General features: G+C 39.4%; 2 protein-coding genes across 2 annotated transcripts; both read left to right on the top strand.

Moving 5' to 3' along the window:
• The first annotated feature begins 27832 nt into the window (after positions 1 to 27832).
• Positions 27833 to 28837, top strand: LOC138885748 (uncharacterized). Its single transcript, XM_070166728.1, has one exon. The coding sequence runs from the start codon at positions 27833 to 27835 to the stop codon at positions 28835 to 28837; it is 1005 nt and encodes a 334-aa protein (XP_070022829.1).
• A 34655-nt stretch (positions 28838 to 63492) lies between these two features.
• On the top strand, positions 63493 to 66083 carry LOC138885747 (uncharacterized). The gene is made up of 6 exons (XM_070166727.1): positions 63493 to 63711; positions 64032 to 64169; positions 64293 to 64405; positions 64482 to 64685; positions 65448 to 65896; positions 66013 to 66083. The coding sequence occupies exons 1-6, from the start codon at positions 63493 to 63495 to the stop codon at positions 66081 to 66083; spliced, it is 1194 nt and encodes a 397-aa protein (XP_070022828.1).
• The last annotated feature ends 6006 nt before the right edge of the window (positions 66084 to 72089 follow it).

Below are 72089 nucleotides of genomic sequence, written 5' to 3'. Positions count from 1 at the left end.
TAACCTTGTCCCAAAATATTAAACCATCGACAACTTTGAATGCCCTAGTCTTAAGTTCCTATCAACCATTTCCTAACAAGGCGAAATAGAAAAAAAAATCCCGCAATGCAGGGTCGAGGACAGCGTCTCGCGCTGAAACCAGAAACGTTAACTACCTAACTTTGCATTCATCTAGTTGCAGGCCTTTTTATCTGAATTGTATATCTTTTTTTATTGTCTTCCAACCCAAGGGTGTCCCCCTTTCTCTCCTTTTTTATTCGTTTGTTTTTCTTCTTTTTTTCTTTTGCGTTTTATTTTAAAAAAAAAAACTCAAATCTCTTTATCTTTACACTGCTTTATTCCTACACAATATAATATTAAACATAAAGTAATATAATTAAAACTCAAAAAATATTAAAAATATTAAAATAGGAAATAACAATGGTTAAATATATAAGTTTTGGCCAAATATCAATGGTGCAAAGGTTCAAGTTGTGAATAACCCCCCTAAAAAAATCAACTTGTGTCAGCACATGCTCTTTCCACATGATTTATCCATGCTGCACGGCACACTCCTCGCTCCCACGTTCTCTCTTCTATGGATGTAACCAAAATGAATAAACAAAAAAAATTATCACTCAATATATTCACATTTAGTTTCACACTTGCACAGCCATTTCAAGACTCACGGATATTTGCAAGCAGAGAAGCTCCAATCACAAGTCCTTCACTGGAGAAGCTTCAGTGAAAATACATTCTTATTAATATTGATTTCTTATCCTTAGTCGTTGTGTTTCTACAGGATATTGATGGCAACAAGATCTGTTCAACTTGTCTGCTTACTTATTTGCTCTCTGGCCATCATCAAAATTGCATCTGCAAAAGTAAATGAATCATTTAAACAAGAGAAAGGCATAGATCATGCATACTTTGTTGAGAAAACAATTGTTCAGAATGCTTTGTCAAAAGGAGCAGGTTAATTACACTACTTATTATATGCAGAAATTAATAACTTAAATTAGACAAATAAATGCATGTAGTAGCATAAGAGTTATATTAATCCTTTTCACTTGCAGTGTGCTTGGACGGATCACCTCCAGCATACCATCTTGACCGAGGATTTGGATATGGAGTCAGAAACTGGATTATTCTACTCTCAGTAAGTTTAACATAGCACAAGTTTGATTCTACCGTTTTATATATAGACATATGGCTGTTATTTTTTTCCCAAAAATTACTTATGACATGGATAGTACAAATAATTTATACTATCAGGATAATTTAAAATGTCATAATAGGTTGTTTGCTTTATTTTCAGGTTACTAAATACTCTTGCTATGAGAAGTTAACTTAAGTTATCCTTTAGGACCTAGTATTGCAAATTTTATAGAAGTTAAAACTCTTTTTCTTCACAACATTGAGAAAAGTTTTGATCTCTAATTATTATAAAGACATGATTTTTGAATCTTTTTAAATATTCGAAATATTTTACTTTGTTTAGAGGGAGGAGCGTGGTGCAGAAACATCACAGACTGCCTGAACTGTGGGGTCCAGCCCACATTTTAAGGAAGTTGTTTTCTTCCTTTCTTCTTCATTTTTCAACGTTGGCAGAAGCAGCCCACGTTTCTCATTTTTCTGTCAAAAATGACAGGCTGCAGAAGTTGAAAGGTCAAGGTTGGTAGGCATATTCTGCCTATAAAATGAGATCTTCGGCTCTCATTCTTTTATCACAATCTCAGAGGAAAATATATCTGAGAGCTAGAAAGAAAGAGTGAGGTTTCACAGACAGGGTATAAAAAAATAGTCTGTGAAGAAAATAGAGAGTGTGAGCAATATTGTAGTGAGGTGAAATATCAAAAGAAGGTTATTTCTTTTGAGTATTGTAGTATTTTACTCGAGCCTACAAAGTGTAAATTCCTTACTATAGTGATATCAGTTGCTCCTCTCGGGGTCGTGGTTTTCCCCTTATTCAGAAGGGTTTTCTACGTAAAAATCTTGGTGTCATTGTTACTCTTTTATTCTTGTTAATTACCGTATCTCGGTGCTACATTATTATTCCGCTTTTATTACCGTGAATATTATTTTGGTAGGGAGTTTATTCCCAACAACTGGTATCAGAGCACAGGTTCTGCTCGTTCACTGAAACACTATTCACTGTCGGTAGTACTATACTTGGTGAAAAATAAAAATGTTCGGAGTAAAGTACGAGGTAGAAAAATTCAACGGAGATAACGATTTCTCAACATGGCAAAGAAGGATGAGAGATCTGCTCATCCAACAAGGATTACACAAGGTTCTAGATGTTGATTCCAAAAAGCCTGATACTATGAAAGCTGAGGATTGGGCTGATTTGGATGAAAGAGCTGCTAGTGCAATCAGGTTGCACTTATCAGATGATGTGGTAAATAACATCATTGATGAAGACACTGTGCGTGAAATTTGGACAAGGTTGGAAAGCCTATACATGTCCAAAACGCTGACAAATAAATTGTACCTGAAGAAGCAGTTATACGCCCTACACATGAGTGAAGGTACGAATTTTTGTCACATTTAAATGTGTTTAACGGACTAATCACACAGATTGCCAACCTCGGAGTGAAAATCGAGGAAGAAGATAAAGCTATCTTGCTATTGAACTCGTTTCCATCTTCGTACGATAATTTGGCAACAACCATATTGCACGGTAAGACTACTATTGAGTTGAAAGATGTCACATCGGCTCTTCTACTCAATGAGAAGATGAGAAAGAAGCATGAAAATCAAGGACAGGCTCTCATCACAGAAGGTAGAGGCAGGAGTTATCAAAGGAGTTCGAACAACTATGGTAGATCCGGAGCTCGTGGGAAGTCAAAGAGCCGATCCAAATCAAGAGCCAGAAATTGCTACAACTGTGATCAACCAGGTCACTTCAAAAGAGATTGCCCAAATCCAAGGAAGGGCAAAGGTGAAACCAGTGGCCAGAAGAATAACGACAACACAGCCGCCATGGTGCAAAATAATGATAATGTTGTCCTTTTTATAAATGAGGAAGAGGAATGCATGCACCTGTTAGGTCCAGAGTCAGAATGGGTGGTTGACACAGCGGCATCTCACCATGCCACACCGGTAAGAGATCTTTTTTGCAGATATGTAGCAGGTGATTTCGGCACAGTGAAAATGGGTAACACAAGTTACTCAAAGATTGCGGGGATTGGTGACATTTGTATCAAGACAAATGTCGGATGCACATTGGTTCTAAAGGATGTGCGGCATGTACCTGATTTGCGGATGAACTTGATCTCGGGAATTGCTTTAGACCGAGATGGATACGAGAGTTATTTTGCAAATCAAAAGTGGAGACTCACTAAGGGATCATTGGTGATTGCAAAGGGAGTTGCTCGTGGCACGTTGTACAGGACAAATGCAGAAATATGCCAAGGTGAATTGAACGCGGCACAAGATGAGATTTCTGTAGATTTGTGGCACAAAAGAATGGGTCATATGAGCGAGAAGGGATTGCAGATTCTTGCCAAGAAATCACTCATTTCTTATGCCAAAGGTACAACGGTAAAACCTTGTGACTACTGTTTATTTGGTAAGCAGCATAGAGTCTCATTTCAGACATCGTCTGAAAGAAAATTGAATATACTTGATTTAGTATATTCTGATGTTTGCGGCCCAATGGAAATTGAATCAATGGGCGGTAACAAATATTTTGTTACTTTTATTGATGATGCTTCACGAAAATTATGGGTTTATATTTTGAAAACCAAAGATCAGGTGTTTCAAGTTTTCCAGAAGTTTCATGCTCTAGTAGAAAGGGAGACGGGTCGAAAGCTAAAGCGTCTCCGAAGTGACAATGGAGGTGAGTACACTTCAAGGGAATTTGAAGAGTATTGTTCAAGTCATGGGATCAGACATGAAAAGACAGTTCCTGGAACCCCACAGCACAATGGCGTAGCCGAGAGGATGAACCGCACCATTGTGGAGAAGGTGAGAAGCATGCTCAGAATGGCTAAACTGCCTAAGTCATTCTGGGGTGAAGCAGTTCAGACAGCCTGTTACCTGATCAATAGGAGTCCATCAGTTCCGTTGGCGTTTGAAATCCCAGAGAGAGTCTGGACCAACAAGGAGGTGTCCTACTCGCATCTGAAGGTGTTCGGTTGCAGAGCTTTTGCACATGTACCAAAAGAGCAGAGAACAAAGCTGGATGATAAATCTATTCCCTGCATATTTATCGGATATGGAGATGAAGAGTTCGGGTACAGACTGTGGGATCCTGTAAAGAAGAAGGTCATCAGAAGTAGAGATGTAGTCTTCCGAGAAAGTGAAGTTGGAACTGCTGCTGATATGTCAGAAAAGGCGAAGAATGGTATAATTCCTAACTTTGTTACTATTCCTTCTACTTCTAACAATCCCACAAGTGCAGAAAGTACGACCGACGAGGTTGCCGAGCAGGGGGAGCAACCTGGTGAGGTTATTGAGCAGGGGGAGCAACTTGATGAAGGTGTCGAGGAAGTGGAGCACCCCACTCAGGGAGAAGAACAACCTCAACCTCTGAGGAGATCAGAGAGGCCAAGGGTAGAGTCATGCAGGTACCCTTCCACAGAGTATGTCCTCATCAGTGATGAGGGGGAGCCAGAAAGTCTTAAGGAGGTGCTGTCCCATCCAGAAAAGAACCAGTGGATGAAAGCTATGCAAGAAGAGATGGAATCTCTACAGAAAAATGGCACATACAAGCTGGTTGAACTTCCAAAGGGTAAAAGACCACTCAAATGCAAATGGGTCTTTAAACTCAAGAAAGATGGAAATGGCAAGCTGGTCAGATACAAAGCTCGATTGGTGGTTAAAGGCTTCGAACAAAAGAAAGGTATTGATTTTGACGAAATTTTCTCACCTGTTGTCAAAATGACTTCTATTCGAACAATTTTGAGCTTAGCAGCTAGCCTAGATCTTGAAGTGGAGCAGTTGGATGTGAAAACTGCATTTCTTCATGGAGATTTGGAAGAGGAGATTTATATGGAGCAGCCAGAAGGATTTGAAGTAGCTGGAAAGAAACACATGGTGTGCAAATTGAATAAGAGTCTTTATGGATTGAAGCAGGCACCAAGGCAGTGGTACATGAAGTTTGACTCATTCATGAAAAGTCAAACATACCTAAAGACCTATTCTGATCCATGTGTATACTTCAAAAGATTTTCTGAGAATAACTTTATTATATTGTTGTTGTATGTGGATGACATGTTAATTGTAGGAAAAGACAAGGGGTTGATAGCAAAGTTGAAAGGAGATCTGTCCAAGTCATTTGATATGAAGGACTTGGGCCCAGCACAACAAATTCTAGGGATGAAGATAGTTCGAGAGAGAACAAGTAGAAAGTTGTGGCTATCTCAGGAGAAGTACATTGAACGTGTACTAGAACGCTTCAACATGAAGAATGCTAAGCCAGTCAGCACACCTCTTGCTGGTCATCTAAAGTTGAGTAAGAAGATGTGTCCTACAACAGTGGAGGAGAAAGGGAACATGGCTAAAGTTCCTTATTCTTCAGCAGTCGGAAGCTTGATGTATGCAATGGTATGTACTAGACCTGATATTGCTCACGCAGTTGGTGTTGTCAGCAGGTTTCTTGAAAATCCTGGAAAGGAACATTGGGAAGCAGTCAAGTGGATACTCAGGTACCTGAGAGGTACCACGGGAGATTGTTTGTGCTTTGGAGGATCTGATCCAATCTTGAAGGGCTATACAGATGCTGATATGGCAGGTGACATTGACAACAGAAAATCCAGTACTGGATATTTGTTTACATTTTCAGGGGGAGCTATATCATGGCAGTCGAGGTTGCAGAAGTGTGTTGCACTATCTACAACTGAAGCGGAGTATATTGCCGCTACAGAAACTGGCAAGGAGATGATACGACTCAAACGGTTCCTTCAAGAGCATGGATTGCATCAGAAGGAGTATGTCGTCTATTGTGACAGTCAAAGCGCAATAGACCTTAGCAAGAACTCTATGTACTATGCAAGGACCAAACACATAGATGTGAGATATCATTGGATTCGTGAGCAGGTGGAGAACGAATCTTTACAGGTCAAAAAGATTCATACAAGTGAGAATCCTTCCGATATGCTGACCAAAGTGGTACCAAGAGAAAAGTTTAAGTTATGCAAAGAACTTGTCCGCATACACTCAAACTAGAAACTGCGAAGTTACCTCCTTCGGGTGAATGGGACTGGAGGGGGAGATCTGTGGGGTCCAGCCCACATTTTAAGGAAGTTGTTTTCTTCCTTTCTTCTTCATTTTTCAAAGTTGGCAAAAGCAGGCAGCCCACGTTTCTCATTTTTCTGTCAAAAATGATAGGCTGCAGAAGTTGAAAGGTCAAGGTTGGTAGGCATATTTTGCCTATAAAATGAGAGCTTCGGCTCTCATTCTTTTATCACAATCTCAGAGGAAAATATATCTGAGAGCTAGAAAGAAAGAGTGAGGTTTCACAGACAGGGTATAAGAAAATAGTCTGTGAAGAAAATAGAGAGTGTGAGCAATATTGTAGTGAGGTGAAATATCAAGAGGGTTATTTCTTTTGAGTATTGTAGTATTTTACTCGGGCCTACAAAGTGTAAATTCTTTACTATAGTGATATCAGTTGCTCCTCTCGGGGTCGTGGTTTTTCCCTTATTTAGAAGGGTTTTCCACGTAAAAATCTTGGGGTCATTGTTACTTTTTTATTCTTGTTAATTACCGTATCTCGGTGCTACATTATTATTCCGCTTTTATTACCGTGAATATTATTTTGGTAGGGGGTTTATTCCCAACGTGAACCGTTCCAAGACCGATTTGGGTTCTTCAAAACTTATGACGCCATTTATATTTCTAGGCATTTTCAGCAAGAGCAAAAGTGAAAATCCAGGTTCTCTTGAATTAGGATACCCAACATCTTGTTTTGAATTATAAACAAAAAATTATTTCTTGACACAACTTGATGAAATGAAAATAATAAAAAGTTTGACTGACAAAGTTGGCTTATTAGATGTTTCAGTGGTGCAAATTGCTCTGTCCAATTTTTTGATCATACAGTTATTTATCGTAAAACATGCAGAATTTTACAATTGGAACAAAGTCTTTGTAAGATACTGTGATGGTGGAGGGTTCACTGGAGATATCGAAAGCATTGATCCCCTATATTCTCTTTTAAGTTTCTGTTTTAAAATCTATCTATGTTCATCTATATTAAAAGTGGAAAGCCATTAAGTTAAATTTTAAATTATCTAAATAACCTTCTTATCACCCATATATCCTATTTCATTTGTTTAATTTAAATGACACACTTTCTTTATTAGTCCGTTTAAAAAAATTGATACATTTGTATATTTGGGAATAATTTAACTTTAAATTTTTAATTTTATCTACTTTACCCTTAATAAGAATCTTTTATAGCCACAAAAATATCATGAACTCATAAAACTTTTGCCCCTTAAGTTTTTAAGACCACATATTTCAAAAGTTTTCTCTTTTTTTTTCTCAATCAAACTATATCATCTAAATTGAAATCGATGAAGTAGTTAATATTAAAAATATTAACGCCCAACTCCTAAGAGAAGACAACGCTTGAGACGCTACAACAGCCCCCAACGTAAATGACTTGACGACGGATTGAAATAGTGGCTTTTTTTCTTGCACTTTCACGTGTAATTCCTATTTTACAGTATGCTAAATTCCTGTTTTACTGAGTATGTTGTGTTCTCTCCGAGTCGGGGATGAATTATCAGCATTAATGGTTGAAGTACACTATAATGAGAAATTTATTACAGATTTTCCTTTTGGTGTCATTGTTTGACCAAAAAAGTGTTAAACTTTTTAGTTAAACTAGTGAATGATGAATTAAAGGGCGAGTCTTAGTTGAGCTTAATAAATTCTAGGCCAAATATAACAAGATACTCGAGAGATGCAGTGCTTAAGGGCATTAAATAACGGATTTAACTCAATGATTGACAATGAATATAATAGCATGAATATGTAATAAATGTGGATAATGGCAATATGTGTAATAAGAAATGATCCACCACCCAATTATTGTATGATTGAAACGTTCCTTTCCTCTGTCAACGACGTGAAAATGTGAGAAGTGAAGATGAATATGGAATCCTTGGATCTTGTGAACAAAGATTGAACAACGAGTGCTTGAATAAGTTAATCAGTGAACAAGACAACTTTTGTATATTCTCTTTTGTCAACCTTTACAATGTGCTCTTATCAAAAAGTGAAGATCCCTTTTTGTTCTCTATCTCTTCCTATTTATGAGGGATATTTCCCAAAAATCCTAAAAAGTACAACATAAAGAATATCCAAAGAAATATTCTTTATGTCTACCTCTCAACCTATGCTACTATTATTTCTTCATCCCGGCTACCCATTTGTGGCACCAGCCTTTTTGAGAACAACCTCGTTATACCATGGTCGACCTCGTCCTTTGTCATATTTATTTGTTACCGTCGAGTCACCAAATTTGGACCTATACAGCCACTAATCACTATTTGTATGGGAAGAAGTTATCATGCTTAAAAGTTCTTTCATATAAATTGTTTTTGCCATCGAATTCATCACAAGGCTAAGACAAGGGTTTGGATTACTAAGAAAGGGGAAGAAATGGACAAGTATAATATGCACATGTAGTTTAAAACAGTAGGAGTAATACATGACTATACTAATTATACTATATTATTAGTAGAGTCAAGTTGTCTCATCTAAATGGAAATACACAGAGTATTATTTTTAAAAAGAGAAAAATAGGCCAGTCCTCTTCTTGCGGTGTCTCCTCCAAATCACTCCCGAATCTTTCCGAAGTCAAACCAATCTACCCCGCAATTCACAAAACAACAGATATCCATACGGAAATATCAAATAGGGAAACGGAGTTCAAATACAAAAAATGATCGGTCGCATCGTTACATCTTCATTGTGCACGATATGGTTCTTAAGCTTGTGTTTCAAGGTGTCAAAACACATTTCACTATGCTTCAGGTATTTACACTTTAGTTACAAAGAAACATTTTTAGGTTCAAACACGACGATTAAAAATCTAACGCCTGCCCCAACGAATACAGACATCTTTGTTATAGTATTAGGTTTTAGCAAGTTGCATGTACTTGCACCTATAGGAGAGAAAATTAAGAATTATTATTGAGTAAGTGGATTGAAAGTTGTGGCTTTTCTCCGAGTCGTAAGTTCCTTGCTGTACGTAATTATTCACTACAATCACTTTGTAAGTTTTTGGTAGTATCGGACAGGCAAAGCAATTTTATCTGTGTTTGGCTTTCTCTCTCTCCTTTTTGTGGTTTTTTTTAGATGAAGGTATCTGGATATTAGAAATTTCATATAATTGATCTGTGGTAATTCGTAATTAGAGCCAAATTTTCAAAACGCACTCTTGGTAAGTGTTTACATTTTCTTTAATTTGACATCGAGTTTCTTAAAGAAAAAATACACTTTTCTCATTCTTTTAATCCAATTTTATATTGTTGGGCTATAGTTTTTAAATATTTTAATTTATGTGTATCTTTTTATGATTCAGTTGTTATGTTACTTGTTAAATTTTGGCATTCCTTTTGTTTTAATACTATTTATATAAGTGGATTCTCTAAAGTGATAATTTAAATATTTAATGAATGTGTTTACGCTTTCTCTTCTTCCATGAATTATTCCTCCATAGTGTTGGCTTATTTCGACTTGAATTGTTGACGTGGTTTGATAACCTTTATGAATCGATCATCTTATGTCGGACTAGAATGAAAATGAAATTGATTTTGAATAGTGCGCTTGTATTTGGAACATGTAGAAGAACTGTCAGGACAAAATAAATGTGTGAAATGTATTGCTACTTCTACAGTTTGAATTTGTGTCACTTTTATATGTAAAATATTTTCTCAAGGTGTGACGTTGCTTAGTACTTCTAATTTATTAAAGTGATATGCGCATTTTGGTGAAGAAAAGCACATTAATGGGAAAATAAAACTTAGAATATGTGAAGTTCAAAATAAAGCCAAAATAACAACTGAATAGATAAAAATATGTATTAAGAAATTACAAAATAGGTAAAATATTCAAATTTTTTTAGTGTTAGTACATAGACTATTGATTGTTTGTCGTATACTATATGACTCGAGATATACGTGAAACACGCGTGTCAAGAAGCTAGTTTACACATATTTATATTGAGTTTGAGACATTTCTTTATTGGTGAAAACAACATGGAACTCTACTCACTTCCTTTATTGTTTAGGCTACCAATCTTCATTTCAGAGGTGCAAGGATATTTGATGCAGTAATTGAGGATTTGTTAGCAAGAGGATTAAAGGATGCAAAGAATGTATGTAAATCTAAATTATAACTAAAATTTTATTTTCAGTATATTAGGTTTCATATTGAGATTATGCAATATTATTTAGTAATCGATTCATCTCACATACTAAGAGAGATTAATAATACAGGTCATTCTTTCCGGTGGTTCTGCTAATGGATATCCAACGGTGTTATACTGTCATCGCTTTCACAATTTATTGCATAAAGCACATAGAGTGAAATGTTTGGTTGATGCCGGTTACTTTATATATATATATAAGGATTTTAAATTTCCCATATAGCAAATGACCGTAAATGCTATATATCTAACGTTGAGCATCTTATTTTTAATAGGAAAAATCCATGTCTAGCAAATGTGTTTGAGTCACTCTTTAGAGATGTGGTTAATTTACATGTATATTAATCCTATCTCTTCTTATTTATTTTTGTTTTTACCAATACATATCTGTTGATTTAAGGTTAGATCTGATATTTAAACCTATTTACTTGAGTTGCAGGGATCTATCAAAGTGTTACCAAAATCATGCACTTCAAAAATGAAACCAGAATTGGTACGTCTTGCTTCCTAGCTTAATTCAATTGTTATTTTGCGTCCTCTTTTGCCCTTGGAATAATTATACAAATTACCAATACACTGCAGTGTTTCTTCCCAGAAAACATACAACAAGATATCAAGACGCCTTTTTTTTACCGTGATGTCAGCATTTGATAGTTATCAGATATGTTAGACAGTCATGCATTTGTTTCCAGTTAGTAGTTACTTTTTCCTCCACCATGTTTGGTTTGAAGGTCACTGCAATGATTTGAAAATGTGCACATACTAGGTGTAAGTTTAATCTTGAATTAAGCTGTTCTCGAATTACTCATAGGCCACCTAATTTAATAGAATATATGGTAAGTTATTTAAACTAGTTTGGATTTACATTATATGCTAATATTTTTTTACACTAGAGTACTTTTTGGAAAAATTGACCAAATACAATTTGTTTATTAGATACAGAAAGAAATACTTCTAAAAAATTGATCAAATCCAACCGCTTCTATCGAAAATTACTTAGGTGAAATACTATTTCTACTTCTCAAAATAAATAGTTTTTAGAAGTTTGACCCAATATGCTCTCAGTATATTTAAGCTGTAGTTTTTCCAGGTTATAATTTATCTCACTTGTAGAAGGTAACTAAGGCTTCTTTTAAAGTATCAATGGATATTAAACTCAACTATTTAGTTATGTGCTAGCCTTCCTTTTTCCATTTAAAGTTTCTAAATGAAATGTTTTTCAGGTGGACAGTATTATAGGCTCAAATATAGGCGAATGCATTCGAGCCCGAAACTGCACTGAAAGTCAGAACAATGACTTCAAAGGTCTGTACATGTACCTGGGTAAAATATACAGTTATAATTCTAGTTCTTTTGTTATTCAACGGACCTGCAGGGTCGAAGTTTCACTACTACTGAAACGTAAATATTCGTTTATGAGTTAGTGAATATGACAAACATTTTTCAACGGAAATTTTCATAAAACAACGGAAATTTAAATAGGAAGGGTAAGAGCATTCTTCACGTTTAATTTTATCAAGTAGAAATATATAAAGGGAGATGCAATTGAAACATATATACCCTAAAAATCATAATTTATTTAAGGAAAAAGACATAAGTTCCTCCTAAACTTGTCTTAAAAGCCATTTACATATCTAAAAGTACAAGGGGATGAATTGTAATCCTTTTTGACTTCTGTGTCCTTTAGTCAACTACTTTACCAATATAGTTGACTATGGTACTAATATTAACTATTAGTGTGTTGCAGAATGATAAATTGCAAAAAAGAATTAAAAAAATGTAAAAAAATTGAACGATAATATTTTATATTAGTTTGGATTCAATATGAATCGTAGTCCAGCCCTTGGGTTGGATGAGGTTCTCTATGATGGCTCCTTATCAAACTTTGTTACAAGAGGGTTTTGTGACTTCTTTGCACGTCACTATCTTGTTCTCTAAGATTTTGATACAATGCTTCCCCTCTCTTTCTATCTCTCTTTACACAGTAAATCAATGAAATTACAATGCTTGCTAAGAGTAGAACAAAGAGCTTGATATTAGTTAGATGAAAGTATATCTTGTCATGGAGTACTTCATCTTTTTAAATACACAGAAGGAGGCCGTTGGAGTTATAAATATTCAGCAGATAATTTCCTTAATCTACTGCTGACAGAGAGATGACAACCAAGAGATTTGGTCTTTGAAAGATATTCCAAAAATAAAGTTGAAGCCTTCCAAGATGCTGCTTAATTTTCACATATATGCTTCCTTTCTGGATTGCTTTGAATTAGGTCATTCTTAGTAAATAAACTCCATCAATTGCTTGATTTGTGCTGGCGGGATTTCTTATTGAATGATTGATTCTTCTTACCATGTAAGCCGCTATCTTTCAGCTCTTGATTGATTCTTCGGATTCTTCTTTCCTTGTTAAGTTGCTAACTTCCAGCTTTTGATTGACTCTCTTTCCTTATGATCCACTGTCTTACTTTTCCTCGTGCGACAGACATTCTTTTTTTTCCTTTTTCTTTTTGCACAAGTGAATTGTCCTTCATCAATATGATCCTGCAATTTTACAAGTGATGTCATTATTAAAACAAGGCTAACAATCTCCCTCCTTTTGATGATAATAATTTGAACATTAATTAAGGATGATCAACTTATGATACTTCCCTGACATGAGCGTGTGGATCTTTTCCCCTTGAGTATATGCTCCCCCTGAATTGATGTTCCTCCTGATATAATTCCTCACCCTCTTTTGCATCAACAAAAATAAAAGTACAGAAGAGATAATAATATATGCATATAAGTAGCTAACTTAACCATGGAAGCACCCGACTTAAGTAATTATCTAAGATCAGAAAAAACATAAGTCTAAGCACCATGTAGTCGACTAAGCTACTGAGTGTTCAGAACATCCACAAAACATACCAAAAAATATAAATTGTTAAAACAACCATACAAAATCAACAAAGGAAGTAAGTAAGGTGTATTAGATGGCGTCTTTCAGCCTGATGATAGTTTGCTGTCATGATGATTGAGATTCCATCAATCAATACAGTCATGCACTTCCCTAAATGCACCAACTGGCTCCTGTGCCATTCGTTCCAACTTGACTCGAATTTTTGAGGTATCAGATTTGGCTTCCTTTTATATTTCCCTGATGTCTTCCACCATTGTCTGGTAGCAGCAAGAAGTTCCTTGACAGTTTTAAATTTTTTATCTCTCCACCAATCTTGCGGAGAGTTCTGGATCAAATGAGTGAGAGGTTGAAGCTTTTGCCTTGGAGTGGGTTGTTATGGTCTTGCCTTCGGTCTCATGCTTCTTCACCTATATTCCTTCTGTAGATATGTACCCCATGTTAACAAAGTCTATAGAGTTATAACACTTAGGCACGAGAGGGAACGGAAGGTTTGAGAGAGATTTTGATGTGCTTCCAATAGACGGGTGATGATCATGTTGTATGGGAGACTAGTTGGGTCATCAGCACTTTCGAGCATAACGTAAATCACCTAGGACAAGAGTTTGACCCTATCTTTAGCGAGTAAGAAGTAGGCTAGGAATATATCTGGCTGAGACAGAGTAGAAAAGGAAGCTCTTTTAGGAAGAATAGTGGTAGCAACAATTCTGGTTTCAAAATTGATATTGTTTGGCCTAGTTGATTTGGGAGAGGGTCAGTGGATGCTTTAGCAATGTATTTCTTTGCTTGTTCAATCGAAACTTCAAGATCATCTAGCTAAGAGTTCTTAAACAGAGTGGCGTATCCGGAGCACTTGCAATTGAAGATGGAATCAAAACTAGAGAAATCAAGAACAATGTATTTACCAAGAACCAGGGATTCAATTTTATCAAGTTTTGGGATCGAATATTGGTATAGAACATTCGAACAAAAGTTTAAAAACTCTGGGAGGGGCTTGAGTAAGTATGTTTTTCCATATTTAAAATTCGAAAAAATCGTTTACCTTGCAATTTTTGCTTTCCATGTCTTCAAGATCGATGATTTTTCCATGTACAATAGGTTTCTCCTTCAACGCAATGTTCTTGTCTCAATTCGGGGTGTCCCAGAAGTTGATGTCAGAATCATACGGGCCATCTAGGTCAAATTTAACCTTCTTTGGAGAGATGGACTCAAGGTCTTCCATTGGTCGTTTCAGGGCTTTTCTTTCTCGACTTCGAACATCGTCGGAGGGTTTAACCGTAGAGGAGACAAATTCCTTAGACTGGAGATAGTCAAGATCAAGAAGTTTGTGGTTTTGAGGGGTTGATTTTGCCTTATTTCGCGAGCTTTTGCACATATATGGGGCAGAGTTCTTGGAATTTTTGGCCATAATTTTTGAGGATTTTATGAGAGACAAAGGAATAGTCATGAGAGAAGTGAGTGTGACGGAGAAAAATAAGAGTAATTATAGATACTGACAGGAGAGCTAAATGAAGGTTAGAAGAGAGACTAATTAGAAGTGTCAATGAAAAGACACGTCCGAACAGACGTGTCTTGAAGATATGAAAGGGTGCGAAAAGGAGGGAAAGTAATTAATGAAGTGTTGAGGAAAATTTTTTAAGTCAGGAAAGGGAATATATGCAATCATAGAAATAATGCAATAGAATATATTATGCCCCAAATAAGTGAGAAATTAATGAGAATTAGAAATAATGCCGAGAGCACTTCTTAGTGTACCAAACCTTTCTTCAAGCAAGGGTTTGGTTAAAATATCTGCCAACTGATCCAACATTCCAATAAATAAAATTTTAATTTCTCCTTTTATCATATGATCTTCAATAAAATAATGCTTAATATCTATATATTTTGTCCAACACTGATGCACAAGATTTTTTGATAAACAGATAGCACTAGAATTATCACAAAAAATTTGATTTGGTTTAAAAAGAATATCATAATCATTAAGTTGATGTGACATCCATAGTAGTTGGGCGCAACATTGTACTATAGAATTATATATTTTGCTTCTATTGTAGATAATGCTACAGAACTCTAATTTCGCTATTCCAAGAAATTATAGATTTTTCAATGAGTTGGCTTGTTCCACTAGTATTTTTTCTGTCATCCTGGTCACCTCCAAGATCTGCATCTAGAAAACCTTCTAATTTGAAATTGTTTGAACGAGGATACCTTAATTCACATGATGTGGTTCCAACAAGATAACGAGTCTTTTGACTGCAATCAAATGAGATTCTTTAGGAACTGACTGGAACTCAGCACATTTGCATGCGCTAAACATGATATCTAGTCGAGCAGCGGCTAAGTAGAGTAAAGAACCAATCATTCCACGATACTTGGTTTCATCCATGGTTTTTCATCCTTTATCCTTATCTAAGGACCATGATAGACTCATTGGTATTTCGATTGATTTTGCATTTCCATTCCAAATTTCTTGATGAGTTTCTTGGTATATTTTGTTTGGAATATGAATATACCTTCCTCTAATTGATGAATTTGAAGTCCAAGGAAGAAAGCAAGTTCTCCCATCAAACTCAATTTGAATTTGTTTTGCATAAAGTTTGAGAAGTCCTTGCATAAATCAGGGTTAGCGCTTCCAAAAATAAGACCATCAACACAAATTTTAATAATAATGTTACTAAATGAGGATCGCTTGATATAATTACATGATATACCACATAACTCAGATACTCATAGTAATACCTTCTGACCAGAATAGCTGCTCATTACTATACATGATACCAGCAACATACCTCATATCATATAAAACCTTGTTCTAAACCTTCGTACACTGCTAATGATGAAAGAAACATGTAAAAACTCATCTCACCCGTCAGATGAACTAGTTTTGGAGCTCTCTCGCATGTCGAGAACCATAATCAAATTCTAAGCTGACTAGTGACCTTACTCTTCCAAACATACCTTAACCAAATATAATGGCACAAATTTCAAGTCCAAAAATCTCATTTCACCCAATGCAAGCTATTCGACTAACAGGCCACACCAATGATACCTGGAGCCACATACGATGCAATATGTGTGCCCTTAAGCAACGACTCAAATATAACAAATGATGGAAGGAGAACGAAATAAGAGAACTGTCCGACAAGTACAACAGGTACAACCCCAATGACACCATACTATGAATCCATCCCACAAGGGAGAAGCAAAACAAATGAAATAACCATAAAGAATCTCATCCTAACATCACCTCGTTGCTGCATACAGTCTGATCCACACTTAACGATCCACATAGAACACCAATCGAGCTATAATGTTTACAATCAACAACTAAATATGTATCAACAGTAAACACACGAAGCGTATGACCATAACCATAAAGAAATAGATAGCACCACATACAACAAACAGGAAAAATACGACAAAGTGCAATAAGCAACTCAACATCTTAAGAGCCAGCTCACTCAAACTTCGCCACAAGGCTCGAGCAACACCACATTATCTAAGTAAATATCAACAACCTCACAACCCATCGTAGCATAAGAGAGTAATACATGAAGCACAGTAGGACATGAATAATATCAACTCTAGTTGATGACATACCCATAACAATAGTTGTGCTGAGTAAATAAACCTAATCCGATGTAGAATACAAATTCTAATTAGGCCTCCAAATGGGCCCCTAAACCAATTCTGATCCTCCCGAAATAGGTAAATAACCTTCCAAATATCCACAGTAAACTATCCATAACACGTACCATCAGCTGTCTAACTCTGGTCATATCTTCGTAGTCCACAACCAAGGAATAGTCTACCTCTGAGAATTCCAGTCTCCAAATCCTAAGAATACAAAGATCTTCGTATCCGATTCTAACTCAACCACTCAGTTGGCTGACATATCCCTCATACACAATTATTTCACAAGAAACACTCCCATGAATCTTCCCCACCACGTAACAAAATCTGAATGTCAGCAATGAACAACCAAGCGATTATCGTAATACTAGTCAAGCATCCACAAGTAAAAATATAATTCGCCTTCTGAAATGCGAATCCTTCTTAGGTGATACGAAATAGTGGTAGCATTCTTCTAAACATCTGAAACCGTCCATGTTTTCTAGAACTCATAGCCTTACCTTCGAAATCGAATGGCAACCTTATACATGCAATATCAATCCCACATGGTGCACCGTATCTATTAAGCCATCATAAGAAAAGTACGAGAATTTCATTATCAACTCTGAATCACAAGCATGATAGACACTCCATCAACCATAAACCTTCCACTTGACCCCGTGAAGGAGAAAAATCACAATACACAACAAACTCTCCATGCTTGTAGAAGACATCTATCTCAAGTCATGGTCGAAGCTATTGAAAACTCTTCGAGACCCATTAGTACAAAACCAAACCATTGGAACTGAATCCCTCTAACTTCAACCGAGTCACGTAAATCGCCTAACCCAACATTATTACTAGAAAACACATGTAAAGCTTGCTTCACCGAAAGAATCAATTACTTCCATTATTATGTTGATCCAAACCACTACTAAGCTGACCTATTTCTTTGAGTTCCTCTCGACTTGCCTTCAAGTTAACACTTCTCCTTTTCAGTACACTACGATCCTTAGCCCAAAGCTCACCCCAAGGGATCCTGGCATGAAATCACGTCATCTTAAGACCCATAAATCCCTATTTCCCTCTAAGTCACCCAATAGTACCGCAACCGAGATACATACTATGGACAGACCTTCTATGAGTTTGAAGTAGTTTCTTTAACCTCTCTAATGCTAAAATGTAGAATTAATAATGATAAAGAAATACCGCAAGTCTTGACACCATGCAATGCCAATCTTAGAACGTAGCCACTTAAAAATTTTGGAAATCCTCAAATACCACTTATAAATCGTGAACTCATTAGAACCTTCTCGAGAGTCATCCACTCTGCTCAAGTCTTCTATGCACCGCCAATACGAACCGAATGACTTGTGATCCATTAGCACAACATCTAAAGAAGTAACCCCATGTATAAGAAACCGAGTAAATCCCTTCGCCTTTCACACTATATCCGCCACGAATAACAAACACGAATCATTCCAAGATACCCACATGCCCATGAAATATAATACCTCATGCATCTAGCATTTCCCTCCCCCCACTCCCCACATTAACCTCGAAGTCAGCTCCCTTCAAGTCTTAACTAATCCATAAGTATGCCTCAATTCATAACTAATATAACACATGGCCACACGATCTAATCATCGATAGCAGGCTCCCCCACTTTGCTCGAAGCCATAGAACACAACATCTGACAACCCAAAATACCCTTACTCCATATCTACCATGATCTTACACTATAATTCAACTAAATCCTTCATGAGCTCATATAGCCCTAATCATAAGATAACTCAAATCATTTGCTAAGCGCATGTCCAACATCGTGACAATCGTGCGAACTCCTTCAAGAAATCTTAACTCTAAGTGTAGCACATACACATCCCACTAGGTAGAAAGAAAAATCTTCACAGAAACATTGCCAGGATTACACATCCGTAGACCACCCCATAGAAGATAACTCACCTGCTTAGTCTCAAACTGGCACCTCTCTATGACCCTATCATAGTCACAACAACTATGTAGTTACTTTATCCTCCCAAGGCTGAACTCATCAATAAGACACAAGAATCTACTTCATTCCACAAATGAGTAACTAAAAGATCTCTAATAGACTCATAACTCAAGATTGTATAACACTTCAAGATAGAAATCGAGCATCCATAGTCCTTTCGCATCCTAAGTAAAATCTTCTCACACATCTAGACCACCTAAGCATAGTCCTCAGTCACATAACACTTATCATATAGCTATGCAACCACTCACTGAGCCATCAATCCCACTCTTAAGGATACTACCGGACATATAAGTCCAAAAACACATGTTTACATAACAAACCGCTGAGCCTAGGCTGCAGACTGAACCCGGCCTCAAGTCTCTAGTTTGGCCTATCTCCTTAACACAAAGAACACATCTCGCACCACATCTATGACATCACGAGACATCGATGCACAATTGATATTGGGTGCTCAACAAAACATACGAGTGGATGGAAAGAATTAAAGAAATATGCTTCAAGCTGAATCAATACCGCATGATAAGGAAAGAAAGATGGGAAGTTTTTCTTAGATTTCCTATAGCCTTTTGAAGATAAGTATGGACGTCATCGTACCGATCCGCAAGACTCTATTAGCCACTTGCTCATGACTTGTAGAAACTATGAACCTAAAGATTTGTTACCAACTTGTCACAATCCAAAATCCACCTAGTTGTGCTAGAACCTAACCCAACCCGCTAGGTAAGCCAAACAATAGTCAACACAACACTAATGAAAGTAATAAGAAATCAATACGTGAAATAACTAAATTTATATATAATAACCCAAGGATTGGTAGTACAAGTCATGAACTACTAAGATTTAGATTTACAAAGTTGGTATGAAAGTAATTACAATATCTTTTTGAAATGTACACAAACAGAGTAAGAATCTAAAACTACCAGGGATGGTTGGTAGCTATATCCCGAAAGCAGGTACATCTTCAATGCCAGCCCCATCATCCATAGCATTTCAGCTGCAAGCGTCATCATGCAAGGTGCAGAAGCATAGTGTGAGTACAACTGACCTATTGAAGTGACATGCTAAGGTGTATACATGTGCGAAGTGTGCTACCAAAGCTTCGATTACGCGACGACGCCACAAAATAGCAATTAACATGTTTGAATAGGAGATTTTCCTAAACATGATCTCTAACGTAATTCAAGTAGAACATAAAGGTTTACAAACACATGAAGCATGATATCATGAAGCTTAACACTCAATTCAAGGAATAACATAGCCTAACCACTACCTTGAGCATGGATAAAACTCGGTGCACGCACACATGCTTATCCCTTACATGTGCGTCAGCCTTGGCACGTAGCCATTATCAACAATTCAAGTAACTACTACCTCAAACCAAATTTAGGTAAGATATTTACCTTAAACAAGCTAAATCAATACTTTATAAATGCCTTCCCACGTGTATCGACCTCCGAATGGCCTGAATCTAGCCAAAAAATAACACAAAACTATCAGATAATACCATAGGAAACAACCCCAAATAATAAAGCTTTGTTCATTATATAAATATTCAAAGTCAACCAAAAAGTTAACCTAGTACCGTATCTTGTGACCCGACCAAACTCACAAATCTCGGTTACTCATTCTAATATGGGTCCAAATATACGAGTTTCCTCCTAATTCGACCTCAAATTGACCCCCAAATCTCCAATTTTCATTCTCCAAAACCATAGCAAAATCCTCCAAATTTCTCTTTCAAATCACATAATCTATGTATATAATATCAAAATCGAGCCCTATTGCCTTGTATGAAAACCTCTTCAAATATCGCCCCTCTCCAAGTCTAAGGCTCAAAATATGAAATAATGAGTCAGAATCCCAAAATTGCATCACTTATACTTCTGTCTAGTGGTACTCTTCACAAAAACTACCACTGCCTCGCGTTTGCGAAGTAAGAAAATCCAACTGCCCAAAATAACTCTTCACGTTCTTGGTCAACCCCTCGCAAATGCGATGTACACATTGCCTCCTCCTTTACAAATTCCAACTTTCCCAATTCCCATCTCTCTTAGAGAACGTGACCCGCAAGGTGCGAATGCGAAAAAGAAAAACTGTAGCTCAAATAACTCTTTGCGAATGCGATAGCCCTGTCTTGAACGTGATGAGGACCTGACACTAGTGAAATTTTCTACAATATAAGAATGCTCTGGGTGGTCCAAAAACCCATTCGAGCCCCCTGAACCCCCTGGAACACTGTCCAATCACACCAATGAGTCCTAATACCTTCCGCAAACCTATCCAAAGGCTCGGAACATTGAAATAAATATAAAAACCACGAATCGATGATCAAAATACAAGTTAAGCTTCTCTTGCGTTCATTAACTTCTAAACTTCGAACCAAGCGTTAAATTCAAGCCTAAACAATCGGAATTAATCCTAAACTTTGCACACGTGTTTCAAATGATAAAATGAATCTATTTCAACTTTCAGAAATAATATCCAAATTCGATGAAATCAAATTCAACCCACGGTGAAACTTACGAACTTTCCATGCCTTTAAATTGCTAACTTTTGATATTTATGGCAAAATCAACCTAGGATCCTTCAAATCCAAATCCAGACATACGCCTAAGTCCAAAATTACCATACGAACATATTGAAACCATCAATATATAAATCTAAGATCGTTTACATAAAAGTCAAACCTTGATCAACTCTTGCCATTGAAGCTTCCAATAATAAAACTAAATGTTCCAATTCACTCCAAAACCTTCCCGAAACTAAACCAACCATCCCCACAAGTCACATAACAACAATTACATATAAAGAAAGAATCAATAGGAGACCAGAGCTAAATATACAAAATGACCGATCAGATCGTTACATTATTTTTATATAATTTATTTTCTTCATTTACACAACAACAACAACGGCCCAGTATAATCCCATTAATGGGGTATAGGGAGGGTAATGTGTATGAAGACTTTACCCCTACCCCGAGGGGCAGGAAGGCTGTTCCAGGAGACCTTCGGCTCAAAAAGACGACAAGAGACGATATATTAGTACCATCAATAGAGTAATAATAAAATAACAGCAATATAGAAAATACGAAATAGATGGAAAGTACAATAATAACTAGTAGATAAAGCCATGCATTAGTAGATAACCACTAGCATCCTAAAACTAAATCCTAACTGTCTAGTCCTACTTGGGTGCGCTGTAAAAATATTCGCAACTTCCTCATAACCTACAACCTTAATGCTCGACCTCCACAATACCCTGTCAAGGGTCATATCCTCAGTAATCCTAAGTCGCGTCATGTCCTGCCTGATCACCTCTCCCCAATACTTATTGGGCCGCCCCTACCTCTCCTTGTGCCCACCACAGCCAGTCGATCACACCTCATCACTGGTGCATCAGTGCTTCTCCTCTAAATGTGCCCGAATCACATGAGTCTTGCTTCCCGCATCTTGTCCTCCATGGGGGCCACGCCTACCTTCTCTCGAATATCTTCATTCCTAATCCTATCCATCTTAGTATGCCCGCACATCCACCTTAATATCCTCATCTCTGCTACTTTCATCTTCTGGATGTGTGAGTTCTTAACCGGCTAACACTCAATCCCGTACAACATGGCAGACCTAACCACTGCTCTATAAAACTTACCTTTTCGCAATAGTGGCAGTTTCTTATCACACAAAACTCCTGACGTTAATCTCCACTTCATCCTCCCCACCCCTATACGATGTGTGACATCCTCATCGATCTCCCCAATCCCCTGAATAACCGACCCAAGGTACTTGAAACTACCCCTCTTGGGAGTGACTTGAGAGTTAAGCCTCATGTCCACTACCACTTCTGTCGGCTCGTCGCATAACTTGTGTGAGCACGTGATTTTTGCCCTATATATCAATTACTCCCATAACTCCAAAACAAAATAATTTCTTTCAGTGTTTGCAATTTTGTGGATTTTCGTGGCATTTTCTGTTAATTGTTTGCATTTTTGTTTGTGCATTTTAATTAGTGAAAAATACAAAAATTGCGTTGCATGTGCATTTAGGAGTTAATTTTTCATTTTAAGAATTATTTAGCAATTAAATTGTTTTATAAAAAGGGAAAATCACAAAAATAGTTTAATTTGCACCTTTGGATTTTTTACTTTGATTTTGAGTAGTTTTTCTTTTAGTTTGTTTTTAATTAAATGTGATAATTTTTATTAGTATTTTTCAGGTTATATGGATTTAATTTAGGTTTTAATTTTAATAATGAAAAAAGAAGAAGAAAAAGAAAAGAATTTTGAAGAAAATGAATTAATGAGAAAAGGAAAGAATTGAGAGGAGCTGATTTTGGGCCACTTATGTTAATTCTTTCCAGGCCCAATGTGAAACCCGTCCAAACCACCCGAAACCCGGCACAAACCCGCGCCCTAACCCGGTCCGGTTTCCCCTTCACCAGAAACGACATCGTTTTGCTATCCTTTGATCTCGACCGTCGAGGTTAGTTGATCTAATGGTCCAGAACTAACCTCATCATGATATATAAGTGTCCAAACAGCCCCCTACCCCCTCTCATCTCCTTCACCAAACCTTATTGCCTCCGCCGGAACCGCCTATCGGAAATTGTCTCCGCTGCCGGCGGTACTCCAATCGACCCCAAATTAACGCCATAGACTCCCCTCCTTCTCCTCTTCCCAAATCTCCAAAACCCCTCCCTCGAATCCTAACAGAACTCTTCGAATCTTGAATCGAAGAGGAAGACCAAAACTCCAACTCACCCAATCGTCCCCAAAATAACACCCCTGAACCCTCGTCTCACCCTCATTCCAGAAATCCACCCCGTTGCCCTCGAATATTGGTAAAGCTCCTCGAATATGGATTTGAATGAACAGCCCTAAAGGTCCAGAGGTTAGAATCAGCGAGGTTTAGAAGATTTTAGGCCTAAATCGATGTTACTTGTGTGTTCTTGATATTAAGAACATATGAATAATTTCGGATTGGGCCGGAATCGATGAGTTGAAGGCTGTCCCTTAGGACCTTTTGTCCGGGTCCTCTTTGGTATGTTTCTTTTCTTCTCCTCAGTTCTTTTCCTCCTCTACTTCTTCATTTGTTCTATTATTTGTTGTCCCGATTAGGTCTTTTGTGTTCGTTTATGAGTTGTTTATTATGCATGTTATTTTAAAAATGCTAGGTCACTTAGCTTGATTAGTTAGGGTAATTTTATCTGGTAATCCCTTTAATCTTAGTCTAGTGCTTGATTCCTGTTGTTCAGACTCGTCTCTGTTATGAGCATTTGTTTCAGTCAATTCGAATTGGGTTGGGTTTGGGTTTATGCCTCTAATCTTTTGATTTACTAGTTTGGGTCGAACCTGAATAAATTCAATTCCTTCAGGAAATAACAGGGTCATTAAGGGGTAATTCGGGTAGTCTAGGCTTGGGAATCTTGTATAACAAAACTAGGAAGCTTCCTAAAAGCTGGGGTGGGGGCTATTTTGAAATTCTGAGGTTTACACTAGGGATTTCTAAGCTAAAATGAAAATTTCAGAAAGTTTTAAAGGCAATTTTGAACTCTTTGAGGCTGCCCTAGTAGCTTGCCTATAAAGGCATTGTTACTTAGAGCTAAAGTCAGATTTTGAAGGTTGGAAATCTAAAAATACAGAAGCTGCAAAAATTTACTACTTTAATAGACTTCGAGAGCTAAAATTTCTGAGAGAAAAAGGCAAAGGGCTGAAAATTTTAGAATAACACTGTTTCATTGATTTCTTTGGTGATTTTTGAGGTTTTCTTGGTGCTAAGTCAATTTTCTAATCAGCTGGTTTTAAGATGGGTTAAAGTCGAGTTGTCTTGAGGTCTGTTGGTCCATCGAGTGACTGAAGTTAGTGTTTGGATTATTGTATCTTATCTGCTGGTTCAAACTTGGCTCATAGCTGGTTTTCTTTGGTTATTTCTGGGCTAACTCCATTGATGTTGTTGTTCTGCTGCTGAACCATCAATTTCTATTTTTTTTTAAAATCCAGGCACCCCTTGGAACTTTATACAACATGTGCAATGCAAACTTGTGTTTGAGTGTGAAATACCATGGATGCAAGTTATCTTTTGAGCTTACTCTTCTATTTCATTCATTTCTGTAATGTCCTGAATACAATCTTATATTCTGCCTAGTAGAGAAGCCCTTCCTCCCCTCTCTTATGTTGTTAATGTCTTGCAAAATCTGTGTGTGTGCTCGTTAATTTAATTAAGGGAAGGTACAAGCATGGGGATGGTTTAAGTTGAGTTGAAGTTCAATCATATAGCTTGCAGGTTATTGAATCTTTGTTTTGACAAGTGAGCCATGGAATTACCATAATAAAAGTTTAGGCTCACGCTAAGCATGTTTGTTTCATATCTGTCAAGGATCAATGTCATTTTGGGGATGGTTTGAATTTATTTGATTAACATGGCTGTGCAAGAAAGCAGAATTGTCTAATGAGGTTCAGCATGATTACAAGATGATTATAGTTTCCGAGTTTTTTTTTATGTTATTTATTCTGTCCTTCTGAAACGATTAAGTTCAGAAGCTAAATGGATGTCATAGTCATTTTGAATCAGATTTAGTCTATTTTATTTTGTTTGGGGTCAATTTGGAACCATCTAGTCCCTTGCTTGTGCGCTAGTTATGTGGCTATAGGGACTCAATCTTGAGTCCCTGTTTGCCGTGCAAAATTGGGCCCAGCTCAAGTCCTTTAGAAATCAGGGAATTGGTAGCCCTTGCAACATGGTATTGGGCTCTCTTTGAGCCCAGATTTAAGATGGGGACTAGACCCACATCAACACTGCAAATAATTCTAATATTCTGCATGTCCAGAGACTCGATCCTTCGCCTATTTTCTTGTGTTCGCGATCTGGGCCTCTACTGGGCCAATTGCTCATGTAGAACCATCATAAGCGATATGCCTTTTAATAGGGCCCGACACGGATTTAGGCCCCTTCAACGTCAATAATATTTAGTTCGAATTCATTATCAATTCATTGGTTACTAGAACTCAGTTTGAACATTTAATTGAAAGTAGAAAAATAGGAATCCTCTTAGCCTTGTTAAGTAATCAACTAAGCCCATTTATTAGATTGGAGGTGAGCCATTTTAGACAACGCCAATAACTTATGGCCCCCGAGCTTGATTTAAGTTCTTCTTTTTAATTCGGAATTGAGGTGCACCATGCCAAACAAAGACGACAATTGCATGGCCCTCGTTTAATTATTGCTTTAATCCTTAGAATTTGAGGCGTGCCATTTAGTGAATTTCCCATGGCCCTCGCAACGTTCGAAACGTGTAGCTGCTTTAGGCGCGTCATTAAATAATATTACCTTCCTAAATTCAGGTGTGCATTTCATGTGACCAAAATCAAAATCTTACGACATTAAATAAAATGCGTTTCGGACTGCGGGTGCATTTCATCTGGCGCGGTCCAAAGACATGTTTTAGACGACGTTGAAATCTTTCCTCAAAATAATTAAAAGCGGTCAAAGGCTAAAATCTGCACATAGGTTCATAATTGTTTAAAATCAGATAATTAAGCCGAATATAACAGTTGAGCGACCGTGCTAGAACTACGGAACTCGGGAATGCCTAACACCTTCTCCCGGGTTAACAAAATTCCTTACTCGGATTTCTGGTTCGCGGAATGTTGAACAGAGTTAACCCTTTTAACAATAAATCCCATTTCGATTGTCACTTAAAGTGGAAAAACTCCCTTATATACCCCTTCCCGGGGGGTGTAGGTAAAAAAGAGGGGCGACAGCTCTAGCGACTCTGCTGGGGACCGAACCTAGAATCTCTGGTTCAGGGTTCAGGAATTCGAGCTTAGAATAATTGTTATAGTTGGCTTTATCCATTATCTGAATTTGTTACATGATTTGGGCCTAATGTGCTAATTGATTGCTTTTACCGCTTTGATATTCCGTGAACTGTATATAAACTGTTGCGAAATCCTTCTTCTCTCTGAGTCTTCTAAATCATGAAGAAGTGTGCACTTCGTGTGACTTCTTTTCTGTTAGAGTCATATTCCAAATTTAGAACGAGGTTCGGACAAGTTGCAAAGCCGGTGAAGCTTCTGTATTCCCGGTACGCTGCCCCCTCGGCTCGAGCTGTCCGCTCAGGTAAGCCAGGTCTAGAACAAATAAACTCAGGTTTTTAAACCTAGTATAACAATACCTCATGCCGGATCCCTAGTAGGAACGTTTGTTTGCATCATGTGCATTTTGACTTTGGAGACTCAACACAGGGGTTGGGTCTGTCTGGGACAGGTGCACCCGAAATAAAAAAGACCATCCTGATGCATCTTACTTGCTACTTGTGCATTTATTTGCTTCAGATTTGCATGCTGACCGGCTTTTGAATAAAAGGGAGAGAATTTGGGAAAAGAAAACAGCAGTGTGAGGTAATTACCTGCGGTGAAAACCAACGTCCCTAAAAGTATACTGAAACTCTGCTGAAATTTTGAAAAAAAGAGAGGAATTTTGTGAAAAATAGGAATTTTTTTGTGTTTTGGGAAAAGAAAAAAAGAAGTTGGGTTTATTTTCTTAAATTTTTTTTTCCGAACTACGCCAGTTTGATTCTCACAGGGTGTGAGATACGTAGGCAACCCCCATCGGGTCCAACTTTCTTTTTGCAAAAATAAAACAAAAGAACAAAAATTGTACCTTAATTTGAAAATAATTAGGGTGATGTCATTCTTGTCAGAAATAGCCAAATGTCCCTAAAAGGGCGCCGGAAGGCTGTCTTTGCAAGAACATCCACTTTTAGTCACTTTTAAAAGGGTTTGACTGGGTAGCCAACACATCCTTAAAATCTTCGTTTCGAAGTGCGGAAAGGCCGTATTGGCAAAGCCGGATATTTGTGTGAAAATTTTGGAAAAAAGATGGTCATTTTTCTTGGGTCAAAACGAGTCGTAGTTTCCTTTTAATTAAAATCACCTTAATAAATGTGCAGGAGGAGCACAATTCAAAATGAACCTTTCTCGGTCCGTGAAGAGATCCCTTTGGAGTTACATATGTGGTGGCATGATTTGGGGGAAGATAGCAGAAAGGCCGTGACAAAAGCATTGGGCGGTCTTATCGGGCTCTTGAAGGTTAATCCAAGAAAAGACGTGATTGATGCCTTGATACCATTCTGGGACCCTACACATAATGTATTTTACTTTGCCGATTTCGAGTTAACTCCTACACTAGAAGAGATAGCAGGTTATGCCGATTTTGAAGGGAATCTTAGAAGTCAATACCCGGTGGCACCAAGAACAATAACCCCTCATAAATATTTGGACTTGTTAAGCATCAGTCGTGACATTCGAGATAGAAATTTGGCCAAAGGATTCCGTACCTTCTACTTTCTATATCAACGTTACGGGAATCCCCGTGGATTTGAAACACCAGATACCGGTCTTACTCACGCGGGAAACCAAAACAACTGGGAAGCTCGGAGAGGATTAGATTTCATAGCGGCGTTCCTGGGTGTTTTGGTTTGCCCTAGAAAAGACAGAAACATAGAGTTGGGACTTGTAGGGATAACCGACTTTATGATGAAAAAGGAAAATGGGACTATAGTGTCGTTGATCTTGGCAGAAATTTACCGAGCTCTGACCCTCTTTCGGGAAGGGGGAAAGTTCTTTGAAGGGTACAATATGCTGTTACAATTATGGATGGAGGAACACATTTGCCACCGTCCTGGATACTTGAATTGTGGTATGACTGGCCTCGAGTGCATTGAAAAACAAGAAAAGCGGGTAGAGGGTTATGAGTTCCCGGACAGTACGGAAGCATGGCATACTCATTTGAGATATTTGACTGCAAATAAGATCGAATGGACATTCGGGTGGCTCTCGGTCGATGAGGTAATCTACATGTCGGCTGAGGAATGCTTTCTGCTGTTAATGGGTCTTCGGAGTATCCAGCCTTATGCTCCGCACAGAGTTCTACGTCAGTTAGGCTGATACCAGACCGTCCCACACGATGAAGATTTGAGTCCGCAGGCCATTGAGTTAGAGCCAAAAGCTTCCTTCCCAGAAGAAAGAGTGCGTCAGATTTGGCATCAGTGCATATTCTTAGGGCCTAATACTCAAGTATGAGATCTATCTAGAGGCGAGGTAGAGCCTAATTATACTGCTTGGTATGTCAAAAGGTATCGGGTTCAACATTAGCCCGAAAGGCCCGCAAAAAGACCCTACGTCCAACAGTTCACTGACGGAGCACAAGTGCAATGGGACTTGTTGGCCAAAGAAAACGAGTACAGGGCTACCATAAGCAAATTGGAGAAACAAGTCAGGGACCTTCAATTTGAAAATAGCTTGCAAGTCGCGGCGGACAAAGGAGAAAAGAAAAAGCTAGCCATAGAAAATGAGGCCCTTTGAGCCCAGATTCAGAAAATGAAAATAGCGGCAGAAAACCCAGCCCGAAGTGCCAAAGATGAGAAACTCATAACTAACTTGAGGCAGAAAGTGAGTGACTATAGTTTTGATTTGAACAAAGCAGAAGGTGAACTAGCCAAGGCTCGAAAACAGTTGGCTAAAAATGCAGATGAACGAGTACGTCTGGTTAAGCAGTTGAAAGAAAAGTACGATGATGAGGTCGCGGGATTAAAGAAAAGGGCCATCGCCACGGAAAACAAAATGATCAAACAGGCGAAAGACTTTAAGGTTGAAAGAGAACATTGTTATACGGCATTGGCACAATTAGAAATAGATCTGCAACAACTTCAGGAGCAAAATCAAGTGGCCGAGCAAACTTTGGGGGCTAGGGCCCAGCATATTGGGCATTTGTTACAATAAAAAGGCGTCATAAGAGAGAGAATTAGAAACATCGCCGATTACATCATTATGAAGTGACAAATCTGTGAGGATATGACTCGCACTACCTTCTTCGCAGAAGTGATGACATTCATTAAGCAGATAATGAATGACTTGGACCGACTTCAAAGGGATCTTCCATATAGGCCAGCGACGAGACCGAATGATGTCCCGCAAGCACCAGGAGCATTGATGTATTCATGATTTTTCATTTGAGTATGTATTTCCTTTCCGTTAGAGTCTGCCAGTTGTGTTGAGTTTCTATTTTCTTTTTCTAGAATCTGTCAATTGTGTTTGAGTCGGTATTTTCTTTTGTCGGAGTATGATAGTTTGTTTTGGAGTCTGTATTTCATCTTTTCATCAGCGTCTGTTAGTTTCTTTTGGAATTTGTTAGTGTTGAGTCTTTGTAATCAAAGCATTTGCTTTTATGAAATTGAAAATCCCAAAAAATTGTTTTTTACTTTCGTACTTATCTCCCAAAACTACGCTCGGTCTGATTCATGCGGGGTCATGATACGTAGGCAATCTCCGTAGGATTCGACCATAACCAAAAGAAAAAAGAGAGGAAAAACAAGAGAGAAAAGAAAGAAAAGAGAGGAAAAATAAGAGAAAGAAGTAATGGCAGAACAAGAGGGAAATGAGAGGATAAAAACAAAGAAGAGCAAAGGCCAGAATGAAAAAAAAGAGAGAAAAGAAGAAAAGAAAGAAAAGGCGGGATGATGCAAGCAGCCGATCAAATGCATGATAGAAACGGTTAACTGCTTAGGTGCATTCATTCCCCAAATGTGCGATTACCAATTTGTTAAAGCCCTAACCACTAACAAGGTTGTTGTTGATGTATTGAGTCCAGGCAGGTGGTTAGTTGATTGGCATTCTGGAAACTTACTCATACAACACCCGATCAAAATACAGGCTGAATATGGCCAACCAAGAACCGGAGACAAGTATTGTTGACCCGTCAAAAGAGGTGGAAGAACTGGATGTTAATGCAATGAAGGAAGAGATGTATAAGTTAAAACAGCAGATGGCTGAAATGTACCAAGCCTGGGAAAAGGGGCATCCACCACCGGTTTATCCCGCCAACCCTGCTTATATCCCACCATCAGCCCAACCTCCAGAGCCTCCCACTGTGAACTCATCTCCAGCATTTCCCCTCTACCAACAATGTTATGGCGCCACTTCCCATACTTCTCAAAATCCACCACCCAAACAAGTCTCATACCCTCCCCCACCAATTACACCTGTTTTTGTGGCACCTCCACCTGCTACATTACACCGATCTTCCAATGAACCTCTGTTCCAAACTCATGACAACTAGTACTATCCCCTTGAACCCACCTTTAAAGTGCCAGAACCATATTCTTACACCCCTCATCTTGATCTCCCAGCAGAGATCGAGACGCCACCCAAAAATCCCGAGCATGAAGAGATGATCAGAAAGGTCAAAAGCTTAGAACAATCATTCAGAGATATGAGGGGGTTGGGTGGTCAAGTAAGTGTGGCCTATAAAGATTTATGTCTGTTCCCAGATGTTTAGTTACCAACAGGGTTCAAAATGCCCATGTTTGATCTGTATGAGGGGCATGGTGACCTAGTAGCACACTTAAGAGGATTTTGTAGCAAGATGAGAGGAGCAGGTGGAAGAGATGAGTTGCTGATGGCATATTTTAGCCAAAGTTTGAGTGGATCGGCATTAGAATGGTATATCAGACAAGATCACAGCAGGTGGTACACATGGGACGATTTGGCCCAAGCCTTTGCCTGCCATTTTCAGTACAACCTCGAAATTATCCTAGACCGTCTGTCATTGACAAAGATCAAGAAGAAGCCCAATGAGAGCTTCAGAGAATATGAATTCCATTGGAGAGAGCAAGCAGGGAGGGTTGACCCTCCGATGAAAGAAAGTGAGATGGTTGATTATTTCTTGCAGGCTTTGGAACCCACTTATTTTGGTCACTTGGTGTCAGCAGTAGGCAAGTCCTTTAATGAAGTTGTAAAAATGGGAGGCATGCTTGAGGAGGGACTCAAGTCCAACAAGATTATGAGTTATTCAGCAATCAAAGAGACCACCCAGGCCATTCAAAACAGTACTGGGGGTGTACTCAGGAAGAAGAAGAAAGAGAATATTGCTACAATTGAGTCGGGAGCTTGGGTTGGATCCAGGAACATTCCACGTTACTACAACCCGCCTCGACCCTACCACCAAACTTACCCACACACTCCATATAGTCAACCACAACACAATTACCCACCGCCCGATCCCCATTTTTCCATCCATCACGCACAAACCTATACCCAACCTCCCGCTCATGCACAATGGCGTGCGCCGGCTCCACAAAGTCCATACTTAGCTCCACAAAATGCCCATCCACCCCCGAGAGCCTACAGAAATCCCCCTGGAATAGGTTTCTTAGCTTTATGTATTGTAATTGATTTTCCTAGAATTATTTGATGTTATTGAGCCAATTTTGGTTAGATTTGATTGGTTTTGAGGCGGATTTTAGAGGAATGTCCCCGGTTGAGCTTTGATTTGCTTGTGGAGCGAGGTAAGTGTTGGGTCTAACCTTGATTTGAGGGAATTAGGAAACCTTGAGCTATCTGTTATGTGAATTACATGTGTAGCGGCGTATATGTAAGGTGACGAGTGTATATATGCCGTCAAAATGCCCGTTTCCATGCTTTCCTGCATTTTATAAATTGTTTTATTGTATGTCTTAACTGCTGTATGCTTTAATTGTTTCTTATGGCTTAACTTGCTGCTTGTCACTTATTTCTCTCATATTAAAATGTTCGTTTCTCCCATGCCTCAATGTTATTTGCTACTTGCCTTAATTGTCTTATTTGTACACTTTAACTGATATATATTTGACTGTCTTTTTTGCTTTGTATTAATTGTAGCATTCCTTGATTTGTACGAGGTTCCATTATAAATTTGCTTTCATATTCTGTAATCGTAGTGATTTTTGTGATTTGTGTTGCTTAGTTGATTTCATTTATTGATTTTCTTTATGGATCAGGTTGCATGCCGCAACAGGTAGAAAATGGATGATTGATATTGATATGGTGGAATTGAGTTGCACGCCACAATGGATTTTATATGTGATATTGATACGGTAAAATAAGGGAGGATTATGATATTGATAGTGGTACGGTTAGATTGGGTTGCATTCCACAATGGGTGAAATAAGGGAGGATTGTGTTTGTACGGTGGGATCGGGTTGTGCGCCACAACGGATTGTGTGTTTTGTATTCCTTATTACATTGTGTTAGATTTTAGTGTTTTTCGGCGAGTATCTGAGGACTGATGTTTCTGGTTTTACTGAATTTGAGGATTAAGTTTATTTTCATCAGTTAACGGCTTTACTTTTCCTGTATTTCTTTCCTGTTATTATTATTATATTGCGTACAGGATATTGTAAGTGACCCATATTAGCCTCGTCACTACTTCATCGAAGTTAGGCTCGGCACTTATAGAGTACATAGGGTATTGCACTCATAATACACTTTGCACTTTTTATGCAGATTTTGGAGTTGGTCCTAGTAGCAGTCAGTAGATTGCTCGGATCGGACATCTGACAGAGACTTGAGGTACATCTGCTCGGTGTTCGCAGTCCCAAATTCCCTTTTTACCTTATCCTATTTGTTTATTTCATTTCAGATAGTTGTACTTTTATTCAGACCATTATCTATATTATTCTAGCTCATGCACTTGTGACACCAGTTTTGGGATTGTATCTAGATATTGCGGTTATTACGATTTTTCTCACTCTATTTCAGTTTATTTTGGTTTAATTGGTGTCAGTTAACTTGATTTGTTAAATACGGCTAAAAACTATTCTAACGTTGGCTTGTCTAGGAAGCGACATATTAAGTGCCATCACGGTCCCGAGAGTGGGGATTCCGGGTTGTGACATGCTAGTTGTCGAGATATCATTCTTGTTGGCCTATTCACTATTATTTTGTTATTGTTGGGACTCTTGTACACATTGTGGTTGAGCCATGGTGTAACGAACCGGCCGATCGTTTTGAGAGTTATGTCACCGATCCAACTGCTTCACCCATATCTTTTTCTGCTTATGTGACTCGCCGGGAGGTTCTGTGTTTGGTTTCGGAGTGATTTGGGACACTTAGTCCCTCAAACGGAAGCTTAAGCCTTAGGATTTTGACCATAGTCACAACTGTGTGAAGAAGACTCTAGAATGGAGTTTCTTTGGTTTTGTTAGGTTTGTTGGGTGATTTTGGACTTAGGGGCGTATCTAGATTGTGCTTCAGAGGTCTGTAGTTAATTTACTCTTGAAGTGACGAAAGTCGAATTTTTGGATATTTTGACCGGTAGTGGACTTTTTGATATTGTGGTCAAAATCTGATTCCAAAAGTTAGAGTAGGTCCGAAATGTTGAATATGACTTATATGCAAAATTTGGGGTCAATCCGACATGGTTTGATAGGTTTCAGCACCGGTTATAAAAAATTGAAGTTTCAAGTTCTTTAAGTTAGATTGGAGGGTGATTCATGTTTTTAGCTTTGTTTGATGTAATTTGAGGGCTCGACTATGTTCTTATGGTGTTTTAGGACTTGTTGGTGTGTTTGGTTGAGGTCCCAGGGGTGGGGGAGATCGGATTGATTTCGGATGCTTAACGGATTGAAATTTGAACTTAGACAATCCAAGGTAATATTGGGAGCTAAGGGGATGTAGGTTCAAGGTAATATTCCGCATACGCGATGCTCACAAATGCGCCTAAGGAGCGCAGGTGCGACGAGAGACCGCAGAAGCGGACCAGTTTCTGCAGGTGCGCATACGCAGAGGCAACTACCTTATTGCAAATGCCGACCTTGATGAATTAAGTTAAGTCCACACCTACAATGGTTTTTTCATAGGTGGGGAACCGCTGATGCGGCAAACCCCTCGCAGAAGCAAAATCACTGGCAGAAAAAGGGGCCAAGTCAAGGGTCTTATCACATTTTCAATTTTGGAATTTTAAGGATTAAGGTGATAATTCAAGGATTTTTGAGAATGAACTTTGGGGGGTAATGATTTCTAACTCGTTTATGATTGTATTCCATTAATCTATAATTTATTTTATCATCAAATTAAGGAATTTGGGGAAGAAGGGTGGGGAAGTTCTTCAACTAAGGTTTTGAGATTTGATTGGGATTTTGTTATCGGATTTGGATAATTTTGGTATGAGTGAACTCGTGAGTGAATGAGTGTTCATATTTTGCAGTTTTTACCTGGTTCCAAGGCGTGGGTCCGAGGAGACTCTTTGGGACAATTTTCCAATTTCTTGCTTTAGCTTTGATTTCATTAGCTAGATTAGTTTCTTGTAGTTATATTTATGATATGTAATTGATTTTGGCAAGATTTAGGCTATTCGGAGATGGATATTCATGGAAAAAGCATTGTTACAGATTGATTTGAGCTTGGTTTGAGGTAAGTAGCTTTCCTAACCTTGTGTGGGGATCTCCCCTTAGGATTTTGTACTGTTTTGATATGTGAGCGCCGTGTACGTGAACTGACAAGTGCGTACACGGACTATTTGTTGTAAAACTTTATTTTTCACTAAGTAATAACCTGTTTCACTTTATTTTAGCTACACTAGAATATGTAATTATCCTGTTTAGTTTAGAATAACATGTCTACGTGTCTTAGTTGCCTATCTGAACTCTGTGCAGCATGCTTAGTGAATTCTCCGCTTCTTCCTTGACTTGTACTTAGTCTAATTGTAGGATTTCGTGTTGTAGTTGTTATTTCTATTGTTTGAGCTATGTATTTACTTTTGGGACTATGGAATGGTATTCCAGAAGACCCCTCTACATGTTTAATTTGGGACTACGGAACAGTATTCCGGGAGATCCCCTTGCATATTTACTTTGGGACTATGGAACGATATTCTAAAAGATCCCCCTACATATTTATTTTGGAACTATAGAGCGGTATTCCGAGAGATCCCCCTGTCTCGCATATTTACTTTGGGACTACGGGACGGTATTCCGCGAGATCACCCTATACATTTAAGTTTGGGATAACGAGACAGTATATCAGGAGATCCCCTATTGTTATCTTTGGGTACTGAGTTGTTACCTTTCTATGATTTCATTCTTGTTAAATTTCAGTCTTTATTTTACTGCAATATTTCATTCTGTCTTAATTTATTTTATATATACCAGTAAGTCCCTGACCTAACCTCGTCACTACTCGACCGAGGTTAGGTTTGGCACTTACTGGGTACCGTTGTGGAGTATTCATGCCCTTTCCTGCACATATATTTTCGTGTGCAGTTCCAGGTACCTTTTGCCAGCCTCATTTTTAGTTGCACAATCCCTTCTATTCAAGAGACTATAAGGTACATCTGTCGCATCGGTAGACCTCAGAGTCCCCTTTTATCCTTTATGATATTGCTTTCCTTTTATTTATTCTAGTACAGTTTATAGAATAGTTGACAAAGATCTTAGAAGCTTGTGACTTACGATGTTTCGGATTTTGGGAAAGTTGTGTATTCGAGAGTGATTATTGTATATGCTGAACATCATCTCAAAATCTTATTTCAATTATCTGTTATTGTTAGTTGTTAACTTTTAAGTTTTTATTTCATTTCCGCAAATGTTAGGCCTACCTCGTCGTAGAGACAAGGTACCGTCATGATAATTTATGGAGGGAGGAATTGGATCGTGACAGCTTGGTATCAGAGCTCTAGGTTCATACGTGTCGTGAGTCACAAGCCAATTTATTAGAGTCTCGCGGATCAGTACGGAGATGTCTGTACTTATCTACGGGAGGCTATGGAACTGTTAGGAAAATTTCACTTCATTTGATTCCTTGTCGTGCGAAATTGTTGACTTCAAAATTCTAAACTTCTGTATTATATTATCTCACATATGGTGAGGACACGTGCAGCCAGAGATGATCAAGCATCCGTGCCCCTACTAGAGATGCCAGAGGCAGGGGCCGGGTAGAGGCCGAGGACGACCATATGGTGCAACCAGAGCACCCGAGCGAGTTGGTACAGAGGAGCCACCAATAGCTCCAATTACAGCGCAGGCACCTAAGACGTCTACTACGACTACACCAGCTCTTCAGAAGACCATTGAATAGCTCCTGAGCATGTTCAATACTCTAGCTCAGGCAGGGTCGATTCCCATTGCTCTTTCCACATCTCAGGCCAGGTGAGGAGCACAGACTCCCGCCACCCGCACCTTAGAGCAGTGGGTTAGGTAGATCAGATTCCAGAGGTTATACCGGTACAGCCTGTAGCCCCAGTTCAGCTCGAAGGTAGGGTAGCAGTTTTAGGGGAATTGCAGCGTAGGCTCGAAAGGTACTAGAAGTACAACCCTCCTACCTTCAATGTTTTGGCGATGGAGGATGCTTAGGGATTTCTGGAGGAGTGACACCGTATCCTTCGTACTATAGGCATAGCAGAGTTGAGTGGGGTTTCATTCACTACATTTCAGCACTGAGGAGCAGCCTATTAGTTGTGGCATGCTTGTGAGTTGGGCAGTCCAGCTGAGGCAGCTTCTCTTATATGGACTCACTTCTCGGACATGTTTTTGAGAGAGTATGTCCCTTAGATCCTCAAGGACGCATAGCGCATGGCGTTTGAGTAGTTGTGTCAGGGTGCTATGACTGTTTCAGTGTACGCAGGTCATTTTAGTGACTTGGCTAGACATGCACTTGCCTTGGTTTCTACAGTTCGAGAGAGGGTTCATCGGTTTATTAAAGGGCTCCATCCTGTTATCAGGACTAGCATGTTCCAGGAGTTAGAGATGGATATCTCGTACCAGTAGGTGGTGAGTATTGCTAGAAGAGTAGAGGGCACGCTTGCTTAGGAGAGGGAGGAAAGAGAGGACAGGAGCTCTCAAGAGTCTGGCCATTATTCTGGTGCCCGTGCCCCAGCTGCAGTTCAACATGTTAGGGGATATGTGAGTTGCCCCGTTCATTCAGCTTTTCCAGCCGCCAATGGTGTTCCCGCTACTTCTAGGCCCCAGGAGCCTTACTATGCACCTCCAGTATCTAGTGTACCTCCTACACGGGTGCTTTTAGAGGCCAGTCCAATAGACCTGGACCGAGTCAGCCACAACAGCCACGCCCTCCCAGAGCTTGTTTTGAGTGTGGAGACACTCACCATATGGTGAGGTATTGCCCCAGACTTAGGAGGGGTGCACCTCCACAGACTTCTCGCCACACCGTGCTCCACTAGGTCCTCAGGTCATAATTCCAACACTAGCTACTACTTCACCTTCTCGGCTAACTTAAAGTGGAGGTCGCCCGAGAAGGGGAGGCCGGGCTAGATACTATGCCCTTCCTGCTCATACAGAGGTAGTTGCTTTTGATTCTATAATTACATGTATTGTTCTGGTCTGTCATAGAGATGCATTGGTTCTATTCGATGCATGCTCCACTTATTACTATGTGTCGTCTAATTTTGCCCCGTATTTGGGCGTAGCCCATGATTCTATGAGTTCCCCTATTCATGTGTCTGCACACGTGGGAGATTCTATTATTGTTGACTGTGTATATCAGTCATGTTTGATTGTTATTAGTTGTTTTGAGACCAGAGACGATTTATTATTGCTCAGTATTGTAGATTTTGATATTATCTTGGGCATGGACTGGGTGTCGTCCCATTATGCTATTCTTGATTTTCACACCAAGATCGTAACGCTGGCTATGCTAGGTTTACTGCGATTAGAGTGGAGGGGTACCTTAGATTACACTCTCAGTAGAGTTATTTCAGTTCTTAAAGCTCAACGAATAGTTGAGAAGGGGTGTGGTGCGTATCTAGATTATGCGAGAGATATCAGTATTGATACCCCTACAAGTTAATTAGTCCCGGTAGTGAGGGATTACCCTGATGTCTTCCCAACTGATCCTCTAGGCATGCTGCCCGACAGAGATATCGACTTTGGTATTGATCTGTTGCCGGGCACTCAGCCCATCTCTATTCCTCTATATCACATAGCCCCGTCTTGAGTTGAAGGAGTTGAAAGAACATTTACAGCAATTGCTTGATAAGGGCTTTATTCGGCTCAGTGTGTCATCTTGGGGTGCTCCTATCTTGTTTGTGAAGAAAAATGATGGTTCTATGCGAATGTCTATTGATTATCGCCAGTTGAACAAAGTTACAGTGAAGAACTGATATCCTTTGCCTCGTATTGGTGACCTATTCGATCAATTACAGGGTGCCGGAGTGTTTTCCAAGGTTGACTTGCATTCAGGCTATCATCAATTGAGGATTTGGGAGCCAGATATCCCGAAGACTGTGTTCAGGACTCGGTATGGTCATTACAAGTTCCTTGTGATGTCATTTGGGCTGACCAACGCCCCAGCAGAATTTATGCATTTGATGCACATTGTATTTCGGCCCTATCTTGACTCATTCATCATTGTTTTTATTAATGACATTCTAGTAAGCTACCGGAGTCTGGAGGATCATGAGCAGCACTTGAGGACTATACTTCAGACCTTGATAGAAAAGAAATTATATGCAAAGTTCTCAAAAAATCAATTCTGGTTAGATCTGTGGCATTTTTGGTTCATTTAGTGTCGAGTGAAGGGATCAAAGTGGACCCAAAGAAGGTGGAAGCACTGCAGAGTTGGCCCACATCGTCCTTAGCTACAACGATCCAAAGTTTTCTTGGTTAGGTGGGGTATAACCGTCGATTTGTTGAGGGATTTTCATCTATTGCAACACCTATGACCACGCTAATCCAGAAGGGTGCTCCATTCAGGTGGATAGAGGAGTGTGAGGAGAGGTTTCAAAATCTCAAGACAGCCTTGACTAAGCCCCAGTGTTGGTATTGCCTAAGGTTTGGGGTTTTATACTGTTTATTGTGATATGTAGAGGATTGGTCGCAGTGTAGTGTTGATGCATGATAGTAGGGTGATTGCCTACGAATCCAGACAACTGAAGATGCATCAAAAGAACTATCTTGTCCACGACCTCGAGTTAGCAGCTATTATTCATGCCTTGAAGATTTGGAGGCACTATTTGTATGGTGTCCCTTGTGAGATCTATACAGATCACCGGAGTTTGCAGTATCTGTTCAAGCAGAAGGATCTTAACTTGCGTCAACGGAGGTGGTTAGAGCTGCTTAATGATTATGATATCATTATTATGTACCATCCCGAGAAGGCCAATGTGGTTGCCGATGCCTTGAGTCGAAGGGCGGAGAGCATAGGGACCTTAGTATATTTACCAGCAACAAAGAGACCCTTGTCATTGGATGTTCAGGCCTTGGCCAATCAGTTTGTCAGATTGGATATTTTTGAGCTGAGTCGAGTTTTGGCTTGGGTGTTCTCCCAATATTCTCTTTATGATCATATTAGGGAGCATCATTATGATGACCCTCATCTTCTTGTCCTTAAGGACACGGTTCAGCACGATGATGCTAAGGAGGCCATTATCGAGGATGATGGTGCATTGAGGATTCAGGGCAGGCTATATGTGCCCAATGTAGATGGATTGCGTGAGTTGATTCTTTAGGAAGCTCACAACACGCGGTACTCCATTCATCCGGGTGCCACGAAGATGTATCAGGAATTGAGGCAACATTATTGGTGGTGTAAAATGAAGAATGACATAGTGGAATATGTAGCCCAGTGTCTAAATTGCCAATAGGTGAAGTATGAGCATTAGCGGTCAGGCGGATGGCTTCAAAAGTTAGAGATTCCGGAATGGAAATAGGAGTGGATCACTATGGATTTCGTTGTTGGACTCCCACGGACTCAGCGGAAGTTTGATGCAATTTGGGTGATTATGGATAGGCTGACCAAGTCAGCTCATTTCATTCCTATGATGACTACTTATTCTTCCGAGCAGCTGACTCGAGTTTATATCCACGAGATTGTCAGGCTTCATCGCGTGCCGGTATCTATCATTTCTGACCAGGGTACACAGTTTATATCCCTATTCTAGAAGGCTGTACACCAGGAATATGGTACTCAGGTGGAGTTTTCTTGGTATGGAGGGGTATTACTATCGATTTGTTGAGGGATTCTCATCTATTGCAGCACCAATGAACAGGTTGACCTAGAAGGGTGCTCCGTTCACGTGGACAGAAGAGTGTGAGGAAAGATTTCAAAAGCTTAAGACAACCATAACTACAGCCCCAGTATTAGTATTGCCTATAGGTTCGACATCTTATACTGTTTATTGTGATGCGTCGTGGATTAGTATCGATGCAGTGTTGATGTAGGACCATAAGGTGATTGCCTACGTGTCTAGAAAGCTGAAGGTGCATGAAAAGAACTATCTTGTCCACGACCTCGAGTTAGCGGTTGTTGCTGGTTGTGGTTTTGTTTTTCGCGAATGCGAAGGGAGTCACACATTCACAGAGAAGGAAAATTGGTGGATGCCTCTTTGTGCTTCGTGAATGCGAAAGAGGATTAGTGAATGTGAAGGAGGGCTGGGGGTTAGGGGGACCTTACCCTACGCGAATGCGGAAGGACAACCACGAACGCGAAGGAGGAATTCCAACTGGGGGCAATTGGCAATCGCAAACGCATGAGATTGAAAGTGAATGTGATATTGTGCTTGGTTAGGCCTTCGCGAACATGACCTTGGTCACACGAATGCAATGAAAGACGGGGCCTGGGCAGATTTTTGAAGTCAGAATTTTTCTCGTTTCACTCATTTATCTATTGGTTTGGGAGATTTTTGGAGAGCTTCAAAGGGAGATTTTCATCATCTATTGCAACGTATGCAATTCCCGCATATTGTTAGCTAACTACAAGGATTCTACAAGGATTTAAACATGAAAATTTATGAAAATTGTGAGATTTTGGCAGGAAAATATAGAATTGGTATTTTTGGATTTTAACTAAGAAATTGGACATGGAATTAGGAATGAATAATATATTTGAGTTCGTAGTGTTATGGGTAAAGTTTATATTCAAAACTTTTTAGAATCCGGGCACGTGGGCTTGGAGGATGAGTTTATTTGCTTTTCGAATTGAGTTGGAAATTATTATAAATTTATTAATTATGGGTATTAAAGTATATTTTTATTGGTTTACACCTTATTTGACTAGTGTCAGATCTTTGGCCTTGAATTGAGGAGTTAAAGAGGCGTTGGAGCCGGTTATGGAACTTTCAAGCGAGGTAAGTCTCCTGTATAACCTTGTGAGGGGAAAATTACCCCTAAGTAATGTATTGTTATGTGCTACTAGTTGTGGGTGCTACGTACGCACGGGGTGACGAGAGTCCGTACGTGCCTAAAGCATTTTTTTGTCCGGGTAGACTTAGGACTTTACCATGTAATATTTGAATTGTTTGAACTCATTTTGCTGGCTTAATTAATTGAAATTATAATTGAACTTGATTTATAAATTACATATATATTAGGCCGAGCCTTATCACCTTGAGTTGTTGGCAAGTTATTTGAGAATCGGTAAAGATTATACTCACTTTGTGTTCATATATTATATCACAAGCACGTGCCTCGTAATTTAAAAATTCCTTTCCTTTCTTGTGGAACGGGCCGAACGCCTCAGCAAGATCATAAACCACACTCTTTTGGGAGCAGGCAGTTCACCTTGGCAGTATAATAGATGCATCTATGGTTCGTGTCGTTCGACCTCAGTAGTGTAAACGTTATGATGGGATCGAGTCATTCGCCTCAGTAGTATCATATTCCTTCTGGGATCGGCCAATACGACCTCGACATAATCGGGCATTATATTGCTAGCACTCCGAATATGCACGAGATTTTCCTTCCATGGATGCCTTGCATTTTATATGGCATTTCTTATTCATCTGATATTGCCATTGGATATTTTTTGAGTTGTTGAGATAGGATATGATATTGAGAAGTTTATATCATTAAAAGAATTTTGAAAGGTTATGTTGGTTACCATTTCATCCTACTATTACTGTTGTGTTGCATATATGTTTAGTATTTAGCATACTGCTTTATTAGACCTCTAGTAAGTGTTGTCATCGATCCCTCGTCACTAGTTCTCCGAGATTAGGCTAGATACTTAGTGGGCGTGCGTTGATTTACGTACCCATGCTACACTAGTTGCACTTCTTTTGCAGATGTGTATATATATGTCTAGTGGTTTTTTGGGCGCAAGGGCATGGCTGTTGCTAGGACTTTACAGTGAGCTTCATTTCCATGTTATGATCCGCAGCATGCGGAGCTTGATACAGAGTCTCCATCAGAGTTATTTATATTCTCCTACATAACTTGTGTTTCAAATAGATGTTGTATTATTATTGTACTCCTTAGTAGATTCTCATACACTCGTGACACAGGATATTTGGTGTTCCCACTGGATGTTCATTATTGTAGTTTACATAATTATTACCATTTCACCTTGTAATTTATATTTTGTACATAAGTTGGAAATAAAATAAATTACGGGTATTCTATGAGTACAGACCTTACTCTACTTATTTAATAGGATTCTTGATTTCAAAAAACAATAAAATGAGTAACTAAGCTGATTAAATACTGTTGGCTTGCTTCACGGCGGTGTTAAGTGATATTATGACATATAGTAGATTTTGGGTCGTGACAGTTTGGTATTAGAGCTCGAGACAACGTAATAAACGGACATAGATTTAGAGGAAGATGAAATATCAGAAGAGGTTGTCAGGGAAGTTGAGAATTTTGAGAACAGATCTACGTCCAACCTGGACGAGACCGAGATTGTTAACCTGGGAGATGTAGAGAACGTCAAATAAAGGAGAATCAGTGTCAACTTATCACCATCAGAAAAGAAGGAATACATAGAATTTCTAAGGGAATATGAAGACATATTTGCTTGGTCGTATGATGACATAATTGATCTGAGTACATCTATTGTGGCTCACAAACTGTCAACCGATCCAACATGTCCGCCGGTAAAGCAAAAGCTCAAAAAGTTTAAGCCTGACATGAGTCTGAAAATCAAGGAAGAAGTCACTAAGCAAGTCAAAGCCAACAAGGTTAGCCAACATTATGCCAGTACCAAAGAAGGACGGGAAGGTCAGAGTCTGTGTCGACTACCAGGATCTCAATCGGGCCAGTCCGAAAGATGACTTCCCCTTGCCAAACATACACATCCTGATCAACAATTGCGCCAAGCATGAATTACAGTCATTTGTGGATTGTTTCGCTGGGTATCATTAGATCTGGATGGATGAAGAAGATGTTGAGAAAACGGCTTTCATTACGCCGTGGGGAATGTACTGTTACAATATGATGTCATTAGGCCTGAAGAATGCAAGGGCCACCTACATGAGGGCCATGACTACCATCTTCCATGATATGATAAACAAGGAGATAGAGGTGTACGTAGATGATGTTATTATCGAGTCCAAGAAAGCCACTGACCACATGGAAGATTTGAGGAAGTTCTTCAACAGATTACGGAGGTACAACCTGAAACTGAATCCCACGAAGTGTGTATTTGGGGTTCCTGCCGGAAAACTACTTGGGTTTATTTTGAGTCGCCGAGGAATAGAACTGGATCCATTAAAGGTCAAAGCTATTCAAGAATTGCCCCTCCAAAGAACAAGAAGGACGTGATGAGTTTCTTGGGGAGACTTAACTACATCAGCCGATTCATAGCATAGTTTACAGTTATCTGTGAGCCAATCTTTATGATGTTGAAGAAGGACGCCGCTGCCAAATGGACTGATGATTGCCAAAAAGTTTTCGACAGAATCAAGGAATACCTATCAACACCACTAGTCTTAGTTCCGCCTGAGCCAGGTAGACCTTTATTTTTCTACCTTGCAGTATTGGATGAAGTATTCGGTTGTGTTCTGGGGCAGCATGATGAAACGGGAAGGAAGGAGCAAGCCATTTATTACCTCAGTAAGAAGTTCACCCTGTACGAGGCCCGATATTCTCTGTTAGAGCGCACCTACTATGCTTTGACTTAGGTAGCTCAGAAATTGAGGTACTACTTCTGTGCTTATACTATATATCTCATATCAAGGATAGATCTCTTGAAGTACATCTTTCAGAAGCCCATGCCTACTAGCAAGCTAGCCAAGTGGCAAATCCTGTTAAGTGAGTTCGACATTGTTTAAGTAACTAAGAAAGCGATCAAGGGACAGGCATTGGTAGATCACCTAGCTGAAAATCCCTTGGATGGAAAGTACGAACCCCTAAAAACATATTTTCCTGACGAAGTGGTATCATTCATAGGAGAGGACATTGCAAAATCCTATGATGTTTGGAGAATGTTTTTCGATGGAGCAGCAAATTTCAAAGGAGTTGGTATAGGAGTAGTCCTAGTATCAGAAACTTGTCAGCATTATCCAGTGTCTGCCAAACTCAGGTTCTCGTGCACCAACAAAATGGCCGAGTATGAAGCCTGCATCTTAGGTCTCAAGATCGCCATTGACATGAACATTCAAGAGTTGCTAATGATCGGAGATTCGAACCTACTTATACATCAGGTCCGAGAAGAATGGGCAATGAAAAACTCCAAGATACTCCTGTATCTGCATCATGTATAGGAATTAAGAAATAGGTTCACAAAGACAGAATTCCAACATGTTCCTAGAGTCTAGAATGAGTTCACCGATGCATTAGCTACCCTATCATCTATGATACAGCATCCAGACAAGAACTTCATTGACCCCATTCCAGTAAAGATCCATGATCAGCCAGCTTATTGTGCTCATGTTGAAGAAGAAGCAGACGGAAAGCCTTGGTTTCATGATATCAAGGAATATTTGGCAAAAGGCGAATACCCGGAGCTCGCAAATCCTACTCAGAAGCGCACACTTCAGAGGTTGTCTAACAATTTCTTTCACAACAGAGAAATCCTGTATAGGAGGACTCCTGATTTGGGATTACTATGGTGTGTCGACGCAAAGGAAGCATCCAGGCTACTAGAGGAAATTCATATTGGGACCTGCGGCCCGCATGAACGGCTTTGTTTTAGCAAAGAAGATACTCTGAGCTGGTTACTTTTGGATGACTATGGAGACGGACTGCATCCAGTATGTTCGAAAATGCCACTGCTGCTAGATACATGCAGACATGATAAAGGTACGTCCAAATGAGCTTAATGTAACGAGCTCACCATGGCCGTTTGTCGCTTGGGGAATGGATGTTATTGGACCAATCGAGCCTGCCGCTTCCAACGGGCATAGATTTATCCTGGTAGCAATCGAATATTTCACCAAATGGGTTGAAGCAACATCTTACAGAGCACTAACCAAGAAAGTCGTGGCAGACTTTGTCCGCGACCGCATTGTCTGTCGATTCGGGATTCCGGAGTCAATCATTACTGATAATGGCTCCAACCTCAACAGTGACTTGATGAAAGCCATGTGTGAAACTTTCAATATCAAAAACAAAAACTCTACAGCCTACAGACCTCAAATGAACGGAGTTGTAAAAGCCACCAATATGAATATAAAAAGATACTAAGGAAAATGATAGAGAGGCATAAATAGTGGCACAAGAAACTATCATTTTCTTTATTGGGGTACCGCACCGCGGTCCGCAGATCAACTGAGGCAACCCCCTATATACTGGTTTATGGTACAGAAGCAGTCATTCTCGCCGAGGTAGAAATTCCCTCCATAAGGATCATACAAAAAGCAGAGCTCGACGATGTAGAGTGGGTGAAAAGTTGTTACAAGCAGCTGGCTCTCATCGATGGAAAGAGAATGAACATCGTTTGCCATGGTCAGCTTTATCAGAATAGAATGTCCAGAGCCTTCAAAAAAAGAGTCAAGCCGAGACAGTTCACGCCGGGGTAGCTGGTGTTAGAGAAAAATTTTCCGCATCAAGGTGAAGCCAAGGGAAAATTTTCTCCCAACTAGCAGGGTTCGTACATGGTTCACCGAGTTCTAACAGGAGGATCCCTCATACTTGCAGAAATGGACGGAGAAGTCTGGCCGAAGCCGATCAATTTAGATGCAGTCAAGCGTTACTATGTGTAATCTTTATGCTTTCCTCATATGATGTAAATTGAACTACGCCTGACCTGATTCCCGTTTAAGGGGGGATACATAGGCAGCCATATGGGTTCAGTGACAATTCAATAAATTTTTCATTTCCCCCTGCGATTGGAAGCTGGGGCAGATTTTTGAGGAGGACACTCAAAATTTCAAAGTGGATTTCGGCTAATTATCGCTAGCAGCAATCAGAAGCAGCAACCAGTAAATTGGGGCAGAATTTTGAGGAGGACCCTCAAAATTCCGTAACAAGGAAGGTTGTAATGTCTTGGACCACGTCGCAGTCGTCAGTTCATCTAAAGAAAATTATTCTTATTTATGTATGCCTTTACTAAATCATGCATGTTTATAGCCAAAATTGCCTTGTTTAGCAACGCTACCCCCAATGATACGTACATCGTCACCAGATCAAAGCCGATCAGGTCAAGCAGAGCCAGCGGGGATACGAATTGACCTCCCCCTTTTACAAAACTCACGATTTTTCTTTGGATACAGGCACTTGAGTTGCAAAATCATCAAATATACTATACACTCACGAGACTCACATTGCTCAGAAATACATTTCTCAAAACCATTGCACTCTCTCACAGCTGCTATCCGCACGCAGCATCCCCAGCAGACACAGTATCCCCAGCAGTCGCAATATTGCAATCCGCTATCAGCTAAGAAATTCTATTGTCATTTTTGCCCTTTTACTTATTTCATAAAGGCTACCATTCTGCCTTCCAAGATTAAGCTCTGTCTCCATTTGCATTCTTGCATTGCATAAGGCTACCATTCTACATTCCGAGACTAAGCTCTGTCTCCATATGCATTTCTGCATTGCATAAGGCTACCATTCTGCCTTCCGAGACTAAGCTCTATCTCTATCTGCATTTTTGCATTGCATAAGGCTACCATTCTGCCTTCCAAGGTTAAGCTCTACTTTCATCTGCATGGCTGAAAGATCGCCACCTTATTTACATTAGCATGGCTGAAAGATCGCCACCTACTACATCTCATGGGCTGAAAGATTGCCACCTTATTTACATTTGCATTGGCTGAAAGATCGCCACCTCTACATTTGCATGGCTGAAAGATCGCCACCCATTGCATCTCATCGGCTAAAAGATCGCCACCTTATTTACATTTGCATGGCTGAAAGATCGCCACCTTATTTATATCTGCATTGGCTAAAAGATCGCCACCTCTACATTTGCATGGCTGAAAGATCGCCACCCATTGCATCTCATCGGCTGAAAGATCTCCACCTTATTTTCATTTGCAAGCTTGAAAGATCGCCACCTTATTTACATTTGCATGGTTGAAAGATCGCCACCTTATTTACATTTGCATGGCTGAAAGATCGCCACCTTATTTACATTTGCATTGGCTGAAAGATCACCACCTTATTTACGTTTTCATGGCTGAAAGATCGCCGCAAAATATACATTTGCATTGGCTGTAAGATCGCCACCTTATTTACATTTGCATGGATGAAAGATCGCCACCTACTACATCTCATGGGCTGAAAGATTGCCACCTTTCATAGCCCGAGAGCATCATTTCATTTCATGTGAATCATTTATTATACGCTTCATGTACCAGGACATCATGGTTAAGGACGTCACCCTAATCGTCCGTGGACAAACATTCATAGTCCGATGGAAATTTGCATCATGTTTAAATTTACGCACAATATATGCTTGTGTTGCTTATTTGTAGGTAAACCGGTGTGCAACGGCCATCTCAGCAGGAGTGATCCCGCTCCAATTCCCGCAGCCCTGTTAGACTTTGACCATTCACCCCGTCCTTAATATCGCGTCGGTTCTTGAAATGTCTCCATCGACATACTCTGCCGGCGGATCTTGAACTACATATGGACTGATTCCTATAAGACCAGGGATATGTAGGTAGCTCAGAAGCCGGAGCACGGCCTAAGCCTCTTCGAACCATTTTGTTCGGTCAAAATTGGCCATCATATCTTTACCCGACAACTCTTTCATCCTTCCCGGGTAAAGAGGGGCAGCTGTTGATACCCAAATTTTCCCTGTATATTTTTAATATGCAAAATACTTTTAAAATAGCATGCATATGTATAGATAAGTATGTCCCAAGGTTTTAATATTTTTCTTTTAATTTTTAAGGATTTGTAAATCAATTTATTGCCCTATTTTATCAAGAAAAACCCAATAATTATTTCCAAAATTACCTTTTTGGTAATTTATTTATTGGATTCTCATATTTGTGCTAAAATATATCTAACATAATCTTTGCGTATTTTTACAAATTTATTTGGCATTTTTAAAGCTAAATTGCATATAATTGCAATATTGGCCTCTTTTAAAACATAAATCATATTTATATTTATAAAATTGACTCCAGTATTTTTCATTTGATATATATGTATTATTAATCAGTTAGTGCTTTTAATTTATGTACAGAAATTATTTTACTATTTTTTATAAAGAAAATAAGGGGAAATGACTATTTAAATGTTAGCCCACTTGCATTTAAATTTTAGCCAGATTTGGCACCAAATTAAATCCAACCTAATAACCCAATTACCTAGCCCAAATCGTAAATCTACCTGACCCACAACCCGTTTAAATAAACCGCCCGGATCCCCATTCAATCCAGGCCGTTGATCGAAATGTTCAACAACCACCATTTGCCCTTCGTTTTTTAACATAAACCTACCCCCAAACCCTAGCCATTTGCACTTGTAGCCGCCTTTGAATTCCCCTTCTCCCAATTCTCTCTCAGAAACCCTAACCGCCACCTTCAATCACCACCCTGAAATCGCCTGAATCCATGGCTTCCAAAGTTATTAGAGGCCTGTATCTGCCTCATATGACTCCTACATGCTCGATTATCATAGTTTCAAGGCCGGACCTTGAAGAAGCTTGGCCCAGACTTCGGTTGATCTCAGTTCTCCAGTCATCTTCGACCATGCTCTGGCTAGCCATGGTTATTCAAGCCCGATCTTGACTTCTCCTACATAGATCAATGACTTTCCAAGCCTTTCTCGCCATCTGGGTTCTTCTGAATCCCTAACCTTTGAGGTTCTTCTGATTCTTTTAGATTCGTTGTAGATCTGTGTTCTCTCTAAGCTTTTAAACGTTTTCTCAAAGTCTCTTTCAAAACTTTACCTTCAAAACCTTTATCTTTTCCGATTTAGGGTTTTGTTAAGATAGTTCGAAGCCTTCTCTGATTTTTAGCGTGTTCTACTATGTTTCTTATGTTGATTCTTCTACTGTGTTATTATGTTGTTCTTCTACTGTGCTTCTTTATGTTCAAGTCTTAGTTCTTTCTTAAGGTTTCTGATTTTATTTTCTTTGTTGATATTTTTGCATGATTCTCTTATCTTTCGTCTCTATACTTGAGTGATGGTGAAAACCCTAAAGTTTGGGGGTTTATTTGAGTTTTGAGACTATTTTCTATGTGATTTGTTCGTTCCTCATCTCTGAACTTGTTTGGTTTCAAAACCCTAATTTTTTTAGACCTATTCTAGTTCCTGAAGTCGTTTTTTCTCCTGCTCGACTGAGTTTCGAAATCTTTGTTTCAACTTTTGTTTCTTTATATGATTCTGACTTCCTGCTAAACTCTAAAAGATCTTTTACTGGACCCTTTGCATGCTATTTGATACTCTTTCCCTTCTCCATTGCTAAGTTACTGAAACTGACCTATGTGACTACGATGTTCTTATAGTCCACTACCTACTGATTTTGCAATTGCATGACACTTTTCTTTGTCCTAAACTCAACCTCGCATGCCTAATACTTGTGTGCTCTTTATATATGTTGAGCTTCTCCTCTAAAATGACTTTCAATATTCGACTGATTTTGGACCTCCTTGTGTAAGTCTGATTGATTCTTTCCTTGTTTTACTAATTTCTCTGTTTCTTGGTTTGATTTGAAAACTTTCCTTAGCTTTCTGACTTGTTTTATCCATGAACCAGTAATTTCGAATCTCTGAATCCTTGATTTACTATGTACTGATTGATTCCTGCCTTACTTATTTAACCGTGCATTTCAAAGATCCTTCCCTTAATTAAACTCCTATGTTTTACCCCTAATTGTCTACTTTGCACAAGATGCTTGTTTGATCTCTTTCCTTAAATGATTTCTATTCATTACCGTTTAAGTTTGAACTCCTTAATTAAAGGAAGTTCTTCTACTAATTGATTTTAATTGGTACATGGTTATTTTCTTGCCTTATTCTCTGCCTGTTTTCGAACTATAAATACCATGATCTTTCATTGACACAAAGACACACGAACACTCTTAGTTTTCTGAACTTACACTCACATTCAAAAAACACACTCTCTCTTGTTACTTGTACAATGGCCTGTTTTCTTTCAAGTACAGCTATTGCTGTATTTTGCTTCTTTGAACTGGTATGTTCTGATTAAAATTTCCAGCATTACAACAATGTGTTTACTTAATACTTTTACCTTCTTGTATGTCTACTGCTTGTGTTTAGTTCAGTACTTATTTTAGCATGCTATAATTTCCTTCTGCCTGCTCTGAATCTATTATGAATCCCAAACCCCCACCCCAATGTGTTTGATGCTATGGTTTGCTTGAGGCATGACAGTACTGAATATTACTTCCCATGACTCAAGCTTGATCCCCTACCTCTATGTTTCTCTGATATTGTATGTTCTGGTACGCTTATAGGCATGCCAGCATTGTCTATTGTTGTGCATGCCCAAAGCTTACCCTTGCCTAAGCACATAGGCTCTTTGTAACTCCCATATTCCCTTGAACCCCTTTTGTGTACTTGTTTGTAGTTGTTTCCCTCTCATTCACCCTTTAGAACTCTGTTCCTCACTTTCACTCTCTCTTAGAGTTTAAGTTCTGCCCCCCTCTTGTGAGCCTTGCCTTGGGACCCCTTGAGTTCCTTATGAACTTGGACACTTAAGGGCTGACACTTCTACACTGCACTTGCCCCTATTTTGATAATACAATTTGGGTGTGAGCACTACCCGGAGCCCCATTGAGGCTCTTAGGGAACTTTGACAAACTCAAATTGGAGAAAGGCTTTGGATCAATGGTCTTTGAGTTGGGTTTATCTTGTAACTCAGAGAGAAATTCAGAATCAGGCTTCCTCTAGTTGTACTTTTTTACTTTTCCTAATGTAATTTTATTTATTCTGCTTTGTAATAATTTGTAATAAACGTTTGGGGCTGGGTAGTGAAAAAGGGTGGGTAACTATGTATGCAAAGGGTAGAAATCACGACTATAGGACTATTATTCCTGCATATTCAATCTCATATAGAAACCATGTCTATAGGATTTTGCATGTTCAATTACATCTAGAAATCATGTCTATAGGGTTCTGCCTATTTAACTTCATATAGAAACCATGTCTATAGGATTCTACATATTCAATTACATCTAGAAATCATGTCTATTGGGTTCTGCTTATTTAACTTCATATAGAAATTATGCCTATAGGATGTTCGGAATTATGCATGTTCAAACTTCAGTTAGAAATCATGTCTATAGGGTTCTGCATATTTAACTTCATATATAAATTATGCCTATTGGATGTTCTGAATTCTGCATGTTCAAACTTCACTTGGAAATCATGTCTATAGGATTCTGCATATTTAATTTCATATAGAAATCATGCCAATAGAAATGTTCAATTTTGCATAAGGTTTAAAACAAGGTCCGCATTTAGACACCACGTCTACAAGGTCTTAAATCAGTAACGCCTAGAAAGCAAGCCTATAGGAGTTTCTAATAAAAAAAAATCTAATTCGCCCCACTCAGTGTTAGATATAAAACCAGTAGTAATGGCTGCTATCATTTGCAGAACTTGCAATCATTTCGTTTAAATTCTGCCCCTCTCTTTCAATAATCTGAGTACCTCACTTAGCAAGTTTAACGAGTATGCATTCAAACAGTTCATTTCGAGCCTTACTGTTTCATTGCTTTCTGAATCCAGTAGCTACCATGCTCATAGGATCTTTGTCCAACACTTAGGCGAGCCTTAGGGTAACAAATATAAACTGAATCTGCTTCTGTTAATTATTACAACCAGTAGGCAAACCTGATTCGGACTTCTTATCTAAGTTATGTGATTAGCTGAAACTGTCTCAACAATTTCCTCTCACTCGTCTTTAATACCTTTTAAATCAGACCTAAATAGTATGTGTAAGTTATGCTAATTACGTGCTTCTTTGTTTAAGGAGGTATATCTAAGCCTCTACTTGTTATATGTTTTTCTCCAATTTGCAATACGTGTTTTGTATGTCGTCTTAGAGTTTTTTTTCCTTTGAAGCTACAAATAAGCCTAATATCCGTCCCTTTTAGGATTAGTAGTCCTAAATACCTCCGAAACTAATAGGATTGGGGCGGGTAATAGCATGCAATAAGTAAACGAGACCAATCCGCGCTTTAAATACCTTAACGAGGTGGGAACGGTAGATATGGATATGATGACCACACGATAATGTCATGTGTAGCCCTTCATTGAGGAGTGATTACCGGGCATTGTGTGGGGTGATCCATATTGTTAATAAACCTAGGACCCCCTTTCCCTTATTTCTTTATTTCTTTTATCATTTCAACTCCTTCTTTAAAAAATTAGCTTTCTTTGCTTTTCCAAACTTTGTTTGTTTGCATGTTATTATATGAAACCTCCTCTTATTTGGGCCTTATTTGTCTACATGTTAATTGCACCCCAAATTCACAATAATTGTCTGGCCGGGAATTACACTAGTAGATTCTAAGGGGTGCCTAACACCTTCCCCTTGGAATAATTTCAAGCCCTTACCCTAATCTCGGGTTATTTAAAATCAAACATTTTTGGTGTCCTAATGCACCCTAAACATTAGGTGGTGACTCTTCAAACGCAAACCCAATTCCCAAAAGGAATGAGTTGTCCCTCCAAATGTCATAAAACCGATTTCGCTTTAGAAAAAGGGGGTGCGACAATACACTGTTTCTAAAATAAGTAAAGGAAATAGGATAAAGGAAAGATAGGAGGTGACGCCAAGGCCTGCGGACGTCTACAGGACTACCTCGGGTCACTTGTGGGGACTAAAGACAGCACCCCTACAACGGTCCAAGCACTCTGATATCAATATCTACACACAGTGCAAGGTATAGTATCAGCACAACCGACCCCATGTGTTGGTAAGTGCCTAGCCTAACCTCGGTGAAGTAGTGACGAGGCTAGGACCAAACTACCAAATAAACCTATGTAGTTAAATCATATACAGTGGAAAAATAAAAGCAGATAATTATAGTTAAAGATGGGCGGGGGAAAACATGCTTCGGGGAAAATAGATAACAACAGAATATCAAAGGGAATATAAAGAAACCAAAATCCAATTACTAACAAGGATAAGGAAAACAAATGTAGAATTCACTTTCATTTCACATCTTGTTGCAGGCGTGCAACCCGATCACATTTCATGTATCTCATTGTAGGCATGCAACTCGCTCCCATTTCATATATCTCAATGCAGGCGTGCAACCCGCTCCCATTTCATATATCACATTGCAGGTGTGCAACCTGCTCATATTTCATATATCTTGTTGCAGGCGTGCAACCTGCTCTCATTTCATATATCTTGTTGCAGGCGTGCAACCCGCTCCCATTTCATATATCTTGTTGCAGGCGTGTAACCCACTCCCATTTCATATATTTCTGTGGCGGCGTGCCACCCGATCCCATATACAAGTCAACAACAATCACAAAAGAATCTCGGCAAGGGAATAAGAGCTATATAACAACATCCCGGCAAGGGAACGATAATATTTCAACAATATCTCGGCAAGGGAACAATAATATCAAAACAAACATCCTGACAAGGGAACAATAGTATGACAATAACATCCTGGCAAGGGAACAATAATGATAATAACATCCCGGCAAGGGAACAATAATGATAATCCTCATATGAAGCGCAATAAACCACAACGGGTCATAACAATTACACTACAAGACTCACGAGCATGATTGACACCGACGTATAGATACTTGTCACCAGGCCTATACATATACTCCACAGTTACCACGTAGCAAATAAGACATGACTCCTAATCCCTCAAGCTAAGGTTAAACCAAACACTTACCTCGATGCCACAAACACAATTCAAGCCTCAACTATCGCTTTACCTCTTGATTCCACCACCAAATCGCTCATATCTAGCCAAAAGTTACTTAATTACATTAATAAACGCTAAATGAATCAATGCCAATGCATGAAAATAAGTTTTCTAAGTTTTACCCAAAAAGTCAAAAATCGCCTCCGAGCTCACATGGTTAAAACCCGAGGTTTGAACCAAAACCCGATTACCCATTCCCCACAAACACAAATATATAATTTGTTTTGAAATCGGACCTCAAATCGAGGTCCAAATCCCCAATTTTTAAAAAAACCTAGGTTCTACCCAAAACACCCAATTCCCCCCACGAAAATCATTGATTTTGAGTTAAAATCGTGTGAAAAGATGTTAAAGATTGAAGAAAACTAGTTATAAATCACTTACAATCGATTTAGAGAAGAAGTTGCCTTTGAAAAATTGCCCTAGGGTGTTTTGGTTTTGAAAGAGTATGAAAAATGGTTGAAATGCGTCTAAGTTATGAATTTATAGGTCTCTGATGTCGCAATTGCGACCAGTGTTCGCAATTGCAAACCCTTTAGAATTCTGAGACCTTCGCATTTGTGATCCAGTCTATTTTCCGGTCTTTTTCGCATTTGTGATAGACCTCTCGCAAATGCGAAGTCGCATTTGCGATACAGGAGTCGCATTTGCGACTAAGGCAGTAACTAGGGGCATCACATTTGCGATGGAAAACATGCATTTGTGAGGGAAGGCTGGCCTGGGCTAGTTCGCATTTGTGACCCAACCCTCGCATTTGTGATCCAGGCTTCGCAAATGCAAAGCCTGCAGGCCTGCAATAAAACAACTGAAACCTGCAAATTTTCCAAGTCCAATTCTACTATGTGGCCTAACCAAAACTCATCCGAGCCCCCGGGGCTCCAAAACAAACGTGCACACCAACCTAAAAAGATCATACGGACCTGCTCGTGCATTCAAACCACCAAGATAACATCAACAAATATCAATTTAGCATCAAAATCATGAAATTTCTTAAGAACTTCAAATTTTCCAACCTTCTCAAATACGGTCCGATTCACATCGTTTCCAGTCTGTTTCTTACCAAATTTCACAGACTTATCTTAAATCACATATAAGACCTGTACCGGGCTCTGAAACCAAAATACGGGCCCGATATCAATGGTTTCAAACATAAATTCTCTTCTTTATTTCATAATTAATTCAACAAAATAATTTATTTCAAAAATTCATTTCTCGGGCTTGGGACATCGGAATTTGATTCTGGTCATATGCACAAGTCCCATATTTTCCTACGGACCCTCCAAGACTGTCAAATAACGGGTCTAGGTCCGTTTACCCAAAATGTTAACCGAAGTCAACTTAAATTCATTTTAAAGCCAAAATTCATCATTTTTCATAGATTTTCACATAATGGCTTTCCGACTACGCGCCCGAACTGTGCACGCAAATCAAGATGATACTAAAAGATGTTTTAATGCCTCGGAACTCCGAATTTATTTCTAAAACAAGTGATGACCTTTTGGGTCATCACATGATTTTAGTTATTTTGATGGTCTGAATGACCTATTTGCTTATGAAGAAGCATTGACTGAGGTTGAGGAAAGCGTAAAGGCTGCATCTTTATATGATTTTGTTGAGTTTGATCCATTGATTCCTATTGTTCATGCTTTCTATTTTTAGGATCATTCTTTAATTGGTGATGGTTGCTTATTTGAAGGTGAATTGAGTGGTAAAGTTTCAAACTTTAAGCCATTTGATTCTTTCTTGTTTAATTGTGAGATGGAATCCTTTGAGTATGATTTGGAGTTACCAATCAAAGGTTCCATTTTTGAGAAGTCGTTTGAGATTACTAATGAGATTGTTTTGGAAGCTAAACTTTTTGAAAAAGAAGAAAGTTCTTTACTTGGTGTAAACTTTCTAACTTATTCCACTCATATGTTTGATAGAGCTAATTTGTTCCACTACACTAGTGCTTTGAGTTTAAAGCAAGTTGATTACTTTCATGTGGATTGGTGTTATGAGTTTAAGAAAAAGCTTGCTAAATCTTTCTTGAATGATAATATTGATGAAGCCAAGAGGCTTGTTTTGTTTCAATATACCATTCTTATTCTTGATTTCTCATGTCGGCTTGAATTCAAGAATGGCTTGTTTATTTGCACTTGATAAAGCTACGAGAGTTAATACTTTTCTTGATTATTCTTATATTGAGGCACACTTAGTGTGTACATTGGAGGTATTTCATGATAATTCTCATATTTTGGGTAGCTTTTATGCTTTGTTTTGTCCATGGGTATCATTAGATTTTGGTTTGAATGGTAGATTTTTCTTACTTATTGGTTTGGATGCTTGAATTTACCATAAAGTTGCTAAAATATGGTTTACTTTTTAGTTTGAGGCACTTGCTTATGTCCAAGTTAAAATTTTACTAATGAATATCCCTTTCTTTTATTTAAAGGTTCAAATTCGAGGACTTTCTTTTAAGGGAGGGAAGATGATACAATCTAGATAGCCATCGAGCGTTGGAGGCTACTTTCATAACGAGACGGCTACATATATAATTTCTCCAACAATTAAAGACTATACTACATTTGGTGGCTATATTTGTAATATTTAGACCCCTAGTATAAATAGCCCTTAAGGCTCTCATTTTAGGGTTAGTTTATTTTGATATTGTGAATGAAAATTCATTGAGAGTGTTTAGGATGAATTCCTATATTGGTTAATTACTAGTTAAGGTGAACTTGCACGGGGATTATTTTCCCTTGAGGGTTGTTCCTATAGTTTTGGGTCAATTAAGTCTTAAATTTATTGGGTATTTGTTTATTTCAAATGTTATTTCAATTTCCTTAGTTGGTTCTCTACTAAATATCTATCTTTCTATCATTTTATTCATATTCTTGTTCTTTTGCTTCCGCGTTCGTATAAGAATAATTTAATCATTTTTAGATTCTGAAGATAAGTTAAATCATTTCAATTTTGCTAGAATCGTGGGATGGCCAAAAAAATTTGGGAGTAAATATATGGAAATATTTCTTATATTACCCATGGTTTAGACCTATTTTTAATTAATAAATTTAAACCATTAACATTAAAAGGGGATATGTGTCATTCATCCAAGTAGGAAGTGTAACGACCCGACCGATCGTTTTATGAATTACAGCCCAGTTTCTCCCATTTCCACTTCTTTATATGTTATTAAGCTACATTTAATCGTATCGTATTGGTTGCTTCAGGTTCGGAGTGGTCTTGGAGTGGAATAAGACACTTAGTCTCTAATTTAGGAGCTTAAGTTGGAAAAAAGTCAACCGGATGTTAACTTATGCATAAAAGGTCTCGAATGTAAATTCTGATGGTTCGGATAGCTCTGTTAGGTGATTTTTGACTTAGGAGCATGTTCAGAATGTAATTTGGGGGCTCCATCGTAGAATTAGGCTTGGATTGGCGAACTTGGAAATTTAGAGTTTCCGGTCGGCAGTTGAAATGTTGATATCAGGGTCGGAATGGAATTTCGAAAAGTGGAGTAGGTTCGTAGTATCATTTGTGGTGTTTGTGCAAAATTTCATATCATTCGGAGGTGATTTGATAGGTTTCGACATTGTTTGTGAAATTTGGAAGTTTTTAAGTTCTTAGGCTTGAATTCGAGGGTGATTTTGTGTTTTGGTGTTGTTTTGGGTGATTCGAAGGCTCAACTAAGTTAGAATGATGTTGTGGTATGTGTTGGAATATTTGGTTGAGGTCCCGAGGTCCTCGGGTGAGTTTCAGATGCTCAACGGATCATTTTTGGTCTTAAGAAGATGGCAGATTTTGCTGGTATTTTATTGCAGAAGGTTTGTTCTTCGTTTTCGTGAAGATTGTCCCGCGTTCGCGAAGAACAACTTGGTTTCGGGGAGGGGACATGCTCTTTGCGTTCACGAGTCAGGGGACGCATTCCTGTTGGTTTGGACTCCAGTGAATCGTGAACGCGTGAGATGTGTCTTTTTGCGTAAGGAAGTTGGAGCAGCTGGGACCCTAGGAATTTGCTTATCGTGTTCGCGAAGGATCTGGCAGCTGAAGCTTCGCGTTCGCGAGAAGGAGCTCACATTTGCAAAAGAGGAAAAGTGAGCAGTTGAGTTTTGTTCTACGCGAACATGAGGAGGTGGTCGCGTTCGTGATGAAGGACGCATCTGTGCAGAATGTTTAAGTTCAAAAACGAGGGTTTTAGTCCATAATTCAAAAATTTATTAGAGAGCTCGGGAGAAGGCGATTGTTTAGGGAATTTTCAGAGGAGTGATTGGGGTAAGTGTTTTTCACTCAAATTTGATTAAATTCCATGATTATGTCTTGATTTTTATCATTTAATTTGGTAATTTGGGGTGAAAATTAGGGAAGATGGAAGAAAATTTGGAGAGGATTTTAGGGATTAGGATGACATTTGACATCGGATTTTGGTGAATTTGATATGGGTAGACTCGTGAGCGAATGGATTTTCTAGTTTTGTGAATTTTATCGGATTCCGAGATGTGGGTCCAGGGGTAGGGTTTGAGCCAAATTCGGGATTTTTTGTCTAATTTCATAATTTTCGTATGGGTTTCATTCATTTAGTATATATTGATGATAATATATTGAGTTTTGTTAGATTCGGGGCATTTGGAGGCCGAATCGAGAGGCAAAGGCATCGCAGGCTAGAGTTTTGGCTTTGGTTTGTGGTAAGTAACGCTTCCAAACTTGGTACTGAGGGTTTGAAACCCCGAACTATGTGTTCTATGATTACTATTGAGGTGATGCAAATGTTAAGTGATGGGCGTGTGGGCGTGCACCGTGAGAAATGCGGCCTAGATCATTCTATGGCACCGTTTAGTGACTCTTTCTTGCTGATATCTATGTTGAGATTATGTGATTAAGTTAATGAGCTGTAAACCATGCTAATTATCATGTTATAGCTTCACACCGATATTGTTGAGACCCGAGAGGTCGTTTCTTGCTGTCATATCATTAGCTCCATTGATATTCTGTACTCAGTCCTGTTCATGCATATTATATCATGTCTCAGTATCGGTTATTATTATTTGGTACATCTTATCATTGTTTCAGCCTAGTATCATGGCATTTTGAGCCAGTGTGTGTGAGACTAGAGATTGATGACTGAGTGAGGCCTAGTGCCTGAAATTAAGTGATAGTATTGGATCGGGCTGCACGCTGTAGCGGGATATTGATTATTCCTTTGTTGGCTTGTTATAGCGCTTGGGCTGAAAGGAGCCCCTCCGGAGTCTACACACCCCTAGTGAGCGCAGTTGATATTATTGAGGGATGGATCTTCCCTGGACATCGATCTTGTCCAAAGTACTTATACCTTAATATGGATCTTCTCCACAGCTGGATTGGCATTCCTCGGTACTGAGTGACTATTGTCGGTCATGTGTATATATTCTGGGATGGATCTTCCCTGCACCGGATAGCCATATACAGTACTGAGTGGTTGAGCGCTTGAGAGTGGGAGCACATGGTGCATTTCATATATTTCTGCCATTTACTTATAGAGATTTACTGAGTTCTACACTTCATATTTTTCGGATATTTACTTTGCTTTACTGTTGAGTTGAATAATTAAACTGCCAGCATGCCTATTTTACTGTTCCATTTAACTGTGTTATAATTGTTGAGGTTTAGTTCTTCACTACCTGTCAGTCCATAGTTTGGACTTGTTACTTACTGAGTTGGTGTACTCACGTTACCCCATACACCTTATGTACAGATCTAGGTATCTCAGGCCATGGTAGAGGCTATTGACTATTCCAAATGCGAATTTTATCGGAGATATAGAGGTTGCTGCCTGACGTTCGTAGTCCCGACTTTCTCCTTCTTTATTTACCCTCTAGTGTATTTTGGATATTTTTAGACTATTTTGGGTCTAGTTATGTTTTTGGAATAGATGTAGTATTGCTCATGAATTAGTGTCACTCGAGGTCTGGCATTTTATTTTTTGCTTTTATTTTTGTTTTGACATTACATCTTTATGGAATTTTAGTTGAAAATGGTATTATTTAAGTTTTAAATGAAATGTTTAACTATTTTTTGGAAATGTGTCGGCTGGCCTAGTTTCACGATAGGCGTCATAATGACCGGGTCAGTTTTGGGGTCGTGACAAGTTGGTTTCAGAGCCTAGGTTACATAGGTCTCACAGATAATGAGTAGGTTTAGTAGAGTTTCGCGGATCGGTACAGAGATGTCTGTACTTATCTTCGGGAGGCTGCAGAACCCTTAGGAAAAACTTCACACTCTTGAATTCTTGTCGTACGAATCTGTTGATTCTGGTGCTAAACTTTTATTATTCTATTCTCTCATAGATGGTGAGGACACGTGCTACCGGTCAGGACAGACGACGACTAGTACCACTAGTTGAGGCCACTAGAGGCCGTGGTAGGGGCAAGGGTGTAGCTCGCACCCCAGCTAGGGCAGTACATGCAGATCCACCAGCCGCCCTAGTTCATGATCAGGCTCTAACAGGGGATGCTCTAGCAGGACCAGCTCATGCTCCGACTGTGCCTATTGTTATTCCGGGTCTTCAGAATACCTAGTCTTGCTCAGGCGGTCACAGTTTCTACTATAGCAACTACTTCTTAGGCTGGAGGAGGCACTCAGACTCCCGCCGCTCGTACACCTGAGCAGATTGCTTAGGGACTTCAGACACCGGAGGCACCACCAGCCCAGCCAGTTGCACCTGCTCAAGATCATGTGGTTCCAGTTATGCCTGATGACGAGCAGCGACGATTGGAGATATTTGATAGACTTCAGCCTCCGATTTTCAGCGTGATATATAGGGCGAGGATGCCCAGGGTTTCTTAGATAAGTGTTAGAAGATTCTACGTACAACGGGTATTCTTGAGACTAGTGGGGTCTCATGCTACTTTTCAGTTTTCTAGAGTTGCCTTCACTTTGTGGGAGGCTTATGAGAGGCGTATGCCTGTTGGTGCAACGCCCCTTACCTGGCATCAGTTCTCCATTCTCTTCCTAGAGAAGTATGTATCACATTCCTGTAGAGAAGAGCTGTGAAGGAAGTTCGAGCAGCTGCATCAAGGGGATATAACCGTGACGCAATAAGAGATGAGATTCTCTGAGTTGGCCCTCATGCTATCTGGCTAGTTCCCACGGATAGGCAGAGGATTAGGATGTTCACTGATGGCCTCACTTATCAGCTACAAATTTTTCTTACCAGAGAGAGAGAGAGTATCTGGTGCTTATTTTAAGGAGGTAGTTGACATTGCTAGAGAGATAGAGTTAGTTCGCCACCAGGAGCGAGATAAAAGGGAAGCCAAGAGGCCTCGAGAATATGGTAGTTTTGGTGGTGTTCCATCGGGAGGTCAGTTTCAGCACGGCAGAGGCCATCCATTCAGACATGCTCAGCCAGCCTGTTCGGGTCACCATGGTGGATCATCTGTACATGGTTCTCACAGTTCACATCAGGGTCACTCATCTCTCAATGCCCTTCTAGCTCAGAGTTCGACTCATGCACCATCAGTTTAGGGCTCATCTATGCCTGGTTCTTCTAGTGGGTATCCCGATGCTTGGGGCTCCTTTTAGTCCCTACCGCCATTTGCTGGGAGAGGTTGCTTCGAGTGTGGAGATTTGGGTCATATCAAGAGGTTCTGTCCCTGTCTTACGGGAGGTTTATCCCAGCAGAGGAGTCAACCTTCAGAGTCCTCACCAGTTACTTCCCAACACGCCCTTCCAGCTCGGGGTGGTTGTCAATCAGCTATGGGTCGTGCTAGAGAGGAAGGTCGATCAGGTGGTGGTAAGGGCGTTTCTATGCACTCCTAGCCAGGCCAGATATTATTGTTTCAGATGTTGTGATTACATGTATTGTTTCTGTATGCCACAGAGATGCCTCTGTATTTTTTGACCTTGGTTCCACTTTTTCATATGTGTCATCATATTTTGCTCATTATTTGGATATGCCATGCGAGTATCTTATTTTATATGTTCGTGTATCTACTTCAGGGGGCAATACTATTATTGTGGACCACATATATCGGTCGTGTGTGGTGACTATAGTGGGTTTGGATACCCGAGTGGATCTCTTATTGCTTAGTATGGTTGATTTTGATGTGATATTGGGCATGGATTGGTTATCTCCATGTCGTGCTATTGTGGACTGTCATGCTAAGACAATGACATTGGCTATGCCGGGGGTGTCAGGGATTGAGTGGCGAGGTTTGACGGATTATGTTCCCAGTAGAGTGATTTCATTTTTGAAGGCCCAGCAGATGGTTAGGAAGGGTTGTCTTTCTTATTTGGCCTCCGTGTGGGTTAGTATAGAGACTCCTACCATTGATTCAGTTGCGGTAGTGAGGGATTTTACGGATATGTTTCCTACAAACCTGTCGGGCATGCCACCGGACAGGGATATTGACTTTGGTATTGATTTGGTGTCGGGCACTCAGCCCATTTCTATTCCACCGTATCGTATGGCACCGGTGGAGTTGAAGGAGCAGCTTCAGGAACTCTTCGATAAAAGGGTTTATTCGGCCTAGTGTGTCGCCTTGGGGTGCACCCATTCTATTTGTGAAGAAGAAGGATGGCACGATGAGGATGTCCATTGATTACATGCAGTTGAACAAAGTCACAATCAAGAAAAAGTATCCTTTGCCTCGTATTGATAATTTATTTGACCAGCTTCAGGGAGCGAGAGTGTTCTCCAAGATTGATCTCCATTTAGGGTATCACTAGTTGAAGATCAGGGACTCGAACATTCTTAAGACAACTTTTAGGAACCGATACAGTCATTATGAGTTCCTTGTGATGTCATTTGGGCTAACCATACCCCAGCAACGTTTATGCATCTGATGAACAGCGTGTTTCGGCCTTATCTCAACTCGTTTGTTATTGTATTCATTAAAGATATTCTGGTATACTCGCGTAGTCAGGAGGAGCACGTTGAGCATTTGCGAGGTGTATTGCAGCTGTTGAGGGATGAGAAGCTTTGTGCGAAGTTCTCCAAGTTTGAGTTTTGGCTCAGTTCAGTGGCATTCTTGGGCACGTACTGTCCAGTGAGGGTATTCAGGTCGATCCAAAGAAGATAGAGGTGGTCCAGAGTTGGCCCAGACCGTCCTCAGCCACAGAGATTCGCAGATTTCTTGGTTTGGCGGGTTATTACCGTCAGTTCGTTTAGGGATTTTCATCTATAGCATCACCATTGACCAAATTGACCCAAAAGGGTGCTCCTTTCAGGTGGTCAGACGAGTGTGAGGCGAGCTTTCAAAAGCTCAAGACCGCCTTGACCACAACTCCAGTGGTAGTGTTGTCTTCAACTTCAAGTTCATATACAGTATATTGTGATGCTTCTAGAGTTGGTATCGGGTGAGTGTTGATGTAGGAAGGTAGATTGATTACTTATTCTTCTCGTAAGTTGAAGCCCCATGAGAAGAACTATTCTGTTCATGATTTGGAGTTGGCTACCACTGTTCAGGCATTGAAGATTTGGAGGCATTATCTCTATGGTGTGTCTTTTGAGGTGTTTACTGATCATCGTAGCCTCCAACACTTGTTCAAGTAGAAGGATATCAATTTGAGGTAGCGGGGGTGGTTGGAGTTGCTAAAGGACTATGATATTACTATCTTGTACCATTCGGGAAAGGCTAATGTAGTGGTTGATGCTTTGAGTAGGAAGGCGGTGAGTATGGGCAGTTTGGCTTATATTCCTGTTGGGAGGAGGCCCCTTGCAGTTGATGTTCAGGATTTGGCCAATCAGTGTGTTAGATATTTCAGAGCCCAGTCGGATCTTAGCTTGTGTGGTTTCTCGGTCTTCCTTATTTGATCGTATCAGAGAGCGCCAGTATGATGATCCTCATTTGCTTGTTCTCAAGGACAGAGTTAAGCACGGCGATGCCAGAGATGTGACTATTGGTGATGATGGATTATTGAGGATGCAGGGCCAAATATATGTGGCCAATGAGGATGGGATTTGGGAGTTGATTCTGGAGGAGGCCCATAGCTCACGTTATTCCATCCATCCGGGTGTTGTGAAAATGTATCATGATTTGAGACAACACTACTAGTGGAGGAGAATGAAGAAAGACATAGTGTGATTTGTAGCTTGGTGCCTAAATTGTCAGAAGGTGAAATATGAGCATCATAGACCGGGTGCCTCGCTTTAGCAGATGGATATTCCATAGTGGAAGTGGGAACGGATTACCATGAGTTTCGTAGTTGGACTCCCACAGACTTTGAGAAAGTTCGATACTATTTGGGTGATTGTGGATCGACTGACCAAGTCCGCGCATTCCATCCCTGTGTGTACTACCTATTTTTCAGAGCGGTTAGCTGAGATTTATATCCGAGAGATTGTTCACCTGCATGGTGTCCCAATTTCTATCATTTTAGATAGAGGTAGTAAGTTAACATCGCAGTTTTGGAGAGCCTTACAATGAGAGTTGTGTACTCAGGTTGAGTTGAGCACAACTTTTCACCCTTAGACGGACGGGCAGTCCGAGTGCACTATTCAGATATTGGAAGACATGTTGCGCGCTTGTGTCATTGATTTTAGGGGTTCATGGGACCAGTTTCTACCACTCGCAGAGTTTGCTTACAACAACAGTTATCAGTCGAGTATTCAGATGGCTCCATATGAGGCTTTATATGGGAGACGGTGTAGATCTACAGTAGGTTGGTTTGAGCCGGGCGAGGCTAGGCTTTTGGGTACAGACTTGGTACATGATGCCTTGGACAAAGTGAAAGTGATTTAGGAGCGGCTTCGTATGGTGCAGTCAAGACAAAAGAGTTATACTGACAGGAAGGTTCGAGATGTGTCTTATATGGTTGGGGAGAAGGTTCTACTGAAGGTTTCACCCATGAAGGATGTTATGAGATTTGGGAAGAAGGTCAAATTGAGCCCTTGGTTTATTGGGTCTTTTGAGGTGCTTCGGAGGATTGGGGAGGTGCCTTATGAGCTTGCCTTGACACCTAGCTTGTCGAGTGTGCATCCGGCATTTCATGTTTCTATGCTCCATAAGTATATTGGCGACCCGTCTCATGTTTTGGATTTCAACACGGTTCAGTTAGACGGTGATTTGACTTATGATGTGGAGCCGATGGTTATTTTGCAGCGGCAGGTCCGAAAGTTGAGATCAAAGGATATAGCAGCAGTGAAAGTGCAGTGTAGAGGCCGACCCGTGGAGGAGGCAGCTTGGGAGACTAAGCGCGAGATGCGGAGCAGATATCCACATCTATTTGAGGCTTCAGGTATGTTTCTTGACTCGTTTTGAGGATGAACGTTTGTTTAAGAGGGGGAGGATGTAATGACCCCACCAGTCATTTTATGAATTACAACCCTGTTTCACCCATTTCTGCTTCTTTAGGTGTTGTTCAGCTATATTTCATCGTATTGTATTGGTCGGTCCAGGTTCAGAGTGGTCTTGAAGTGGAATGACACACTTAATCTCTAATTTAGGAGCTTAAGTTGGAAAAGTCAATCTGATGTTGACTTATTCGTAGAAGATCTCGGATTTGAATTCTAATGGTTCAGATAGCTCCCTTAGGTGATTTTGGACTTAGGAGCATTTTCGGAATGTAATTTGGGGGTTCGTGGTAGAATTAGGCTTGGATTGGTAAAATTGAAAATTTGTTGTTTCCGATCGGCAGTAGAAATCTTGATATCGGGGTCAGAATGGAATTCTGAAAATTGGAGTAGGTCTGTAGTGTCATTTGTGACGTGTGTGCAAAATTTCGGGTCATTCGGAGGTGATTTGATAGTTTTCGACGTTAGTTGTGGAATTTTGAAGTTTTTAAGTTCTTAGGCTTGAATCCGAGGATGATTTCGTGTTTTGGTATTGTTTTGGATGATTCGAAGGCTCGACTAAGCTTAAATAATGTTATGGGATGTGTTGGCATGTTTGGTTGAGGTTCTAAGGGCCTCGGGTTAGTTTCGGATGCTCAACGGATCATTTTTGGACTTAAGAAGATGGCAGATTTTGTTGGTATTTTATTGCAGAAGGTTTTTTTTTTGCATTCATGAAGATTGTTTCGCGTTCGCAAAGAACAACTTGGTCCTGGGGGGGGGGGGGTGCTCTTTGCGTTCGCGAGTCAGGGGACGCGTTCGCATATGTTTGGACTCCAGTGAATCGCGAACGCATGAGATGTGTGCAGTTGGGACCCCAGGAGTTTGTTCATCGTGTTCGCATAGGAAGGGTCGCGTTCACGAAGGCTCTAGCAGCTAAAGCTTCATGTTCGCGAGAAGGAGCTCGCATTTGTGAAAGAGGAAAAAGTGAGCAGTTGAGTTTTGTTCTACGCGAATGCGAGGAGGTGGTCGCGTTTGCGATGAAGGACGCATCTGGGCAGAACGTTTAAGTTCAAAATCGAGGGTTTTAGCCCATAATTTCAAAATTTATTAGAGAGCTCGGGAGAAGGTGATTTTGGAGGGGATTTTTAGAGGAGTGATTGGGGAAAGTGTCCTTCATTCAAATTTGGTTAAATTTCATGATTATGTCTTAATTTTTATCATTTAATTTGGGAATTTGGAGTGAAAATTGGGGAAAATGAAAGAAAATTTGGAGAGTGGATTTTAGGGATTTGGATGACCATTTGACGTCGGATTTTGGTGATTTGATATGGGTAGAATCGTGAGCGAATAGGTTTTCTAGTTTTGTAATTTTTATCGAATTCCATACGTGGGCACGGGGGCCGGGTTTGAGCCAAATTCGGGATTTTTTGTCTAATTTGATAATTTCCGCATGGGTTTCATTCCTTTAGCATATATTGATGATAATGTACTAATTTGGTTAGATTCGGAGCATTTGGAGGCCGAATCGAGAGGCACGAGCATCGCGGGCTAGAGTTTTGGCTTGGTTTGAGGTAAGTAACACTTCCAAACTTGGATCTGAGGGTTCGAAACCCCTAACTATGTGTTCTATGATTACTATTGAGGTAACGCAAATACCAAGTGACGGGCGTGCGAGCGTACACCGTGAGAATTGCGGCCTAGATCATTCCATGGCACTGCTTAGTGACTCTTTTTTGCTGATATCTGTGTTGTGATTATGTGATTAAGTTAATGAGCTGCAAACCATGGTAATTATCATGTTAAGGCTTCACGCCGATATTGTTGAGACCCGAGAGGTCGTTTCTTGTTGTCATATCATTAGCTTCATTGATATTTTGTACTCAATCTTGTTCATGCATATTATATCATGTCTGAGCCTCGGTTATTGTTATTTGGTACATCATACCATTGTTTCGGGGTAGTATCATGGCATTTTGAGTCCGTGTGTGTGAGACTGGAGAGTGATGACTGAGGGAGGCCAAGAGCCTGATATTGAGTGATAGTATGGGATCGGACCGCACGCCGCAGCGGGATATTGATTATGCCTTCGTTGGCTTGTTATAGCGTTTGGGCTGAAAGGAGCCTCTCCGGAGTCTATACACCTCTAGTGAGCGCAGTTGATATTATTGAGGGATGGATCTTCCCTGGACATGGATCTTGTCCGAAGTACTTATATCTGGAGATGTATCTTCTCCATATGGCTGGATTGGCCTTCCTCGATACTGAGTGACTATTGTCAGTGATGTGTATATATTCTGGGATGGATCTTCTCTGCGTCATATGGCCATATACAGTAGCAAGTGGTTGAGCGCTTGAGAGTAAGAGCACATGGTGCATTTAATATATTTCTAGCATTTACATGTAGAGATTTACTAAGTTCTACACTTCACATTGTGCGGATATATGCTTTGCTTTACTGTTGAGTTGAATAATTAAACTGCCAGCATGCCTATTTTACTGTTCCATTTAACTGTGTTATAACTGCTGAGGTTTAGTTCGTCACTACTTGTCAGTCCATAGTTTGGACTTGTTACTTACTGAATTGGTGTACTCATGTTACCCCCTGCACCTTGTGTGCAGATCCAGGTATCTCAGGTCACGGTAGCGGCTGTTGACTGTTCCAGACGTGGATTTCATCGAAGATATTGAGGTAGCTGACTGACATTCGCAGTCCCGACTTTCTCCTTCCTTATCTACCCTATAGTGTATTTTGGATATTTTCAGACTATTTTGGGTATAGTTATGTTTTCGGAACAGATGTAGTATTGCTCATGACTTAGTGACATCCGAGGTCGGGCATTTTATTTTCCGCTTTTACTTTCGTTTTGACCTTACATCTTTATGGAATTTCAGTTGAAATGGTATTATTTAAGTTTTAAATGAAATGTTGAACTATTTTTTAGAAATGTGTCGGCTGGCCTAGTTTCACGATAGGCGCCATCACAATCGGATCGGTTTTGAAGTCGTGACAGAAAGTTGGGTGAACGGAGATAATAGGAAATGAAGAGAAGTTATATCATCCGTTAAGTGGCACAACATTTAGGTTGGCTCGCCATAAATGAAAGCGTCCATCGCCATCGCCATCGCCATAGTACGTAGCTTTTCATTTTGACTTTTTTTGGTTTGTTCACTCGTCAGGCTTTTATTTCTTTTAGCTGTATGAAATTGAAACTACTAGTATGTCTTTTGTGGTTCCTACACGTGTATATGTGAAATTGAGAACCAACTGAAATATTTTAATGAATGCGACAAAAGCAGTATTGGGGTAACGAGATAAAGAAAAAGGTTCATGTGCAACCAATTAATTCAACATTAAAAAATGGACCATCTATTTGGTATTTGCCTTCTATAATTGGAAGTAACTAAATACACGACTTGGTATGATATGTTATAAATATATTATATTATGGATGTTCATTTAGTACTCCGTTGTAAATAAGCTTTCTGAAGAAGTTTATCCATATGGAACTCCACCGTAAATATATTTATCTATTTAGTACTATATTGGAAATAAGCTTCCTGAAGAAGCTTATCACTTCGGTACCCGGTTATGGATAAACATTACCCCCAGTAGAAGTTTATCCATATCGGGTATAATAAGCTTATCTTTTCAGTACCCAGTTATGGATCAACATTACCTCCGGTAGAAGATTATCCATACCGGGTATAATAAGCTTATCCATTCAGTACTCCGTTATGAATAAATATTGCTCTCAGTAGAAGATTATCCATATTTGGTACAGCAGCAGCTTACACAACAGCTTGTAGCAGCTTACACAGCAGCTTGTAGTAGCAGCTTACACAACAGCTTATAGTAGCTTACATTGCAGCTTGTAGTAGCAGCTTACACAGCAGCTTGTAGTAGCAACTTACAGAGCAGCTTCCTTTCTTCTATAAATAGAAGAGATTTCAGTTCATTATGTACATCAGTTTGAATTCGAATAATATATCAGTTTCTCTCTATACTTGTCTTTACTTTATAGTCTTTATTTTATAACACGTTATCAGCACGAGACTCTGCCATCTCGAGCAAATATTTTGAAAGTATCTGAGGTAAGAACTTTCTTTTCCTAAATAATGTCAAATCTTTCTAAACTTGAATTTGTAGCCCTGGATATATCGGGCAAAAGCTACATGTCTTGGGTGCTTGATGCTGAAATTCATCTTGATGCGATGGGTCTGGCAGACACCATCAAAGACAAAAATCAGGCATCAAACCAAGACCGTGCCAAAGCAATGATATTCCTACGCCATCACCTTGATGAGAGCCTGAAAATGGAATATCTTACTGTTAAAGATCCAGTCATACTGTGGAATAATTTGAAAGATAGATATGACCACCTGAAGATGGTCGTTCTTCCACAGGCACGATATGATTGGACTCATTTAAGGCTACAAGATTTTAAATCTATCAGTGAGTATAATTCTGTTATGTTCAGAATTATTTCCCAATTGAAGTTATGTGGTGATAATATTATTGATCATGATATGTTGGAGAAAACTTTCACCACTTTTCATGCCTCGAATATGCTCCTGCAGCAACAATATAGAGAGATGGGATTTAAAAAGTATTCTGAACTTATCCCACATCTTCTTATAGCCGAGCAACATAATGGGCTATTAATGAAAAATCATGAAAGCTGACCTACTGGTTCTTGTCCATTCCCTAAAGTGAATGAGACGAACTTCCACCAGGCTAAACGTGGAAAATGTCGTGGCCCCAGTCGTGGTCATGGTCGTGATCGGGAAAGAAACTCTAATCATGGTAATAATAATGCACCAAAGAACACTCCTCACCACCAGCAGTGGAAAAGGAAGGAACAAAAGCATGAAGTGGTGCAAGCACCAAATGTAGAAAATGCATGCTATAGATGTGGAGAAAAAGGGCACTGGTCACGTACCTATCGTACGTCAAAGCACCTGGTTGAGCTTTATCAAGCCTTCCTAAAGAAGACAGAGAAAAATGCTGAATCAAATTTTATTTCTGAAGATAATTTAGACTTCATGCATTTGGATGTAACTGATTACCTTGCACTCCCAGAAGGAGAAACAAGTCATGTAATCGGTGGTGAATCTGTAGAAATGTAAATATTTTAATTTTTGTTATTTGTAATAGATAGTATGGTTATATAATTGTTGTACATAAAGAAAAATTATGATTTGATAATGATGTTTACTATAATATATCTTGTTTATGTCATTTTGAAGAATATGGATAACATTATTAGATCAACTTAAACTCTAGCAGAGTTTGCAAGAAATATACAACCACAAAAAGTGGTTATATTTCGTATATCTCATTGTAATTATATTTTGTTAACTACCAGAAGTGGTATATGCCTATGATCACCAGAAGTGATAATTTAGGCTTTCTATGGTTACAATTGAAGATAAGCTACATAAATATTCTCTATATTAAATGCACGCCTCGATTTGCTCCTGAAGTAGTAAATATTTTAAAAGAGGTTGAGGCATCACAATTTGATGTGATTAATGCGCATTCAGATAATTATGTTCGATTTCCTGAAGGATGAGAACTTTTGATAATATTAATCCATTCCCTGAAGTGAATGTGACAATACTAATAAGTCGGGTAAATATGAACGCGCTCTTGATGTGAATACATTACAATTCACCTCCAGAAGAGTTAATATAATTGAGAGAATATATACTCAATATTTCGTATTTTAAATTTGCTCCTGAAGAAGTAACACAATTGAAATTGCCTCCTGAAGTGGAAAAATATTATGAAGAGGAGTTTTCGTGTGCTTAAACAATTGTTTTACATTGTTTATTTGATTGTGATTTTCTCTCATGACACCAGCAGTGTCTGAGCAATATTTGATAGTACAAAATGTATCAACAACTCCTGAAGAGCTAAATGTTTGCCTAAAGAATACATGACACCAGTAGTGCCAGATAAATATTAGATTGTGGATAATAAATGAAGGCTCTCGAAGAGCTTATATACAAATATGTCATTCATATTATATGATTATGGTCAAAACATATGTTGTAGTAAACCTGAAGTTTACTAATACAAATGACTATCATATTGAGACTACAAATGATTGGAAGATTGATAATCTTCATGTTTCCACAATCATAGGGGTAAAA

Source organism: Nicotiana sylvestris, chromosome 2 (genome assembly GCF_000393655.2).
Source record: "Nicotiana sylvestris chromosome 2, ASM39365v2, whole genome shotgun sequence".
In the NCBI taxonomy this organism is placed as follows: Eukaryota; Viridiplantae; Streptophyta; class Magnoliopsida; order Solanales; family Solanaceae; genus Nicotiana; species Nicotiana sylvestris.
Note: the sequence above shows the minus strand (reverse complement) of the source record. Positions and strands in the feature narration are given on the sequence as shown.

What these genes read in the sequence shown, in the direction of transcription:
- LOC138885748 (XM_070166728.1), top strand. Translation starts at nt 27,833, where the DNA reads ATGTGCAGGAGGAGCACAATTCAAAATGAACCTTTCTCGGTCCGTGAA.
- LOC138885747 (XM_070166727.1), top strand. Translation starts at nt 63,493, where the DNA reads ATGCATCTGATGAACAGCGTGTTTCGGCCTTATCTCAACTCGTTTGTT. An exon ending in TCTATGGTGTGTCTTTTGAG is followed by an intron (nt 64,170 to 64,292) that starts GTGTTTACTGAT and finishes CATTCGGGAAAG; the next exon opens with GCTAATGTAGTGGTTGATGC. An exon ending in CATCCGGGTGTTGTGAAAAT is followed by an intron (nt 64,686 to 65,447) that starts GTATCATGATTT and finishes TTATACTGACAG; the next exon opens with GAAGGTTCGAGATGTGTCTT.